At 38.9% G+C, this 72,089-nt stretch overlaps 3 protein-coding genes across 6 annotated transcripts; 1 reads left to right on the top strand and 2 right to left on the bottom strand.

Annotated features, from left to right (window-relative positions):
• Positions 1-28,524: 28,524 nt before the first annotated feature.
• Positions 28,525-31,429, bottom strand: LOC135465459 (phospholipid scramblase 2-like). The gene is made up of 5 exons (XM_064742699.1): positions 31,255-31,429; positions 30,843-30,920; positions 30,111-30,187; positions 29,465-29,595; positions 28,525-28,594 (listed from the first exon to the last, which is right to left on the bottom strand). Exons 1-5 carry the CDS (start codon positions 31,427-31,429, stop codon positions 28,525-28,527), a joined length of 531 nt encoding a protein of 176 aa, XP_064598769.1.
• Positions 31,430-37,353: 5,924 nt separating this feature from the next.
• Positions 37,354-46,867, top strand: LOC135465608 (COP9 signalosome complex subunit 7b-like). Of its 4 annotated transcripts, XM_064742882.1 has the most exons (10): positions 37,356-37,436; positions 38,809-38,852; positions 39,259-39,417; positions 39,937-40,012; positions 40,304-40,392; positions 41,075-41,134; positions 41,527-41,669; positions 42,805-42,910; positions 44,516-44,643; positions 45,283-46,867. In XM_064742882.1, the coding sequence occupies exons 3-10, from the start codon at positions 39,262-39,264 to the stop codon at positions 45,311-45,313; spliced, it is 789 nt and encodes a 262-aa protein (XP_064598952.1). In that variant the 5' UTR covers positions 37,356-37,436; positions 38,809-38,852; positions 39,259-39,261; the 3' UTR covers positions 45,314-46,867. The 4 variants fall into 4 exon arrangements, with proteins under 4 accessions (XP_064598951.1, XP_064598952.1, XP_064598955.1 ...); XM_064742881.1 differs by lacking the exon at positions 38,809-38,852 and having other exon boundaries at positions 37,354-37,436; XM_064742885.1 differs by lacking the exon at positions 38,809-38,852 and having other exon boundaries at positions 37,364-37,436; positions 39,262-39,417.
• Positions 46,868-49,669: 2,802 nt separating this feature from the next.
• Positions 49,670-71,703, bottom strand: LOC135465602 (protein RCC2-like). The gene is made up of 11 exons (XM_064742875.1): positions 71,465-71,703; positions 70,056-70,146; positions 68,706-68,846; positions 61,945-62,076; positions 61,291-61,379; positions 60,634-60,748; positions 58,123-58,289; positions 57,214-57,394; positions 56,401-56,506; positions 55,305-55,377; positions 49,670-54,317 (listed from the first exon to the last, which is right to left on the bottom strand). Exons 1-11 carry the CDS (start codon positions 71,621-71,623, stop codon positions 54,144-54,146), a joined length of 1,428 nt encoding a protein of 475 aa, XP_064598945.1. The 5' UTR covers positions 71,624-71,703; the 3' UTR covers positions 49,670-54,143.
• Between the last annotated feature and the right edge of the window lie 386 nt (positions 71,704-72,089).

Genomic DNA, 72,089 nt, shown 5'->3' with positions numbered 1-72,089 from the left:
TTTGCTTACGATGATATATCAGATTAAAGCCTGTGAACACCTATTGTTGTGTTTACGCGCTGTCTATATTTAGCCCTTTGAGTTATACTCAACCTTTGCGAAGTTTTAGCAATACAGCATATGCTTACTATGGTTGGAAATGTCGGAGCTACTGATACGACAGAAACAAATCTCGGCGGGCAGGATTGGAAAACATCACTTTGGCAGAAGTGGGCGCTCATTTGTCAGTTTACCAAGACAATGATCGGTGCTAAAATCAGAACTTAGCACAAAAACTAAGTTTTTCTAAAGGGATAAGCAGTTTAGCACCTGTCTCAGCGCATGGTACTACCGGCTAATTCCCACGCCTTGGGCTTTTTGTGCAAATCCGATTAAAACATTCCATTATAATCTAAACTAATGCTAATTAATAATGCAAGAGCTGAAAAAAACACTATGCTGAGATATTGTCACCATTATCTAGGTCTATCAGTTTCCGAACGAAATGAAAAAAAAAACTATTCCTGGAGGATTTTCATTATTTGGAGAAACATCAGTGCGTAATCTGATCAGAATCCTTTATAAGCTCTCAAAGCTAAACTACTTCGTGCCCTATAGGCTGTATATGTAGCTACGCGTTGAGAACCTTCTCTGTTCACCTTAAGAACATGGGCTTTCTTCTATATCACTTCTTGTATTTTGCACACCTATCTCCGTTATTTTGTTTTATCGCTATTATCACTTTTTATCCCTCTCATATCCTTTACGCCCTGATTGAGCTTTATCCCTTTTCCTCTGTCCCTTATCGCATTATATGCATTCACTCCTCTACTGGGGCCTCAGTGACTCAGTTGGTTAGCGCGCTAGCACAGGGTAATGACCCAGGAGCCTCTCACCAATGCGGCCGCTGTGAGTTCAAGTCCAGCTCATGCTGGGAAGGCCTGACAGCAACCTGCGGATGGTCGTGGCCTTCCCCCGGGCTCTCCCACCATAATGCTAATCGCCGTCTTTTAAGTGAAATATTCTTGAGTACGGCATAAAACACCAATCAAATAAATAAATAAATCATATCTCTACTGCAGTCTATTAAAGCATTTGCTACATTAATGCCTCTAACATTTTCATAAATGTTTGCATTATCTTCATTCCTTTACCTATCGCTGTCAATTCTCGCATTATCTGCATACCAATCCTACCATGGTCGTTTATTGCTTTATGTACATTCGTATCCCTATCTGCAATTCTCTTTGCAATATAGGCATTCCTATACCTTTCGTAATTATTTCTCCATTATGTGCATACTTATCCTCATGCTTGTCAATTATCGCATTTTATGCATTCCTATCATCTACGGAAATTTTTGCATTATATACATTCCTACCTTTATCCTTGTCAATTACTGCATTCTGTGCATTCCCATCCCTATCCCGTTACTCATTCCATCCTTATCCCGTTACTCATTCCCGTGGTTTTCATGGACTGTCTTTTCTAGAAAAACTCCACTGCTCTGTTCCAAAGTTATTAGAATGCGTTATTCACCTTACATGTTAAATTCAAGAACGAAGGATGTAATTTGGGGTCATTTAAATGTAAGAGTTCTTGGTCAGAAATAAAAATATATCGATTTCTTCATTCAGGACGACGACAGATCGAGATGTTGAAATAATGCTTGCATTTTTTATCCAAATCTTCTATTAGCTCTCAAAGGTGAATCAAACAGTGCATTGCGAGTACAGCTGACTTCTACCCCCCACTAGGATGTACAATCAATTGCTCATTGTGTACCCGTTTTATCCGGGTTAAACTCATTCGATTCCTTGGTAGTATATAATGAACACTACAAAAAATGCATCACAGCCTTCTTGACACAAGTAACTAACCTAGCGAACTATTTTTTAACGTTTAATAACTTTAAAAATACATCTTCCCTTGTTCAACTTATCACCCTATGCAAATAATTTCACTTTTAACAGTTTAAATAATTCAAGAAATGCAAGTAAAAGATAAACAATTGATTAAATACCTCAAAAAACTTATGGCGTATTTCCACCCCCATTTAGCTGCTATGCTGCCAAACTGTAGTTAATTTATAATCATTCAATCATTCATTGGTATATTTCAAGCATAATGTGTTCACCACTGTAGCAGTTTGGGTTTGAACCATATCTACATTTATCTATAAATCATGCTGTGTAAAAAAAAAAGCACTGTTGTTTGCTCTCATCCCGGGAATTCATTTGTATTACTCGCACGCATTTTCGCCAAAAAAGAAGGCGTGAGAAAAGAGTGGGCACAGCCTGGCACACTAAAGTCCTTTTTTTTTATTGAAAAAAGTTGGAAAGTTTGCATACTATGACCGTTCCTCACGTCATCAGCACTCGATAAAGTCTTCGTCTGATGTCCGTAATAGACAGAGCGTAAATAAAAAGAACGAACCCAACACTGCGCGTCCTTAAAAGTACAGACTCAAAACAGTACGTCGTCACAAGAACAGACCCAACACAGTATGTCCTCACACGAACAGACCAAACACAGTATGTGCCCACAAGAACGAACCCAACACAGTATGTGCCCACAAGAACGAACCCAACACAGCACGTTCTTACAGGAACAAACTCAAAACAGACGTCTCCACAAGGATGGACTCAACACCTTATGCCCCACAAGATCGAACCCAACACAGTATGTCCTCACAAGACCTAACCCAACACAGTATATCCCACAAGGACGAAACTAACATTGCATGCCCTGGCAAGAACGAAGCTAGCACAGTACATGCATGTGCCCACAAGAACGGAACCAACACAGTATGTCCCCACAAGAACGAACCCAACGCAGTATATCCTTACAACTCGAGCTTGGTTTTGGTTGTACATTACTGCCAACATGAACGAACCCAAGCAGTATGTCTCCACAAGAACGAACCCAACACAACATGTTGCAAAAGAACGAACACAACACAGTATGTCCTTATAAGATCTAAACCAACACAGTACAACCTTCCAAAAGCAAAATTTGAACTTGATTTTGCTACCGCATTACTACCAACGTCATTCAACTCACTGACGTAGACATTACTCATAAATTTGTGAATATAGTGTCTTGCTGACAAATCATGTTTGTTTCTTCAACAATCCAACTCGCCTCGTTTTAATGAACATCAGATTAAACATCAGAGAAGGTTATCTTAAATTTCAGTTAGTCCATATTCTTTAAAAATTTAAGGGTTCACTTACCCTTTTAATTTCGCTTCGACAGTTTCGCCAGTTAAGTAGGACATGGCGTAATAGATTTTCTAAAGCCTAATCAACTTCATGCTGAAAACCGGTGTTTTTTTTTCATACACGATCAAATTTCCCTTAACTAATACGACAAGAAAAAAATTCAGAGTGTATTTGCGTGTAATGTTTTAATTTTGCTTAATACGTTAAATTGGATGGTAATTTAATCACTATTACAGAACTGGTATGAAGAATTTGACTCCAGCTTGAGGCCAGACAAAAGTGAAGAATGGAGACTGATTCTATCTATGTTGTATTAAAATAGATATGTGTGCATATTCCCTGTGACTCAGCGACTATTTCCAGAATATTTACCTAATTGAAGGCCCATCTATCACGGCCAACCTACGTTACGTCTTGTGAGTTCACAAAATACGTCGTGAAGCATATAACGACGTAAAATAGAGCATGTGCATAAAATTAAGCCCTAAATGACATGAAAAATATCAATTTGACCACTCATCATGAAAAAACATGTTAGCTTTGAGTCACGTGAGAACTTTTAGCGCGTCTCTTGTGACTTCTTTTCATTATTTGTTGACAATTTGTCCGAGACGTGAACTGTTTTCTGATTTAAATTAGCATATCAAAAGAATTACGTTCTAAAAAAATTAATCATACTGGCATGGGATAAAAATGTTTGTCTCATCAAATGTATTTTAATATTTTTTTATTTTAACCTTGTCACTTGTGATGAATATTTGTCCATTGTGTGAATTTTAAACGCACTCATGAAAATGTGCCAAACATAAATATCTTAATCAGTGACAATTTACTTCTAATAATGCTAATTTACATGTTAGATTTTGAATGTTATAAACTTGATATGAGTTATAGTTGAAAGGGGTAATAATAGAGGATATTTGTACTTTTGGAATATCGGGAATGAGGTGTTCTGTCGTGCACCCGCCTGGCCAAATAATAACAGTTAAAACAAACGTTAAAACTTTCTATCAGTTTCTGTATGCATCCTGTTCGATGTCTACAGGCATATGTTGACATAGGCAGTTTACTTCAATATTTGTGTATTTGATTGGTGTTTTACGCCGAACTCGAAACTATTTCACTTATGCGACGGCAGCCAACATTATTGTGGAAGACAAACGGGCTCTCTGCCAGGGGAAAACCCACAACCATCCGCAGACAAGCTAACTTCCTCAGCCGCAGAAGCCACGTTATATTAAATGTGCTCTGGTAATCTGTCAGACCTGTGCCAGTTTGTCCTGTAGCTGGCTATCGAATTCTGATGATCGAGCAGACAGATTAAAAACTACGTATAAACAGAAACCCATTTAGTTATCATTATCCCGCTGAGTATCTAATTCAGAAGATCGATAGGAAGGTTTATAAAGGAGTGTGACCATGAATGACAGCCTTTTGTTAACAGAAATGAATTAGACGATCAGAAAATAATTTTCATTCTCTTGGGAAATATTGGTCTGGAGTAAATAACAATGGGACTTCAAACTTACAACACATACAGATGATCCGCTATAGTGTTATGTGATACATATGTGTGTAATAATGCAATTGATGTACTACACAACGTATTACATATTTATTTATTTATTTGATTAGTGTTTTACGTCGTATTCAAGAATATTTCATTTATACGACGGCAGCCAGCATTGTGGTCTGAGGAAACCGGAAACCCGAGTCCATGAATTGTCGATGAATTAGCCTTAATAAAATTCTTACTATGCATTGATAAACGCTGGAGTAAAGTAGCCATGTATTCCAAAGGCTTTGTCATTGGTGTAAATACTATTTGTGTATTTATTTGATTGGAATTTAAGGCCATACTCAAGAATATTTCACTAATACGACGGCGGCCAGCATTGTGGTCGGGGGAAACCGGGCAGAAAACCCACGACCATACGCTGGTTACTGGAAAGCCTTCCCACTTTGGACGGGAGAGTGAGTGAGTGAGTGCTTGTCGTGCTCAACAATTTTCAGTCATATGACGACGATTGGACGGGAGAGTCCAGATACTAAGATCACCCGAGTCCTATGTTTAATATAAATGTTTTTCGTTGTCAAGAAAATCTATTTCAGATTGATTGATTTTCTGGTCTGCTGTTTCAGCCAGTTAATGATATTTACTGTTATCAAACCTTTTCCTGATAAGGCGGATTTTGTGTGACACGCGTGAAATCATTATTGATAACATCAGGAAGCTCCCAGCGTATAAATAGCCCAAAAAGGCTACATGATCTATTGACAAATGAAATACTGCATGTTCTGAATAAACATGATGATGAAGATTTTAGATTTTCTCCCATGAGACATGAAATGAAGAACTTAACCCGAAAAAATGCAGTGTTGGGTTTTCGGCTATCTAAACGTTTTAAAAGGTAAAAACACAGCAATACGTTGAGAATGTTTTCTATTGTACAAGCCGTCATGGCGTGCGTGATGGCACTCTGTAGAAGTAGTCATTGTAACTAACAAGCTCTCTCATCCAAATTACAAACAAAACGGAAGTTGTTCCTCGTGCTGGAGATCAATCAAATCTTTGAACAAGGGTATTTGACAGCCAGCATAAAGGTTTTCGTCACATTGGTGTTTAACGTTTTCAAGCAATCTTGGACATTGTTTGAGTTTTGTGCGTCTTTTCACACTTTTGCCCATTTAAATGAGAAACAAGGAGCTTGCGCAAACTCTATTACATCCAATCAGATACTGAGAGAGTGATGTTTAAGGCATGGGCATGACGTCTCTGGGGATTTTTCGTTGAAATTTTGGGTTGAAGCAAATGAAAACCTTTTACGAAATTTTAAAATTTCGGCGCACTTAAAAATGTGCCCGTATAAATTAAAGTTATGTGGAAGATGAAGTTATTCATCTTCCAGGAGAATACAAAAACATTCTGAGCAATGATAATATATTGTCATTAAAACACCTTGTTAGTTTGTCAATAATTATAATTCATTATCCTTTGAGTTCGAGTTTTGATTTTCATTTGCCAGGATTGAACCTTTACTTAACTAATTCCAAACTAATGACATGACTTCTTTCTGATCTAATTCTTTGGAGTCATCGCTAAAACTCATATATCACACACAACTTATTACAATAAGAGATATAATCTTCCGTAGTTCCAATGTTTGTATTAGAAACACATTTGACGCAAAATCCGGAAGAAACAGTTCTTTGCAAAAAAAAGAAGCTTGGGAACTTTGCCTGCTGAGTAATTTTAACTCCCCACAATGCCTCTATAGTGATATAGTCAGCACTCACAAACATGGGAATTGTTCATGATATTCAGTTTTAATTTACTGTATCACGGCCATCTCATTCATGAGAAGAAATCGATAGGAAAACCACCGTCGGCCAAAGATAATGTGTTAAATACTGAACTAGCCACGGTATTCAGTGTGATAGGTCTATTGTTAAATACAATACAAAGATTAGTTGAGAATTTAGGAGTACAAGTTTGACAATTTGGCCCGCACAAAACATAATTATTTTGCGAATTAAAAGAAGACTTTGTCACACTTCATGATGTTTTGCGTTCCCAAATTCCCCATATCATACGTAATGCCACTCAGGATCAGCGCATTCAGTTGGGGATCGGACAAAAGCCCCGGCGGACTAAAAACCCGCGGACAAAAACCACTGTGATAGGGAACACATAAAATTGCAGCAGATGCATATAAATCGAGTCAAAATGCATATCTTACGGTAGCTGCTAGGTGATACTGTGAATTGTTGTAAGCTATAACCTATATGCCATGCTGAAATGTTTTAGCCAAACAAACTGAATACAGTGGTTGAATAAACTTATATTTGCCCATTTATTATTAAAGATGTTAAAGAGTGGGATACTCTTTGATGACAAACTTTCAGATGGAAAAAAAAAGTCACATTATACGAATTCCCGCCAACTAATATCTAACATATGAGTGAAGACAACGCGGACTTTTGCCCGCCTGTGTTTTTTTTTCCGTCGGGGATTTTGTTCGCGGGGCTTTGGTCCGCGGGTCTTTCGTCAACCGGAGGGTTTGTCCTGGATTCCATTCAATTTCAGGCAAGAAACTGAATCTTGTAAATCCAGGACAGCAATTTTCCATTAGAACAATAAAAAATAATGAAACAGAGCCACTTGATTTGAAATAAAGGGATGTCGTCATTTTTCCAGTAATCCAATACCCATTTGTACCCCTGCGCCAAGATCTTTGACTGCATGACAGGAATAAGCTTTCATTAAACCAATTCCAAAATGATGGCCTAGTCTTGAGGAGACTTTTTATATACAGTTTCATTTTTTGACCTTTGATTTTGAGACGATGAAAGCGATTTGACGTGATACTCAAGCTCGAAAGTTCATTTCAAACGCACGATGGCCTTGAGAGTTTTATTTCTTTGCAGAAATATAAACATTCATAAAGCCTTCATATTGATATTCTCTGCACACACAAACATGGTTATATTCTGAGGAAATATCGTGATATTAAGTTTAAACTGGCAGTAAGCGGCTGGTTTCGTAATGGACGAAAGTTTAGGAGGCTTTGCTCTAAGTGGGTGCGTTATGTCTGGTTACCGCATGCATCGTAACAAGTTCCCAGCCAAAAAACAAATTTACATGAAAATATTTGCAAATGAAAAAATATCTGAACATATTTTATTACAGATCAATATCCATTCGCCTCTCGCCAACCGAATTCATAAAAAAGCCAATATTATGCCGAGCCTCTGTAACCATCCTGCCTCCACCATTCACCAGATGTTATTAATCCTGCGACATTAGGGTTGTCCTGTAGCATAGCCTAAATCTGGGGCGGTTTGATTTTGCTCTCAGAGGAGAATCAGACAAGCACCATGAAGACGCCAGTGATCTTTCGCTCCGTTGGCACAATGAAGCTTGGCAAATATGTTGCTTTTGGTTCTGGTTTTGAAGAAATAGATGCACTGCAGGCAATCCAGACAACAGATCGATTTCTGCATTTCATTCCTGTTGAACAATAAAATGAACGTCTCCCAAAAGTGATATGTTAAATATGAGGATCTCCAACGGCGAGATATGTATTATTAGTTACCGGTATATGGTTACTTAGTGACAGGATACAGACATATATGGTGTCAGTAATCGTTATATTGGGTGAGGTGTCGTGTTTATATGCTCACTGAACAAATGTTTTTACACCGCATGGTTACATATTGATATGGTTACAAAAAATTATCTTTAAAATGAAAATTATCTTTATTTGTAATATTAAAAATCTCAGTTAGGCCACTTAATGCTGGTTAAGGTTGCAAAAGAGAGGAAAAACTGTATACAATTGAGAGGGTATATTTGACGGTCACCCCAAAACGGCTATTTCGCATCGACTGCACAGTCTATTGACTCACACGATGAAAGCGCCAAGTTTTGGTTTATTTTGAGTGGGTCTTTACACCTCACCGTGCATTTTCGCTGACACTTTCAGACTCCGACAGTATAAATAGATGGCCTCTCTCTTAAACTGATTAGCTGCATTCGTAGAATTTTAATTCTGGGCTTTCAAATCTCAGAACAATCCATATTGAATGATCTAGCCAATAAATGGCTTACGCTAGACGCATTTATCTCGGGCGAGGGGAAATCACATGAGAGATTCAATCGAGAAATCAGCGTCACCCAAAGATAGTATATCACGGGGTCCGCTGTGTTGTTGTTTTTTTTCTTTACTTTATTTCGTACCTGGACAAGACGGGATTGAATGCCCCACAGCAATTGCTACCGATTAGACCGATGCTCTCATGCAGGTAACGTTCAACAAACATTACCAATTAGATGGAGTCTTGTGTAGGGAATGCTAAATCTTGATCATTTTATGATTCTTTTAACACAGTATTATTTGTGATAGGAATTATCTCGAAGTGGGAATTAGCCTGTGTGTACGATTTGTTATCTGAACGCGAAACTAGGCGTGCGCGGCTCACAGCTGTTAGAAATCAACTGTGGCAAGAAGCTGAGGCAGTCCCTAGGAAATTCATACACTGTTCGCAGCTCTTCTATACGTATCTGAAGCTTGTCCTTTAAAGAAAGTGTAATGTTACAAAGTATCGGATTGGCTTGGTACAAAAAGTCTTCAATTCTCTAATCTTTTAACACTCGTCATATCAACGAACTGTGAATCTTCTGGTATCACTTAGCAGCTAGTCCGGGGTATGTTATCATCCAACGCTAAACGTATTAAGTTTTATGGCCATCGGGTAATTAGTTTCATAATTACCCAATTTTGTATTGCAGCTCTTTTTAAAGAAGTGAACATATTTCCACGAAACTTGGCATATATCTTTCATATCATCTAAACTTGTGCACACTTAAGTTTAATTGCAGTCGGGTAATTGTTTTCATAATTATTCCCGTTCAGGTAATTAGTGCAATAATGGAATTTCATATACACAGATTTTGTCCATGCAACTCCCGCTGAAGTATGGCACCAGTTTGTGCGACTCACACGTTATGCACGCCATATTGGTAAACGACATTATCGACAATGACTGATCTTCAACGAACCTCAGACACTGGCAACAAGCCATTTGCGGTCCGATGAACAGACAGTGAGATCCAACAAATTGCCCATCCAAGGCCAGGTTAGAACTCCTCTCTCCTTGTCTAGTTTACTTCAGTCATTTTAATTCAGCGCAGCGGCTGCAATATGTACAAAAAATATCCTTCCATCAACAAATCTAACTTGAAGATAGTCGAAAAAATCTGTATGTAAAGGTAGCCAGTCGGAAAAACATCGTGTATGATTCGTAAAATTAAATTTCAGATATATCATAGGGGAAGCTAGCTTGATTGAGCTTGTCTTGTGTTCCCCGACCCATAAAGATATCCCCGCATGGAGACATTGTTGAGACAAGGACCGGTGGGATCGTAGGTCAGAGATCAAACAGCAATTTTCCTAGACCCGTTCGTAGATGGCCAAAGCATTCTACTCCCATGATGTTACTTTATCAAACGTATTTTGCAAGTCATGGACAAACTTGTGACATTTATGCAGACTTGGGAGCTATGTTGATGGAAGACATGTATTCTTTAACAACTGTAAGTGTGACGATGATGTGAACACCAAACCACACCCCCTCTAAGGGGTTATAGATCATTTTACATAGCGTGACACAGTAAGCCCGTACCTTCAAATTGACCGTACGCGAGTGCCTGTAGATGGCACGGGAAGGTGGGGAATGGCCTCCTGTGCAGGATATGCACTAAACTGACGTACCGGTCATAAAATCAAAAAATGGTAGACTTCACTAGTCAGACTGAAATGTCCTTTTTTTAACATTAGAGACTGTAGACTGGGGAAAATCAGTACAACACAAATGTAACTTTATGAAAAATTCTTGAGAACGCAGTTATGCACCAATCAATTAAATAAATACAGCAAATGTATCTTTGAGCATTGTAATTCCAGTATACATAATATGTTAATTTTAATGATAGACGACTACATGTGCTCTCAATCAGGATTCACGTATGATGCCACATGTCCAGTTTACGTATACGCATTTTAATTCATGACAACAGTTATTTAATGGTTAGACGGTCTATATCTTGATTCACACAAAAATAAAGAACCATAAATATTCTAACTCTTCCTTAAGGTTCCATCTATTCTTGAGAGTGGCTTCGTTACTTCACTGTACTATGAAGGATGTGTGACAGACTACGGCAGAAATACGGATTTCAAACTTGCCAAACTCATCACATCATAAAGTTTATGTTTTAAATATGAAGACAAACGATCACCGAACCAAAACTCCGACAGCGTGTAAAAATACATAGTAGAAAGTTTCAATAAAAATATTTGTCTGGCTAACGTCCATCTTCATACTGTAAATTATATACACAATGCCTCATTTAAACGAAAAATTGGCGATTTGATCGAGAGTGAATATTTGGTAAGTTATTACCAAGCAACCATCTCTTTTATGGCCCTGTAACTTTTATGGGTACTTCGATCAACTTTTATACTGCTGATTTGGAAATTTACAGAACTGTGCTAAGATTTGGAAATTTGGGCTTTCTTATCGTACATCTACGGGGCCGATTCCCCGCCTTACTCCAGGTCCTATAAATGTTTAAATTTTTTTACTGGTTTCTTAAAGAAATTTGTGCTTCAAAAAGAGTAAGTGTAACAATCGTAGACGCACAAGGTGCAACATCGTAAAACTCCTTGTCGCCTGTATCAAGGCGGTTTAAAGATATGAACTCATTTGTTCTTTCCTTTATTATGTCACAATTATCGGAAAACGATGCTTTCTACTGTCATTTGGACCATGTGTGTAGCTTGTCCTCTTGTCTCCCATTCTTCAGCACAAAATACCACAAATATTTTTGAACTTACCCTTCCGAGGGTAGTTGACGGCCTATCGGAAAACCCCGAAGAGTTACGAAAGACGTTCACATGTGAACCTAGTGATGACGGAGCTTCCCGATTGTTGCCGACTTCTTCCGACCTCCGGTTGTTACGTTACGTAGCGACGTTACGCACGGGCAAATCACCGCCAACTGGAAGCCGCATTACGCGCACAATAATTTGCTAACGTTTACAAAATTTGACAATAATACTGCAATTATGTTTAATTACATTGATTCCAATCACTTTGTAAATATTTTATTTTTAAACAAACACATTTTAATAAGAAGAATCTGTGTATACTTAGAGAACTGTGTTCTGAGCGAGTGAATCAGTGACAGTGACTGTGATGTGTTTGTCGACGTCACAATGTGACGTCCTGCTTTTGACTTTCATCGAAGTTAAATGACATTGATGAAATAGCGTAACAGCCTATCATGGGCTGTCATTCTTCAAAAGTTTCCTCAACTGCGGAAGAAATTGTAGCAAAGAGGCGTGAGATAGAGTCTACCACAAGATGGTGGAAAAGGTTAAAAAGTATGAGGCACTGCAAAACGGCGCCCCTGCCTGGTACAGTGGAATGTTCGCCAAACAGCCAGACTGTGGACTCCGATATATTTTGCGTGTGCCGCATTGAATCCGTGGAATTGCAATTGCTGTCCTCCAGAGAATCCTCAGTGGAGGAAGTTACTGACCTCCTGTGTCCTCAGATTGTTGGCACACCAGAAGCACTCCCTTGTAAATCAGAAAAGCCAAACCCATCACAAATGAGCGATCAACCCGGAAGGTCCACAACCAAAGAGGACTTGATTTTAGAAGATATTGAAGATTTCAGTCGTGTACAGTTTTGGGCCTCACCTGCTGGGTCGGAGACGGATCTGATCCAGGTAAAAAACATCCCAGAAGTCAGTTCAGTCAAAGCTATTGTACCTAACCCAGTTCTGTCGGATATACCCCAAGTTATGTACCCAAGTACTCAGGGGAAGCATGAAGCTAATGGGCACAAAACTGAAGAAGATTTGCAACTGATGGATGTTGATGACAACTTGTCCAACCGTGCTCAACTGTGCACAGATACCTCACCGCCGAATATAAACAGGGAGCTAAGTGACTGCCCTTTTGCCCGTCTCCCTGATGTCAACAAGACCGCCTTAAGTGACCTGTCTGTCCCATCCGTGAAGGGATCCCTCCCAAACGTTTTCAAACTCCGCCGGAAAAAAGTTCGAAAAGCCTCAGAGTCATCCCGTGATTTTCGGCAAGAAAACAAGTCTACAAGCTTCTCTAGCAAACGGAGTGGAGCCATTGAAGGTCGAAGGGTTTGGCGGGCACCCAATCTCACAGAAGTCCATGATATGGAACTCCCTGGTGTTCCGCAGGGGAACACCAAAAGTGAGAAGAGCTGCTTAGAGACCTGGATGAAGAGACGGCTGGAGGAAGAGGAAGGGAAGAAATAAGGAATGAGTTCGACATGATAGTGTGGTGAAGATTGGTAGAGTATTTGTTGGATTTTGTAGTTGTTCGGCTCGAATTGGGGATATTTGTTTTCGTTTTTGTATGCATAAGGTAGACTGGGATTCTGCCAATCAAGTTAATCGAAACTTACTGGATAAGGAAGGGAGAAGAAACATCAAGAAAATAACATTTATATATATGTTTTACCGTCAAATTACACCGAGAACAATAGCTTAAACGCTGCCCATTGTATAAAGAAGGTAACGACAAATTACAAACCAACGGCAAGTTTTGGTCCACTGAATAATTCTATAACCATTCATTATATAAACAAGGACACCTTAGCGAGTTAAATATCCGCAAATGAGTGGGATGAAAGAACGCGCTGTACGTGTTGTACGCTGACATTAAACACATTCCAGTATATCTTTTCGTTATGTATGAATAATTACTACACTATCAGTTTACAACGATGTTTACATTTCGTAAATCACGTACATTTGTGTGGACATATTTAAATTTCTCCAAATTTAGAATTCTTCATTGAATTAAGATTTAGAAACAAGTACATTTCACTTCTTTATTAGGAAAATGAAAAACGATTTCAACGTTATTTTGATACTTTTTGTTAAGATAAAGGAAACTTCGTTTGCGGTAATGACAGGTTGTAACTTTGCAAAAAGGATTTGTGGAGGTGTTTTTCAAGGGAAAGTGGCTTGAAGATTATCGATTTTCATATGGAAATGTAAACCGTTTACCAGTCGGATACACATGCATTCTTCATCCACATCTGTAACATTTTCTGTAATAGTATCAATAATGGACAGAATACCTGTAGCTCCCTGAACATCGGCTTTAGTATTTCACATCAACCACCATTTTGTATCAGTTGCAGAATGATATATAATAAGTTATTATTCAGCCAAAGAGTCATGGAAAGTCTGGTTAAGATATACAACTACTTAATAGGGTTCTTTTTTGCACATGTTGCGTTAATGTGTTTGGTACGGTGTGGTACAATACAGCGATAGCGTGTCCTTAGTTATTTTCGCCATGTGGCATGGCAGAGTAATTGTAAACTACAGTCAAGGTGTTTTTTATGCTGGTTTATGTTACAGTACGTGTATAGCGTTATGATTTTTTCGTGGTGATGTTTTCTATGATTATTATGACATTATGGGCTGTAAGGATAATTACACAGCAGATGGAGATTTTCTAAAATGTGGTTCTGCCATTGATAGTGTGTAATACAGCCAGTGGTAAAGTGGCATGTTTAATAGTTCCGAGTGTGGTATAACGGTGTTGAGTGGAACATTGGGTTTGACATTGGGTGGTGGAGTGGAAGGTAGTGGTACAGCGAGTGTTTTAGAGAGTGGTATAGTAGGTAGTATATTGAGTGGTACAAAGCGTGGGAATGATACAGTGAGTGGTACAAAGAGTGGAACTGTGAAACACTGAGTGGTGTAGTCAGTTGTGCATCGAGTGAAAAGTGAGTGGTTCAGACAGTGATGGTCAGTGACATGGTAAGTGGTATAAAGAGTGGTTCTGTGTTTATCGTACAATGAGTTGTACAGTGATGTATAATGTATGGTATAGTCATTGATAAAGGGGGTGTGTTACAGTGCGTGGTTCCGAGAGTGACATGGTTAATGATACAGTTACATGAGCGGCTCTGTGTTGGTCATAAAGTGAGTGGTACAGTGATGTATAATGTGTGGTATAGTCATTGATAAAGGGGGGTGTTACAGCGCGTGGTTCCGAGAGTGACATGGTCAATGATACAGTTACATGAGCGGCTCTGTGTTGGTCATAAAGTGAGTGGTACAGTGATGTATAATGTATGGTATAGTCATTGATAAAGGGGGTGTGTTACAGCGCGTGGTTCCGAGAGTGACATGGTCAATGATACAGTTACATGAGCGGCTCTGTGTTGGTCATAAAGTGAGTGGTACAGTGATGTATAATGTGTGGTATAGTCATTGATAAAGGGGGTGTGTTACAGTGCGTGGTTCCGAGAGTGACATGGTCAATGGTACAGTTACATGAGCGGCTCTGTGTTGGTCATAAAGTGAGTGGTACCGTGATGTATAATGTATGGTATAGTCATTGATAAAGGGGGTGTGTTACAGCGCGTGGTTCCGAGAGTGACATGGTCAATGGTACAGTTACATGAGCGGCTCTGTGTTGGTCATAAAGTGAGTGGTACAGTGATGTATAATGGGCGGTATAGTCATTGATAAAGGGGGTGTGTTACAGCGCGTGGTTCCGAGAGTGACATGGTCAATGATACAGTTACATGAGCGGCTCTGTGTTGGTCATAAAGTGAGTGGTACCGTGATGTATAATGTATGGTATAGTCATTGATAAAGGGGGGTGTTACAGCGCGTGGTTCCGAGAGTGACATGGTTAATGATACAGTTACATGAGCGGCTCTGTGTTGGTCATAAAGTGAGTGGTACCGTGATGTATAATGTATGGTATAGTCATTGATAAAGGGGGTGTGTTACAGTGCGTGGTTCCGAGAGTGACATGGTCAATGATACAGTTACATGAGCGGCTCTGTGTTGGTCATAAAGTGAGTGGTACAGTGATGTATAATGTGTGGTATAGTCATTGATAAAGGGGGTGTGTTACAGCGCGTGGTTCCGAGAGTGACATGGTCAATGGTACAGTTACATGAGCGGCTCTGTGTTGGTCATAAAGTGAGTGGTACAGTGATGTATAATGTATGGTATAGTCATTGATAAAGGGGGTGTGTTACAGTGCGTGGTTCCGAGAGTGACATGGTCAATGGTACAGTTACATGAGCGGCTCTGTGCTTGTCATAAAGTGAGTGGTACAGTGATGTATAATGTGTGGTATAGTCATTGATAAAGGGGGTGTGTTACAGTGCGTGGTTCCGAGAGTGACATGGTCAATGATACAGTCACATGAGCGGCTCTGTGTTGGTCATAAAGTGAGTGGTACAGTGATGTATAATGTGTGGTATAGTCATTGATAAAGGGGGTGTGTTACAGTGCGTGGTTCCGAGAGTGACATGGTCAATGATACAGTTACATGAGCGGCTCTGTGTTGGTCATAAAGTGAGTGGTACCGTGATGTATAATGGGTGGTATAGTCATTGATAAAGGGGGTGTGTTACAGTGCGTGGTTCCGAAAGTGACATGGTCAATGATACAGTTACATGAGCGGCTCTGTGTTGGTCATAAAGTGAGTGGTACCGTGATGTATAATGTGTGGTATAGTCATTGATAAAGGGGGTGTGTTACAGCGCGTGGTTCCGAGAGTGACATGGTCAATGATACAGTTACATGAGCGGCTCTGTGCTTGTCATAAAGTGAGTGGTACAGTGATGTATAATGGGCGGTATAGTCATTGATAAAGGGGGTGTGTTACAGCGCGTGGTTCCGAGAGTGACATGGTCAATGATACAGTTACATGAGCGGCTCTGTGTTGGTCATAAAGTGAGTGGTACCGTGATGTATAATGTATGGTATAGTCATTGATAAAGGGGGTGTGTTACAGCGCGTGGTTCCGAGAGTGACATGGTCAATGATACAGTTACATGAGCGGCTCTGTGCTTGTCATAAAGTGAGTGGTACAGTGATGTATAATGTGTGGTATAGTCATTGATAAAGGGGGTGTGTTACAGCGCGTGGTTCCGAGAGTGACATGGTCAATGGTACAGTTACATGAGCGGCTCTGTGTTGGTCATAAAGTGAGTGGTACCTTGATGTATAATGTGTGGTATAGTCTGTAGTAAAGTGAGTGGTATAGTGGGTGGTTCTGGAGTAGTTCAATCAGTGGTTCCGAGGATGGTGTAGTCAGGGGTTCCGAGAATGGTAAAGTGATCAGTAGTGAGGGGATCTGAGAGTGGTACAGTCAGTGATTCAGGGAATGGACAAGAGATTGTTGCAGTCATAGGTACAGTGAGTGGTGAAGTATTTGATACCGTGAGAGATACAGTAGTAGTTCCGAGAGCGATGTTATGAATGGTACAGTGGGTGGTATGGAGATTCTTTACCGCACGTTATGTGTAGTTGTGGACCAAACAGTTATATGCAGCACGATGACTCTGTTGTCTTGAGGTTAAAAGTACATTAGATACAAATATTCAGTGGTGAAAAAGTCGATATTCGAGGAGACAAATTAATGATAACATAATTATGCCATAAAAAAACTCAGCTGTAATAGAAATAAACGATACATAGCTTCTGTTACATCACGACGAGTAATAGGCCTACTGTATCATTTTGTATTTTTGTTCTGTATACTATATTTCCATTTTGTTTTCCATTTGTTTATAGGCAATATATAATTTAAATCTGTAATATCTATATCATTCACATCAATAAATTGGTCAGCCGAGATTGTCTGCATGTGTAATAACTTGTATTTCAAATTAACATTTAAGCAAGAAGTTTTTTGCTTCCTGGTTTTGTATGCTGATGTATATACTGGAAAAATAAATAATAAATGGTTATAAAAAGAAGTCGATTTATTTCTATCCTTCTGTAAATATTTACATTGCTGGTGTACATAACCCTCATGCACATTTATACGTGATAGGCCATAGCTATTTGTTGATGATCCATTCCTTGAAACAACGTACACAGACTTAGTGAGTTAATTCTTGGCTACGTTCATAACTTTCTCAGGAAAAAATTCTTCAATCTGTAGATGTTCAGAGTAAAGGATAAATTTCTTACAAATGAATTATTATAATCGGAACATGCTGATTTGTTTGATAGGTGTTTAACGCGGTGCTCGAGATTTTCCACGTAATATATGACGGTGGTCAAGCTGATAGATGGAAGAAACCACAGTGACCTTGAGGAAACTTCTGCCCTTCGCCAGAAACCTTGCTAGTCTTGACTTAAAACCACAGAGTTAGACTGGAACTCGTGAGCTCATTTTACAAAGGCCTTAAGAATCGCAGCGAGGCATGGAAGGCCACTGGTACGCTCCACTCACAGCGGTTATTGCCGAAATATCGTGCATGAGTCTGGCAGAATAAGACCCCTAGCTAGTAATGCCCTTGTGGAGCACCGTGGAGGAATATGTTATTTAAGTATCTTTTACAGTGGCTGTATAGATTAATATTTATTTATTTGACCCGCACGTAGTATGGATGGAGGAAACCAGACTGCTCGAGGTAATCCATCGAACATTCAGAACTGATTTACCAGTTTTCAATATGTGGCGGACAGATATGAATGGTGGAAGACAAATGGCCTTGAATGGAGGTTAGATTCTCCAAACGGCCCCATCCGAGCATTGTCGAGCGCTGACTACCAAGATACCGAGAACACTACCGTCCTATCAGAATTTGGTCTGCTTTGGAAACAACTGAAAACTTCATTTCTAGGCCTACAACCCAACTTCCTGATGGTTACCATTGTGACACGATGCCATGACTTCACTTTCGAATGCACCAGTTCTCGAAAACTGGAGGTCGAATAATGTTGGACTTATTTTTTAGGCAAAAAGAGTCAGATGGTCGTGGTGGTATGGTATAGTACAACGTAAAAGCTGAATTTTTCACGTTGACGCTGACAAACTTTCTTCATAAAGAGAACAGAAAGCCAATGCCCTCCTGTAAACTTTATAGTATTTTGAAGGGAGACTTCCCTGGGCAAGTTGTCTAAAATGGTCCATTTCGCGTGTTCCAGTCTAGCTGACGGCGAGTCGGTTGTCAGAATTGGGGTTTCTCAGGTTCTTAGAATGTTGCGGGGGGTTCTGTCAGGTTTATCCCACATTCAAACTTGAGCGCCGTCATGCATCGGAATTTGTTCAGTGAAACGCGCGAATTACAAAATGAGTACATAAATACGTCATCAGTCGAGGAAACATGGTAGCACACGCTCTTAAGAGGAAGGTAATAAGCCTGGAATGTCGACTGATAAAAAGGACATTAGGCTATGACAGTATTCAAAAAGTTTCCTTAGAATTCACTTCTTTTCAAAAGATGAGAATGTTTCCACAGTTTAGACAAAATATTTTGCAGTAAATTTGAGAAATAGTTACTGCGCCTGGGTAGTATAAACTCCTTTAGATATTACGGAATGTCCTAACGTTATTTATAGCACAACTATATCCCGAAGGCTGAATGCAAAGATGAGACATATACGTCGAACATTTCTTTAATAAAACACCGATTGAATCAAGCAGGCCTGTGTAGATTCAGAAAGACATAGCATTTGGTTTACCATTCTCGTGAAAATTTAACATCTGTTAATAGTTCGAGTGAGAGAAATAAAGCTAAGATGTATTATTTGGGGTTCTTTTTTTTTTTTCGTCCACATCAACAGGACAACTTTGTATGTACATCTAGTGAGAGTTTATCATAGTCTGCGCATGTCCTGCCGTGTTCTATTAGAGCATTTGTTACGCTAAAACCTTTGATGTATTACACAAATTGTTATATCATTGCCTCTGCTGCATTAGAGCATTTGTAGTATTGGACTTTCATTCATACTGCTTCACTGGCAACCTTCACTGATGAAGGGTTTGTTAACTTCCAAGGCTTGAGCAGCGACAGTTCTCCTTGTTGATCTCAACAGCATTGCCGAACAGACTTCAAAACTAGAGGAAACACAGTCAGAAAAAAGCAGTTTTTTCGTAGCTGTATCGGATTTAGAACATAAAGAGTAATATCAGCAGGATGTTTGGGAAACCACCATAAAAAACACCAAATAAACTGGAGAAACAGCAAATTAATTGGATGAGGTTGATGGGGTTTTCTCTATAATGATTTCATGCACTCTAAAAACACGAATGGTGAAGAAGGGAATAGTATATCCGAGCAAGCACTAGGTAGGTGTGCTGATTGGTAGTTGCAAGCATTACTATATGGTTTACGGTCAAGGGGACATAACTATTGTGCTGATGAAGTATTTTGGCATGCCCTATATTGTACTGAAGTAGGTACAGTGTTTCCAAAAAGAAATCAAAGGAATCCCTCAGACTGACTGCTATTTGATTCTTTCATTGCAACTGTAATTTCACAATAAAATTAGGTGAAAATTTTGATAAAGAAGTTGTGGCCAAAAAAATCAAAATAGTTCAAAGTATTTAACGGCTTGCAATGCCTCACATTCACTACCACAAATCGAGCGTGTGGTAAGTCTCATCAAGTTGTCTAGCGAATCAGGCAACGGAAACTAGGCGCACGCAATGGTCACCATAAGGTATCATTTTACTACCAAATTACGGTCACTCATTTCGAAACCGGCGTCACCATTGTCCTCGTGTAATGCTCGAGTACTACGCCTACTAAACGTCATCGCAAAGCCTGGAGTGAACATCAGGCTACGAAGCTTTGGCCCGAATTGCCTAAAGGCGGTAAATATTCTGCCATCGAGCTGCAACATGACTAGCCTTACTCGTCATCTGCAACAGCCTCCATTCAATGATGCCTGAAGAAACTCAACAGCATGGATTTAAGAGATGCGATAAAGTCAATACTCTACTTAAGCTGCTAAATTATTCTTCTCCTAAAGGGCGTTCTATTCCCTAGGCGAACATATCTTGTAAAGGTTTTCATGAAAAGAACAGATTCCATTTCGTCGTGCAGATTGCTCTTCTCACCGAATTTGCCATCAATATTTTTCTTGTCATATTACTGCCGTCACATAACAGGAAATCGATGAGTTTCAAGAGATTATGATGTTTTTTTGCTTATCCACGAAGTTTCATAAGTTACACGGTTTATGATCCTGTATAAGTTGCCAAAAAGATATTAACCCCAGAGTGCGTATAAAAATGAAAAAAAATTACCCTTTTATGTATTCTAATTACATTAAAGCTTCCGTAGGAATGTTTATTCTCAGAGATTAAACCCGTCATTAATTTTTTTCGGTCTTTTGCATGCATTTATAAATTAGCTCAGCTATCTTTAACAATTACCCAAACGCTTATATTTTGGCTTTGATATAACAAACATGACATCCCATAAGCAATACGTATCATCTCTATTCATAGATGATTAGCCCTTCATTATCTCCGAAATATATATAACAGATCACTTTGTTGGTCGCTGTTACTCTCTGGCTTGCGACAAGAGCAAGTCGTCACGTGACGACTCTCCCCACCCCACTCCCACCATCACCCCCAACCCATTAAAAGCAAGACATCTGTACCACAAAAACTGCACTGTGGCCTCATAGGGTATCGATGATAAAAATTTAAGTCAGTATACAACTCTATTCCGAATATGAAACTGATTACTAAACCAAAAAATTTCATGAATTTTGAAGCTGTTAATATGTGAAGTCGGTGCCTTTGTCCTTTTTTTTCTCGAACGTCTTAATAAATAGCAGCTACTAACCCATAGGACTAAATGTTTCACAACTTGATAAGGAATTTTTAGGATGAGACAGCGGTTGTATAAGTAAAATATTTCTGAGCACGGCATTTAAACACTAATCAAACAGGGAAAAACATGAATCGACCAGTCTTGGAGTAAGACGTGTAAATGTGATAAAAGAAGCGATAAATCAAGGCAAATTTAATTAGATATTGATATATATATATATATTACAACTGGAGCAACAAGCAAAAGGCTTTGTACCTTTGAACGAGATTATGCATGGCGCTCAGCTTGAACTGTCTTGCATCTAGAAAGACAAAACATTGCACAATGTGCATGTTTTGTAAGTCTCTGAGACGACTGCGAACAGTTTTATTAGTACAGGAAGACGATGCCATAAGTACACCACTGACGCCTTTTTTCTGTAACGTATAGATGTGCACTTCATAAGGGCGGAAGACTGGTCGTCTTCAACAACACTGCGCAAACCATCACACAATGAATAGTCGCCGATCACTCATTATCACCAAGGCGATCACTACAAACGGTGAGAGCGAGGAAATCTGCAGATTCCCCTGCCCAAGAAGGGTTTTTGAAGCGTTTTCAACTCTTTCTGTGGATTTGTTTACTGCTCCGTGTATATCGAAATTGTTCACAGTTGCTTGGTGAAGCTTTTTTGCCATTGTTTGCACTCAGAGAGCCTAACAGCTGCAAGGATCCTTCAATAATCATCTGCTACACAGCTGGGCCCAGTTTCACAAATCGGGGTACGACTTAATGTTTTTTATCGTACATTTGTCGTACGATATGTTTTACGTCACTATTACGTATCCTCGTCTTATACATGCGATTGTCGTACATGTACTACATCTTTGTGAAACTTGGCCCATTTGTCTTCTGCTTCAGTACACATCCTTCCTAGGTATAAAACATACCTCGAAACCCTGTCGATATTGGCATTGTCCCTTACACAGATAAAAAAGAATCCTGTGGAAAAGTGTTTGACAACTGTATATTCACCTAAAATCTTCCGGATCCTGAATACGCACAAAACTCTTTTCGGTCAAACAATTCTTTCGGTCCGGCTATGGTCATGGCTTTCTTCGAAAAACATGAAGTCCTGTAATAAGGAAAGGGAATTCATGTATTAACTGAGGTCCTGTGACAAGGGAAGTAAATTAATGCATTCAATGAAGTCCTGTAATACGAAAAGGGAATTCCTGTATTTACTGAGGTCCTGTAATAAAGGAAGGCAATTAATGTATTCAATGAAGTCGTGTTCTAAGGAAGGGAATATATGTGTTCAATTAGGTCGTGTGATAAGGACTGAAATATATTTATTTACTGAGGTTCTGTGACAAAAAAATAGGAAATTGCTTTACTAGGTGAAGTGTTGTGATATGCAAATGGAAATTTTGTGCCGAGTGAATTTCAACACAGCCCTTCAACAGAATGGCTTCACATGGAATACTTGTTTGTACTAAATACGACCCTAACACTTAACGAAGGTCCTCCATAGTATGTACATATTATGAGGCTTGTATTTCTCGGGCCTGCAGAATCACATGAAATTGTGTCTTCTTTGCCATTAGGTTAGCATTCTGCGCAAACCTTTCTACAAAGTAGCAATGTTGTAAACCACCATATCTACGTAATATGAAACTTGTATCCAGCATCAGCCATTCCAGAATAGCCTCATGAGTGAAGTGTTGAGATATTCAAATAGAATTATTTTCCTATGTGAAATTCAATACCGGTCTTCAACAGAATGACCCTTCTTGGAATAATTGTTTGAACTTAACATTCAACATACCCTTCAAAGAACACTCATTTTGACAATCACTGTGTAAACCTACTAAAAATCTAGCATTACACCTAGCCCTTCATAGAGCATTCCGATTTGATAACCACCATAAGTACTATAGCCGTGTAGTTACCTACTTTAGTCCTCCACAGACCACCCACTTTGTCAATCACTGTAGGTATCTACTATAGCCATCCACAGAACACCCACTTTGTCAACCACTGTCGGTACCTACTATAGCCATCCACAGAACACCCACTTTGTCAACCACTGTAGGTACCTACTATAGCCATCCACAGAACACCCACTTTGGCAATCACTGTAGGTACCTACTATAACCCTCCACAGAACACCCACTTTGTCAATCACTGTAGGTACCTACTATAGCCATCCACAGACCACCCTCTTTGGCAACCACTGTAGTTACCTACTATAGCCATCCACAAAACACCCACTTTGGCAATCACTGTAGGTACCTACTATAGCCATCCACAGAACACCCACTTTGACAATCACTGTAGGTACCTTCTATAGCCATCCACAGAACACCCACTTTGGCAATCACTGTAGGTACCTTCTATAGCCATCCACAGAACACCCACTTTGGCAATCACTGTAGGTACCACTATAGCCATCCACAGAACACCCACTTTGTCAATCACTGTAGGTACCTACTTTAGTCCTCCACAAAACACCCACTTTGGCAACCACTGTAGGTACCTACTAAGGTCCTCCACAGAACACCCACTTTGGCAATCACTGTAGGTATCTACTATAGCCATCCACAGGACACCCACTTTGGCAATCACTGTAGGTACCTACTATAAACATACACAGACCACAAACTTTGACAATCACTGTAGGTACCTTCTTTAGTCCTCCACAAAACACCCACTTTGGCAATCACTGTAGGTACCTACTATAGCCATCCACAGAACACCCACTTTATCAATCACTGTAGGTACCTACTATAGCCATCCACAGAACACCCACTTTGGCAACCACTGTAGGTACCTACTATAGCCATCCACAGAACACCCACACTGTCAGTCACTGTAGGTACCTACTACAGCCATCCACAGAACACCCACTTTGGCAATCACTGTAGGTACCTACTATAGCCATCCACAAAACACCCACTTTGGCAATCACTGTAGGTACCTGCTATAGCCATCCACAGAACACCCACTTTGGTAATCACTGTAGGTACCTACTATAGGCATCCACAGGACACCCACTTTGGTAATCACTGTAGGTACCTTCTTTAGTCCTCCACAAAACACCCACTTTGGCAATCACTGTAGGTACCTACTATAGCCATCCACAGAACACCCACTTTGGCAATCACTGTAGGTACCTTCTTTAGTCCTCCACAAAACACCCACTTTGGCAATCACTGTAGGTACCTTCTTTAGTCCTCCACAGAACACCCACTTTGTCAATCACTGTAGGTACCTACTATAGCCCTCCACAGAACACCCACTTTGGCAATCACTGTAGGTACCTACTATAGCCATCCACAGAACATCCACTTTGTCAATCACTGTAGGTACCTACTATAGCCATCCACAAAACACCCACTTTGGCAATCATTGTAGGTACCTACTATAGCCATCCACAGACCACCCACTTTGGCAATGACTGTAGGTACCTACTATAGTCCTCCACAAAACACCCACTTTGGCAACCACTGTAGGTACCTACTATAGCCATCCACAGAACACCCACTTTGGCAATCACTGTAGGTACCTACCATAGCCATCCACAGAACACCCACTTTGGCAATCACTGTAGGTATCTACTATAGCCATCCACAGGACACCCACTTTGGCAATCACTGTAGGTACCTACTATAGCCATACACAGACCACAAACTTTGACAATCACTGTAGGTACCTTCTTTAGTCCTCCACAAAACACCCACTTTGGCAATCACTGTAGGTACCTACTATAGCCATCCACAGAACACCCACTTTGGCAATCACTGTAGGTACCTACTATAGCCATCCACAGAACACCCACACTGTCAGTCACTGTAGGTACCTACTATAGCCATCCACAGAACACCCACTTTGGCAATCACTGTAGGTACCTACTATAGGCATCCACAGGACACCCACTTTGGTAATCACTGTAGGTACCTACCATAGCCATCCTCAGAAAACCCACTTTATCAATCACTGTAGGTACCTACTATAGCCATCCACAGAACACCCACTTTGGCAACCACTGTAGGTATCTACTATAGCCATCCACAGAACACCCACACTGTCAGTCACTGTAGGTACCTACTATAGCCATCCACAGAACACCCACTTTGGCAATCACTGTAGGTACCTACTATAGCCATCCACAGAACACCCACACTGTCAGTCACTGTAGGTACCTACTATAGCCATCCACAGAACACCCACTTTGGCAATCACTGTAGGTACCTACTATAGGCATCCACAGGACACCCACTTTGGTAATCACTGTAGGTACCTACCATAGCCATCCTCAGAAAACCCACTTTATCAATCACTGTAGGTACCTACTATAGCCATCCACAGAACACCCACTTTGGCAACCACTGTAGGTACCTACTATAGCCATCCACAGAACACCCACACTGTCAGTCACTGTAGGTACCTACTACAGCCATCCACAGAACACCCACTTTGGCAATCACTGTAGGTACCTACTATAGCCATCCACAAAACACCCACTTTGGCAATCACTGTAGGTACCTGCTATAGCCATCCACAGAACACCCACTTTGGTAATCACTGTAGGTACCTACTATAGGCATCCACAGGACACCCACTTTGGTAATCACTGTAGGTACCTTCTTTAGTCCTCCACAAAACACCCACTTTGGCAATCACTGTAGGTACCTACTATAGCCATCCACAGAACACCCACTTTGGCAATCACTGTAGGTACCTTCTTTAGTCCTCCACAAAACACCCACTTTGGCAATCACTGTAGGTACCTTCTTTAGTCCTCCACAGAACACCCACTTTGTCAATCACTGTAGGTACCTACTATAGCCCTCCACAGAACACCCACTTTGGCAATCACTGTAGGTACCTACTATAGCCATCCACAGAACATCCACTTTGTCAATCACTGTAGGTACCTACTATAGCCATCCACAAAACACCCACTTTGGCAATCATTGTAGGTACCTACTATAGCCATCCACAGACCACCCACTTTGGCAATGACTGTAGGTACCTACTATAGTCCTCCACAAAACACCCACTTTGGCAACCACTGTAGGTACCTACTATAGCCATCCACAGAACACCCACTTTGTCAATCACTGTAGGTACCTACTAAGGTCCTCCACAGAACACCCACTTTGTCAATCACTGTAGGTACCTACTATAGCCATCCACAGAACACCCACTTTGTCAACCAATGTAGGTACCTACTATAGGCATCCACAGAACACCCACTTTGTCAATCACTGTAGGTACCTACTATAGCCATCCACAGAACACCCACTTTGTCAACCACTGTAGGTACCTACTGTAGCCCTCCACAGAACACCCACTTTGGCAATCACTGTAGGTACCTACTGTAGCCCTCCACAGAACACCCACTTTGGCAATCACTCTAGGTACCTACTATGAATATTATATTCAACGCAAACCTCCCCAGAAAAGTGTAGCAGGAAACAACCACTTACTATGAGAAAGACAACTCCTAATAGTATGGCTTTGGTTTTCACATCCATCGTTTGTGGAACTGAAAAACAAAATTATGCCTTCGTTAAAGTAATTTCTGAAATAATTTTATAAAACTCTATCGTCTACATCGGCTGTAACATGAGGGTTAATTTAACAAAAATTCACCCGAATTATATATGTACAAGCTCCTTCATTTGTACATACTTTTCTACTATTTCCAGTATATCCGTCGACATTTGATGGCGTATACCGCTTTCTTCAAAATATGTTTCACATAAATCGATATGCATACATGTAACATTAAATCCGGCACATTTATTAAGCTTGATTCTTGTTTCAGTATCCAAAAAGATGCAACTTAGTACGTATTTTTATCGATGTCTTGTGTATTGTTTGCATGTGTTGCGCACATTTTGCTGCCAAGAGAATTCTAAAGACAAAGGTGAAAATTCATTTTATAGCAAAATACGACGATGACTTTATTCTGGAAGAGGGATGGGGTGTCTGTATTCAGTTATACTTACATGTGACTTTAAAATTATCAGCATTGGAAAACAGTTCTTGATCCAGTCCGCTCCATACCTTAGATATCTTCCCGAGAGTGGACGATTTTTCTGCATCTAGAACCTGGGCAGCGAAATAAGTTAGCAAAACTAAGTACCGTGATCAATTTATCCTCCTAAGACACAAAGAGTGGTAATCCGATAAATGAGGCGATTTACAGCTTCAGACGAAAAAGTTATGCAATAACACATGTATATGCTCTGTATGATATCTGAGTCTGTGAAGTAGATAAAAATGTTCATGCATGTATTATTGCCGTACTCATTTCACTTGTACGACTGCGGCCAGCATTATGGGGGGAGAAAACTGGTCAGAACCCCGGGGGACACCCACGACCATCCGCAGACTGCTGGTTGGCCTACCCACCTATGACGGGAGAGGAAGCCAGCATGAGCTGCACTTGAACTCACAGCGATCGCATTGGTGATACGCTCCTGGTCCATTGTGTTGTTCTAGCATGCTAACCACTAGGCCACGGAAGCCCGATAAACTTGTCTGTGATATTGGCATTGAATATTTTTCCACCCGTTAACATGATTGCTGTATTAAGGTACATATATTTTAAAAACATAACCTCAACTTGCCTGGAAGTCTATGTCTCTAGGGCAACATAAACATTGGCACGTGCAGCATGGTCCCTGGACGTACAGCAAGGTACGATCTCTAACGTCACAAACTCGAAAACGAGGCCCACATAGACTGTACCTGCAAAGATGGACTGAATGCATCATTGCCACCACTGGCAAAGTTTGAAAAGAAGTCTTTAACAACGCCGAGGTCACTGGGGTCACGATCATGAGGCAGGATGTGAAAAAATATCTTCGTTTTTAACAACACTTTATACAATAGCATTCTCTTTATCAAAAGTATACAAAACATGTCTCTAACTATCATCTGAAACAACTTCATATAAGAATTCAGATTAAATACCAGTGATGACGCTCAACCTGTACAAGCCTACATGCGAGGCAAGGCTGGAAAGGTCAAGTCTGTCTAGTGGTGGCAGTGACGAAAAGTGAGCGTACAGAGCGGCAGAAAGCAACGTAAGGATTATGGGACTACATGTGGTAGGGGTAATGATATAGGCTCAGTATCGTCTAGTTCAAGCACTCCGACTGTGCGTGGAGGAATATTTGGATGTGTCGTATATGACGTATTGTGGATTGGTCCGTCTGATAAAGAAGGAATATAGTCATTAAACTAAAAACAGAAAAAACGGGAGTATCCACATACTAAGCTATATTATCTTCCCTAATATTTGAACATTTATCAGTGTCTGTGTATATGTATGCAGATGTGCTTTTCTACCTCTCTGTGGATTGGTCGGGCTGTCTGCTTCATTAATTCCTTCTCTGCATATGATGTCCTGCCTGAATGATTCATTGTCTGTGTGGTATTTTGTGGAACTGACTGTGTGTCAAAACAGTACTTTCTCTGTGTGATGTTCTGTCTGACTGACTGTCTGTCTGATTCATTGTCTGTGTGGTATTTTGTGAAACTGACTGTTTGTCAAAACAGTACTTTCTCTGTGTGATGTTCTGTCTGACTGACTGTTTGTCTGTCTGATTTATTGTCTGTGTGCTATTTTGTGAAACTGACTGTTTGTCAAAACAATACTTTCTCTGTGTTATGTCCTTTCTGACTGACTGTCTGTCAGTCTGATTCATTGTCTGTGTGGTTTTTGTAAAACTGACTGTTTGTCAAAACAGTACTTTGTGTTATGCTCTGTCTGACTGAATGACTGTCTGTCTGTCTGATTCATTGTCTGTGTGGTATTTTGTGAAACTGACTGTTTGTCAAAACAGTACCTTCTCTGTACGATGTTTTGATCTTCTGACAGTCTTTTCTTTCTCATACTCTCTCTGACACCGAGTTTCTGATGTTCTATTGGACACCGTACCTTTACTTCTAAATGACTCCTTGGCCGGGTCAAGCTCTTACAGAATGTCTGTGTGTCTATTTGTGTGTCGGTTTGGGTAATCACATACCTAACTAAATATCTGCCTGTATGCGTGTCTGCTTGGTTTACCAAATGCACTTACTCTTGTCTCATATAACCAATCTGTATCGCCACAGGAGCCTCTATCTCGATGTAATTGGAGCAACCTTTGCAGCAAGCAAAGCAACTACTCCCTCCACAACACACAAACTTCTTCTTCAGTCGTATAATTTCCTACAAAGGTAGATAACCACGTTATGACACTGTATGTATGATGTGTACATGTTACGTGCGAAGAGTTGAGGAGAGATGTCTATTTCTTCCAGGCAAATGACAAGCCCTATAATGATTTAAAGGTATAACTAGTTTTTATTTTCGTACTTAAGTAATAGAGTATAAACCTATTTATTGTGAAAAGCCGAAAACAAATTGAGATCATACTTGTGTGTATATTTATATAACGTGTTTACACACACTGCTTGTAACGAGTGGACATGCATCATAGGATTAAACTGGTCCAGACGTTTTGTGTCAGTTGCCAATATTTAATATCCTATTAGGTCATACAGGCAAAGATTTTGCATCATTAATACGTGAGATTATTTTATTGGAACTACACCTGGTAAACTTGTGTGTTGTGCATTTTGTTTGTTTTATAACATGGTATCTGTCATACCCTAGCGATAGAAGGAAATCGCACCAGGTCTTCTTCACTTTCCAGATAATTCTCTCTATACATAGAAACTTACCATTCCGAGTTTATCTCGAATGTGCATAGTAAACTGCCTGTACGATCCACAGCATTGCCTCTGTGTGGCTTTTGATTCTGTCCCAAACACAAAACAAATGCGATATCATTTAATATATGAACGAATTATTTGTAGTATATACATGTGTGAATTAAACCATCTTCTTTCGTAATTTTGGAATCAATGACTTGGGTGTATAATGACCTTTTGAATGGTCTACATGCACCTATAAAATAAATTGTTTAATCTTTATTAATGATTTTACTTGTTTGAGGCTCAAGGTTCATTTGTAAGACACACGAATATCATAGCTGCTTTTCTTTTACATGCTCATATTCATGAAGCAGGCGGACAATTTGTTTACATTTGACTAGTGGCCTTTTTAAGCAGTCTGCAGCTAAAATAGGTTTTGCCTGGCTATATACCGAAGACACAATTCAAGGGAAACCATAGGTTTCATATGCAAATCACAACAACCTGTTGCTTCATTGTTTGGCGGAATATGTATTAGGCCTATGAAATCGTTCCTGTGCTATGTTCCCATATGCATATATGTACACATTGCATATCCATCGCTGTTTTTGGGCGACATTTCCAAACACCTGTTATTTTTTTGAACCAAACTAAAGATGTATGAAAAAAAAATTCCACATACATCATATTACGTGCGTTATGTTATTCCTGTGAGACACAGGATCTGTGTTAAGTGCCCCTGTACTTGTAGATGGTTACCTTCTTGGGCATAGTAGACCTGTTCCCCCGCAGAATTGCAGATCCGGTAGGTATTCTCTATCTCCTGTGAGCTCAAACCTGCAGACATAGTGTTTAACGCCATACACAAGACGTTTCTACTTATATACTTATATATGCTTCCTTATGTTTACATTCTGTCCATTAATGTCTATGAAACAGGACATGAATTTAGTCAGCTTTAGTTATTTTACAAAATATTTTAATATGATTTTTGAGTAGCCTTCATATTCTAGTTGTATACCTTAAAAAAAAAAAACACATCACATCTCAACACGCGTGTAATATGTAAAAAAAATTTGTAAATAAAACCATGCCCAAGTTCAAACTTAATATGATTTTCTAACAACAGACGACAAAATTAATCCGTCACGTGATCTGTTTAGAGCCTCACTTTCAATCAGTTTGACCTCTTGGCGAATGATAAGCTCGGAGAGGTCAGTCAGGTACTCGAGTCCCAGTGAATCCTCCAAACTGTCCGGCTTGGTCATCCAGCCAATCTGGGGTTCTACAACTCCTGTTCGTTTTGAGAGAAAAACAAAACCCCCAGCAAAATGAGTTTGCGCCATGAGATCTCCAAACCAGTTGGTGTTTGTGCTGAAACTTGTTCTTAATTTATGTATTTGCCTAGTGTTTTAAAAAAACCATGCGCACATTCAAACTTACATGATTTTTTTACAACAGACGATCTGGGGATTCTACATCAGCAGCCCCCCCCCCCCCCCCCAAAAAAAAAGCAAAACAAAAAAAAAAAAACAAATAAGAACAAACTTGAGTTTGCGCCAAAGCAGATAATGTTTGTGTGAAATTATTGTCCGTGTCAAAATGAAACTCAAAATGGAAACGGTACAGAGTTTGGGAAAATGACAAGAAATTTCAGTAAAGTTAGCATAGCTACTATCACTGCTACTATACTATGCCGACAGTCCACACTCTTGTCATAATAAAATATGTGATTTTTAATAAAACGTCCTAAACCTCTAGTTAATATGGCCATGAAATGATTACCCATATTCCATGAAATGATTACCCATATTCCATGAAATGATTACCCCTACTCCATGAAACTCTCCCAATGGCTCTTAAAGAATTCTCAGGAAAAAGCCAAAAATCTACTTTAATAACTGTGCACAGTTCCATGTGGAATTTATTACTGTTAGATACATGTATAGATTGGTTTTATTTCTTTAAGTTATGTTTATAACAACGTGCTCAAGAACTTTTTTAATAACATAACTACAGTTATGATTGTGGGAGGAGAAAACAAGCCCTTGGCAAAACTGACAAACCCCCTGACTTAAACCCACAGTCGAAACAGCGAACGTTGATTCAAGCATTCAACGTCATTGGTCAATTAAGGACCTGAGGGTAGCTAGCTCTTTACCAACCCGAGATAGCGAGGACGCGATATTTACCCACCCGACATAGCGAGGACGCGATATTTACCCACCCGAGATAGCGAGGACATGATATTTACCCACACAAGACAGCGAGGACGCGATATTCTAACACACCCATGTATCTTTTAACACGGTTATAGACAGTACAATGTTGCGAAATCTGCAATTGGGGCAATTTGCGCCAGTACCGGAAATCTCCATTAATTAGTTCTTCTGGCAATAGCAAACTGACAAATGACACATATTTACTGACACCTAGATATATGCCTTAGTCGACAAAAACGTAGTAACTGGGGCTTCAAAAATACCATAGGCCCCTATTTCTATAACCAGATTGAAATGTATTGTAACTGAGGTCTTAGAGAGGTCATAAGTCTGTAGCCAAGTTGAACTTTTTCCACCATTTTCTTATTTTTGGTTTCGTCGGAGAGCTTTACATAAGTGAAAAGGTGAATAGTTGTTGACTCGTATAATTTAAGTGGAGACACTTAATGAGAGTGTGTATATATATATATATATATATATATATATATATATATATATATATATATATATATATATATATATATATATATATTCTAAAAGAAATTGTTTGGCTAATTGGTTCTAGCCTCGTATATAGTGAGCGTGTTGTCATGCATAACGCTTGACAATGCATGCTTATAGGGCGCCCATACTCATAACATATACACATGCCAACAGTTATATCGTTAGGGCTGTCCATGACTTTGTGCCACTTAATGCTGTCCTTTATAACTTTCCATACTTTTCACAACATGCGGCGCCATTGTTGTGGTACTTTCAGCTGAATCACAAGGGTTCGGTCAGCGCACCGTAAAGCGTTGTTGGGACACACATAATATATAAGTGTACTCTTGTGGACATCTGGGCACTTACCCTTGGGCTGCTCTATCACTGGGCTCACGGACATCACTATATCTTCTCCCCTGTCACAGGTAAAATTCGCCCTCTTACAACACCTGTACTAAAACAACCAGGGCACACACACTGTTTATTTCACGAAGGCCTATGCGTATAGTTGCCATTCCCAACGACATTTATACACTTAGTACCTCATATATTTCGTATTTTGCAATGGCTGTTAGAGGACAAAAATGAAAAGCACACAAAGCTTTATTAAATACGCCTGTACATGCATTTAAAAATCATGGTATATATTAAAATATCAAGTATACATTCCCAGTTTTAAGATGAGTGCCGGCCGTAAGTGGTCGTAAATGTCTGTCAGCATCCTGCGGATGGTCGTGGGTTTCCCCCGGGCTCTGCCCGGCTTCCTCCTGCCATAATACTGGCCGCCGTTGTATAAGTGAAATATTCTTGAGTACGGCGTACAGCCATCAAGTAAATAAATAAATTAACGAAAGTGTTATCGCATTGTTCAGTCATTAAACGTGTGAAACAGCGCTGTGTAAAGCGGTGCATATACTTGCATGTAAACTATTGGTTGTTTTGAAGGTTTTAGACGTGTTTATTTGTTTACTTGTGGAATATCTGCCAAACTGACGGCAATATTTTTGTTGCTTAAGCTGATTTGCGCTATAAACCTTGAACTGATACCATTTTCATATTTTAACTAGCACAGCGTCATGCGTGTTACATATGTGTGTACAACGCTCATCAAATAAGATAAGAAATCGTCTCTTTGGTATGCAGTGAATACAAAGTTCCATATGCCTTGCAAATTGATGGAAAGAAACTGATAATTTCTTTCCCACATTCTGTAGGACTGTATCTACATGTATAAATTATATATCCATGCAAAATATGTCCCCTGTGTGCTAAACATACGGACATTTATATATATATATATATATATATATATATATATATATATATATATATATATATATATATATATATATATATATATATATATATTTATAATATAAATATATATATTAATAAACGATGCAAAGCATTAGGACAGACATTCAAGTCTAGCGTCGTTATACAGGGTGGTATCAACAGGGATAAGTCTGGTTTGTGCCACAGAACTTTTAACATGAATATATCTTCATATACATCAGATTCCGGGGTATTCCCAGAATTTTTTGGTTGTTAACATGTGAAGTGTCACAATTTGTGATTTAGATGTGTATATGTGTACATGTATATAACTGTAACATACCAGATGTGAAGAACTTGCCACAGGTCTTCTCCTGGAGTGGTAGATTGCGAACCGTACTACATCATCCCCGCAAGTCCCGCTTTCAAACTCTGGTAAAACAATAGCATGTCTTCCAAAGTGTAACTATCACACAGTCCTAGCTAGAACTGGCGTTCACACCCACCGTATGTAAGTTCATAAAGTACATGGACCAAGTTTCTGTGAACATACACTGAATGTTGACTTGGGAACTACAGGTTTGCAGAATTGTATTCACCTAAGCTATAAATAATGCAGGGATTTACATGTAGGTCTGTCCTTCACACCGTGAAATACTTAAAGGTTTAACACACGTGTGAATAACAATAGCTTTAATACCTGCACAGGGAGGTCAACCAAAGAAAGGTGAAGGATCTGTGTTAACACGTTCAGACACCTCAAGGCTGTAACGGTTAAATCGCATAGTTGCATTCTGACAAAGTACTTGTGAAAGTTTTTGTACTAAATGTCAAGAGGTTAATTGTCCAGCTATTATATCGCAATCCTTTAACCTTCAAAGGGTGTTAGCTTTCTTGGCGTCTTAGAAATCATTATTATTAACGCAAGCAATAGTCAAACACTGTATATCGGAGCTATAGCCATAGCGTTTTGGAGAAGTGCGCGAAACTTGGTATAGGCCTATTTAAAAAGCTTATTCAGTAGTTGGATATGAGTTTTTGATACTATTAAAGGTAATGAAACATTCTGAACATCAAAGTCGACAACATACTGATACACTTATGAATTTAATATAGGTCTATTTATCTACCCTGCAATTGTATGAGCACGATATTTAATTAAATGCCTACTGCTGAATCAAGTTTAGAGGATATTTAGGCATGTAGCAAGAGCCATGCTGGTTTCTATATGGTGACGTACTTCACATGTGTGTCGTCACTACATGTATACCTGTTGCCATGGGTACTACCTCAGGAACGTTACAACTGGCCTACGTAAATTCAGTAATTTATGAACCTTTAACAAAACTGATATGTATAAAATTAAAGAACTAGGCTAAACATAACGACGAAAATAGTGTCCATGAATCTTAAATTACTCTAGCATATGTTTATAAGCCTCACGATGAGCGGCGTATACACCTACATGTAGGATAGGACTGGCCGCCTACACTTAATGCTTCATATGACATAACTAAATTGCTTAAACCACTTTAAAAGTTGGGAAACCGGAGGAAAGAATATAAAACTGTCATTGTTGCCTTTTCCCGGAAAGGTCTCCTAAATAGGTGTCTGTGAAGACAGTTTCTAAGTGGTTTATGGTTTATGGTTTATTAATATTCAGAGCAAACAGGCCAGGAGCCCACTTACAGGTCTCATAACAGGGATACATACAGAGTAACAGAAGCCTATAATACACATATGTAAAGCTAGGTAAATATAAAATACAATTTTTGTACAAAGATAGTGTAAACACAGGTAAACATATGATATAACTCTTGATACAGAAAGGTTATAAGCCTACTTGTAAACACAGGTGAATATATAAAAACTATTCTTGTTGAAATTTCATAAAAACTAAGAATTGTAAGCCGTTATAATCAGAAGTTAAGATCATGAAATTTGTTAATCACAGAAAACCGATAAAAAAGAATCGAGTGAACTGACTTTCTAAAAGATTGCTGTGAAGAAAAAATTTCTGTGGAATGATTAGAACCCAGGTCATTATAGGAATTCATGGCTCGAGGGAAAAAAGAATGTTTTCGAGCGTTAATTCTAGTTGACGCACGCAGGAAAGTTACCGTTTGTTGTAAGGCCCGAGCAGGAATATCGAAGTTGACCTGGTGTGCTAGGTAAGGCGAGTCAACGATAGAGTGAACACATTTGTGTAAGAACTTTAAATCTGCAGCTCTGCGGCGATCAGATAGTGGCAGCTGAAATTGTTTACACATACCACTGTATTTTTCAAAGGAATAAGTGTCATTAGTTTTAAAACATAAATATTTGATGAACGTTCTTTGAACGGACCCTAACTTGTCTGAGAGATATTTTTGGGTGGGGGACCATATAATTGACCCATACTCCAAGTTAGAGCAAAATAAAGATCTGTACAGAGATATAAGTGACTGAACACCAGGTTGTTAAACGTGCAAGGTCATCCTGTAATAGCTCACATTCTTGCGCGGAACGCACTTGTCTGTAAAGTTTACTGTCATCTGCATACAGTGACAATTTAGAGTGCCGTACACAAGAAGACATGTCGTTTACATATAAAATAAGCAGTAGCGGACCAATCAAAGACCCTTGCGTTATCCCGGATAATACCGGCTTCCGTGAAGATTCTGCGCTCTGTAGGACAACTCGTTGCGAACGGCCTTCGAGATAGGAGCAAAGCCATTTGAGCAGTGGGCGTTGGAAGCCATAATGCTTCAGTTTATGTATCAGCATATCATGAGAGACGCTGTCGAAAGCTTTACAGAGGCCTAGGTACACAGCATCGGTCTACAGTTTTGCGTCAAAAGCTTTAGTGATACCATCAGCATAACAGGCTAGGTTGGTAACTGTGTCACGGTTACGAAAAAATCCATGTAGATTTAAGGCTATTTTTTTTTTCGAACATGTTGAACAGAGTTTCATGTACAGCCTTTTCTAAAATTTTACTGAAGAGTGGTAGCAAAGATATAGGGCGGTAATTAGTAACGTCAGCCTTTATTGAAAATTGGAATCACGTTAGCTCTCTTAAAATCTGTTGAGAAGCACCCATTTTGAAGAGATGCACTGAAAATTAAGCTTAGGGGAACGGCCAGTTCCTCTGCACATTCTTTCAAAAGTAGACCTGAAATATTGTCGTATCCACAGGACTTGTGGACCTAGTAGGCCTACTCTATAGGCCTGCTCATCCATGCGGAGAACAAATTTGGTTAGAAAGGGGGAGGTAACTCTAGAAACCACTGGAGGCGCTGTCAGATGCTGAAAGTAAAACAACTTCAACCAGTATTGCGACGATTCGGTGACGTTTTCTGGGATATTTCACAAGTTCTGGTAATTACAGGTACATATAGTTTTCTATGTCACGCATGTGTGAACGAGAATGTGTGAAAAGAATCGACGTTTTGTGCTGAACTCCTGTCTTTATCAGACCTGTCGTTGTTGTTGTTTCGCATTTTACATTCATTAGCATCGCAGGTATTAACTAAGTGGATCGCCATTGATTATGCCTTGCAATACCCTATGCCTTGACCTTACAGAAAGTGAATATTGGAAACACTGGACCGTTTGATACGAGAAGAATGTGTTGGGTTCATCATTGTCAAAATTAGTCCGTCCAAACGTGCTATTTTAAAATTCTGACATTCACCGTAACGCTGAAACTGTCGGAATTTTAAAATAGCACATTAAGTCTAAACACTGACCTGAATGGACTATGTCAAAATGTATATGTCAAAATTGGCGCTGTGTGCTTTATTTCGAATCCAGCTCAGACGGGTTTCCTCTTTGGTCCTATGTGGGAAGGTATGTTCCTGCAGATGGTCGTGAGTCTCCTCTGCGCTCTGCCCTGTTTCCTACAATCATAGTGTTGGCCACTGTTGTATAAGTGTAATATTCTTGAGTAACAAATGCTTGAGAAGCAATGTTTTGAGTGCCATAGCAGTATGCTAGTAGTGCAACAGTGAACTCAATACCGGTACTTGAAGAGGTCTAAGCTATGTGTACTTGATGAAGTGTCCAGTATGTTTGCTTGGTGTCCGAGATGAGTACCGGTACTTGATGAGGTGTCAGGTATGATTACTTAATGAGGTGTCAAGCATGTGTACTTGGTTAGGCTTCAGGTATGCGTACTTATGAGGCTTCAGGTTTGTGGACTTCATGAGGCATCAGGTATGGGCTCTTGCTTAGGTTCTGGTATTCGTACTTAATAAATTGTAACTGTATTTAACATGGTGAATCTTTCCTGGGCTGTTCTCAATCATGAGTGACAACCCAGACAGAGAAATGGTAGAGGTATGCTCAAAGTCATTGATATGACCCAGTTCTTATCTTACCCTGGACCTTTTGAAACTGCTTGATAAATGGCAGACAGTCTTTACCACCGATCAGTCCATTGCCACCATTCTGTGGTGAATCTGTAACATGTTACTATTTTGTTCTCCAGAGTGTGATGTTGGAAACAAAATGTGATTAAAATGGGAACAGACTTGTACATGTACATGTACTGTAAATCTTCAGCCTTTACAACTTCTAATCCAGTGTTTTTCACTGCAATTATGTCTATAAAGTTTTCATGAAAATAATTGTAAATTGATTTGTCTGCTAAAAATGATTTCTTTGTTATTGTTTCATGAAAAAATTCAAGATTTTAAAACTGCAGATTATTTCTCTACACCCCGTAATTCTCTCAGAATGTTGCATGACATTGGTTTCAGAGGCAGTTGAAAAGATTAGAGTACATCTGGTACTTGTCAAGAAGGTATGTTTGCACTATCAACAGAGATGGACAACTGCAGTATAGTGATTTATTTATTTATTTATTTATTTATTTGATTGGTGTTTTACGCCATACTCAAGAATATTTCATATATAAAACGGCGACCAGCATTATGGTGGGAGGAAACCGGGCAGAGCCCAGAGGAACGTATGACCATCCACAGGTTGCTGACAGACCTTCCCACGTACGGTCAGAGAGGAAGCCAGCCAGGAAGCGACTGCATTGGTGAAAGGCTCCTGGGTCACTACGCTGCGCAATCGCGCTAACCAAGTGAGCCTTGGAGGCCCTCTGCAGTATAGTGATACACTATCAGTCATTCCATGAGTATGTTATGCAAATTATCTAAACAAATTTTTGCCCTATTTAAGTGGGGTTTTTTTCCCTGCAGAAGATGACAGAGAAAACAACTTGTAACCCCTTGGAGCAGTTTGTGCTGCTAGCCAAATCAGCTAAAGGTGCTGCTGCTTCCACCTTAATATCCCAGGCCCTGGATGCCCCTGGGGTATACGTGTTTGGAGAGTTGCTTGACATGCCTAATATACAAGAGGTATGTTCAGCAATTATAAACTCATTAACTGTCACTAATTAAGAGTAAATTATATTAGGATTTCCTCAAGATTTTACTGCTATACTGGATGTATAACGTTACATTACTTTTCAAATCTCACTGACACATTTATCATTCAATTCAACTCATTAATTTTACCTGATATTCAGTGAGTGTTAATACCTAAAATGGGCATTTTTCACCCACATAAAACAGGCATGTACTTAGATATTTGATTATTGTACCATATAAACTCCACGTTCAATATTTTTCATTGAACTTTCAATTTATGATAAATTCTTTAGCACATGTTGATAATCGCATTATGATAAGTAACTTGAGTCAAGTCATCAGACGTACATTAAATTGTGGAAAAGCTTCAGGTATATTAATGAAATCTTGTGGTGAAGTGTTTTGGAAAAGTCTGTTCAAGGTTTTACAGACAGTTTGGAATCTACTGAACATTTTGATAAAGGTTAAGATTTGGGAAATGTCCATGAAGTATTTCTTTCCTTTCAGCTGGAATCAGGGCCTCATGCCTCCTACTTCAAGCTGTTGAATATCTTTGCTTATGGAACTTACCATGACTACAAAGGTAAGTGAGGTGTATATCTGTATGGGACTGGCCGTGACTACAATGATAAGTCTGTAGCATTTCTCTGCTTATGGGTCTTTCTGTATTTCACATCTGTTAGAGGTGATAGTTTCTGTTTATGGAGCTACAAAATTGTCATAAAAAGTATCAATGTCAGTCATATTACTAACTTTCTTAACTAAATGTGTACACGTTATTACAAGTATCCAGTTTATAGTATTATGGTTCAGGTGTTTTGATTAATGTACAGATTTGCTAGAAGTTGTTCGTTAATATATTTTCAATTTGCAGAAAATAAAGCCAACCTTCCCGAGTTGACTCCTGCACAAGTAACAAAATTGCGACACCTCACCATTGTCACGTTGGCTACGAAAACAAAAGTAAGGCAGGAAGAAGACAGTTTTCTTCCCCATATTTTTTTTACAATATCTTATTTGACTGCCATAGTGATAGTACATGTGGCACATGATAAACATGCAGTGATGCTAAATTGTTCATTACAAGGGGAGACTACTGATGCAGAATGATAAACGTGTCACTTGGTATTTGCTTTGCAGCTATCTCCCCATGGTTGCCGCTCCAGATTGAAAATACCACCACAACATTTTGGTAATTCTGTGATTGTTGTGAAATGGCACATTTTAGAACTCTACCCTCTTTACAGGTCACAATTTAAAGAATATTGCTGTGTGGATCTACTTCCATTATTGAGTTAAAGTGATAATTTTTGAAACTGTCAGGGCAGTGTGTTACTTCAGGCAGTCTTGTATCATTCACCCATAAACCTGGCCACTGTTGTATAAGTGAAATACTTTTGAGCAGGCTATAAGTTCAAGTCCAGCTCATCCTCTCTGGCGGTAAGTGGGAAGGTCAGCAACCTGCGGATGGTTGTGGGTTTCCCCCGGGCTCTGCCCATTTTCCACCCACCATAATGCTGGCCGCCGTCGTATAAGTGAAATATTGTTGAGTACGGCATAAAACACCAATCAAATAAATAAATTAATTTGAGCAGGCTGTTAAACATAAATTAGGTCAGTAGGTGTTGTTGATTTCTCATCACAGCGCATTCCATACTCTGTGTTACTGAAAGATTTGGAAGTAGAGAACCTACGAAAACTAGAGGTAAGAAGCAAATTTATTCATTTTGTCATAATTCGTGGGGTATACGTATTCTTTTTTTCTTTCTGAAATAGTTCATTTATTATTCATTCATATGACTAGATGTTTTAAAATAAGCAAATTTTGTGGAGGGCATTAAGCTAAGGATGAAGTTAACTGGAGATCAGTTGTCTACCACTAACAACACTAACATGTCAAATATGTGAAAACACTGGAAAGTTCAGTGTTTTCACTCCACACATGAATCTGACAGCTATAATATATGCGAGAAATTATGCGACTAACCCTAAAACAAGCAAATGAGTAAGGAAAAATAGCTATTAATGTATATTAACATGTCATATATTGCTGTTACTGTGTCTTGCAAATTAATTATGTGTGTTCCTGAATTGCAGGACCTCATCATTGAATCCATCTATGCTGATGTTATTCTGGGAAAATTAGATCAGAAAAATCAGTTGTTAGAGATCGATTACGCTATAGGTCGAGACATTCGACCTGAGCAGGTGTCTGAAATCATCAACGTCCTTCAGGATTGGTGAGATACATGTCTCCTACATGTATACTCAATGAAAATATAAACGCACAAGCAATTTTATATTGTTTTCTCTCAGAATTAAAAAAAAATTAGTGTAAGTATTCATTATCAATTATTGCTTCAATTTCCCACCAGATTTTTCACATTTGAGGGCAGATAATCCAGGACCTATGGCAATGTGAAAACAGAGTGGTCGGTGATCACAGTTCACGATTTTCGTGATGCTAACAGTGGATGTACTTGGTCCTGAGTGCTGTGAAATGTGATTACTGACCACGCTGTGTTTGTGTTCACGCTGGTGGAAATTGAAGCCGCAATTGTACCGTACATGTTGAGTTAACATGTTATTTAATATTGAGAGAAAACAGTAAAAAATTGCTTCATGCATTTATTTTTTTGTTGAGTATACTTGTTAGTTATAAATGAATAGTTTTTATTTGTATTTTTATTTCTTTGATCCATCATGGCTCCAATTTGTTGCTCACTCTTCGTTATCATCTCAGCTAATGGACCTTTTCAGCATTTAAGGGCTTGTTAAGTGAAATAAATTTACCCTTTATCAGAAACGGTTGTCAGCTTTGAAACTGAAATTATTATGGTGTGCTTCCATGGACATGTGATAATATTTACTGTTAATTCTTCCAAGGATATACATTAATAATCCTTTTTCTCCTAGTTTTAACGCATTGGACGAGGATTTATTGTTAGGTGGATTGACTGGTGACTCGAATCACGTGTCATCACATCAGTCATGGGAACACTAATGATTCCATCAAGTAATCGCAAGAAGCAACGTAAATGCAATCGCATGTCTGTGTAAATGTACCCTTAGACAAACAGTTACCATTGTAACATTTCACATCTGCTAGTGTTCCTGTCCTGGCATCATGAAGCTATCTTAGACTTAAGCGAAAATTTTAACCCTTCATTTTGGTATGTTCTTTTCCAGTGTTTTTGATAAGAATTGTTGTTCAGTAACTTACCCAGAATTTACCTTGTCAGGAAACATTTTGATCTAAGTCTAAGATCACTTTGTGATCCTGGGGCCTGGTCTATACAGTAATTACAGTTAATTTAGAGATGTAATATTATCTGCCCAATTTCCAATTGTAACTATGGATATGTTGGATTGTAGGTGTGCAGGCTGTGAGGGTGTACTGAAGGGTGTAGAGAACCAGATACAGAAAGCTAACCAGTGTAAGGAGAATAACAATAAAATCAAGGCTCAGACAGAACAGGAGGTAAGCATAACAATCATTGACATCATACTGTGTGAGTCTGAGAAAAAGAATCCACCGTCCAATGTGTCCAGAGAGATGCTTCTTGCTTTTCAACCAGATCTCTGATAGTCAGTGTAGCATGGCTTTCAAACTTACAGTGTCCTTTGATTGAAGTAGGCGTGGCAGATGTCGCGGTTCACCAGCCTACCACCAATCACCTGAAAGTCTTCCCATTTCCATTTCCAAGTTCAAACAGTCATAACAGGTCTCAAATATAGTTTCATCGAGGGTCCAGTTTCCAACGTGAACATGTATCAATGATTTCTGAACTGCAGTTGTTGTAACAAATAAATGTAGGCCTATGAGGGTCATTGCGATTCATTCCTCATGAGGAAGAGCTGAAATAATTGATTCTAGAATGTTATGACAAGTCGTAATTCTGGACAGTCGACATGTACAGACATATACTTGTACAGACATATACTTGTACAGACATATACTTGTACAGACATATACTTGTACTGTTATATGTAACTACAACAGTGTCTCTACCTGTAGGTCGTTTTAGGCCTATACATGTATGCACCAATTTTCTCAATCTCCTTCACTTAATCCAGGTGTGTTGCTGTGGACCCAAAATAGTAAAGTGTTGAGTATTTTTCAGAAAATGTGTACTGCGGTAGGCTTACCCAATACTCCCTCTCTTGGAAAAGTAGGGAGTACCAAACTGCCTCAGAAAACTATCTCTGTCAATGGTTGGCCCCTTGTGTTACTGCTCAATAGTTGATCTTCCTAATTGCGTGAACACCAACAAACTTATTACACAAAGTTTTTCTTGGTCTGTTGGTCAGAATTTATCTGTTAGATTGTGGAATGAGCTGTTAATTGAGTTTGCTATATGTGATGAATCCTGAAAAGATGGGAAAGATGGGGAAAAGAGATTGACAGATTGTACATTTATTTTATGTGTCCTTGCCATATTTGTACTTTTGAGATACAACCAGACAGTGTAATGACCAAAACATGTATTGTATTACGATATGTTGCCTAGATCTGTTGCCACATACGGCGGTGGTGCAAATAATGAAGATTTTCATACTCAGACTAACGGAACAAATAGAAATGGTCACGACTTAGTTGCAAAAAAAATTTTGGCAAAATGTCTTAAATCTTACAGTATATCATACTATGACGTTGTGATGTAATGCATTCTCTTTAAGGCCATGTCATAATAAGGTGGGGTCAGGTTCTCCATTACAGACAGAGTCACTAATAGGCTCTTTGTGGGTGGAGAAGACCAGTGAGTTGTACTAGACAACAATTTGTCGTTAGTTACGAGAAAAATAAGAATTGAATAGCAATAGACCCATTTCACAGCCCTTGGGCTCTAGTTGGTTCATCAACTTCAACTCCAGCTCCAGCAGAATACCTTCCCATGTTCCAAGCAAACCTCAAAGCATCTTTCTAAAATCAAAAGAAAAGGAAAAATGGACCAGGTAGTCACGGACGAAATTTATGGTCATGTAGGGTAATTACACCTTGAATACTTGATCTACAGCATGATGTATCAGTATTGGGTTATTTGAACCATCTGTAATTTTCTTTGTTTGTGTTGTTGTTACACAGGTATCAAATATTAAAAAGACCCTGAAGAGCACTCAGCAACAGGACATTGATGAACACATGGCTGTAGACAGTAGAGAGATGCCATCACAGCCAGAGAAAGCTACAAAGAAAACCTCCAAAACAAAAGGGTAGGGATACCATCATATCTGTATTATATGTCTCTTATTTCACTGTGACATACAATAGGGGACTTGCTGGTGCTATCATATCTCACTGTTACAGTAGATATATTCTATCTGCCATATTTAGAAGATCTTCATTTTGCATACCTAACAGCTTGATTTTTGTGACCTTTGTGAACTGTACTGTTACCGGCTGTTGTAATAAAGCAAGTAGAGAAATGCTCCAAGTTCTTTCCAGTGTCCATTGGAGGTTGAAATTCACATATTTACTTACATTTACGCTATACATTCCTCAACCTTTTGGCATATGAAAGAAAAACTTTCCTTCCAATTTGTACACATTTTAAATATGATTTTGGAGACAAAATGACATGAGTTGGATTGTCCAATTTCACGGCTTTGCAAAAAGTGTAATTTTATCAATCTACACAACATAATACCTTCAGAATATGCTTGAAAACACACACTGGAAAGATGTGAATAGGTTGAAGAATTAAAGTATATAAGATTAAAAGATTTCCCATGAAAATTTTGTTTGGTAAGAACGATGCTAAAATGTATACTGGCTGGTAAACAAATTTGATAACTTAAGTGTTGGGGTTAAAATCTGTTGACTAACAGTTCACTGCGCTCTCTTTTTTTCAGTCTGCGTGGAAGCGCAAAGCCGTGGAAATGATTTTTTAGCGTGAATATAAAGTGAAAACTGGAGACATGGACATACTGATGATTCAGAACTTTTGTACTACTGCTTTTTCTCAGTAAACAAGGATTAAGATCAACACAGAGCAGTAATAATTACACTGATCTGCTTTGTCAAGCTGTCAACTAAGAAGTGTTTGTTTTCCAAATGACTGTGCACCAAGTGGCGCAGTTAGCCAAAGTGGTGCGGTTAGCCAAAATGGTACGGTTAAGATGGGCTATGTGCTACACCACACATTTAGAAATTTGATAACCCCCCCCTAACCATTACCACCACCACCCTTGGACTGATGGCGTGGTGTGCTTTACTTCTTTATACAGTATATATGCGCATGTTAACGCTATCGTTGAACATTTTTTTGTTGGGCTTAATCCGACCTCATCAGACGTTAGGGTTGGCGGTATGGCGGTAATTTATTTTTTTTCTTTATTCTGGCTGATGTATAAAACAAGGATTTTAAAGAAATTAACATGGAGAGAAAATTAAAATAAAAAAGAAATCTCATTAATAGTCCAAGAAAAACTTTGGAATAAAACCTTTCCTTTTTTGTTTTTGTGTCAGGTTATGTGTATCAGGTTTGAATGCCCTATAAACATACTGGTGGCATCCTACTATTTTCGGTGCTGAAACCTACAAATTCCTAGTAGAATATTATCCCATGATATAAGACAAAGCTCAAACCACCTTTCTAAAATAAATAGCATTTTAAGAATCAGGAAAAATGGGCAAGTTGGTCATGCGTGAAATTTATGGTCCTATAGGGCACATATACATGTAGTTACATTGAGTGAAGGAAAATAGAGAATTGAAGGTTTTCCTCTGAAACTATGCAGAGATGCATGAACGCGGCATGGTTGGTGAAAAATTTGGAGGACACATTTGTGACCGAGTTAATATTGAAGCCCGATTTGTAATGAAGCATTTTGTTTTGAAGGAGGTTTGTACGTGTAAATGTACGTGTGAATGTAGATGTCAATGGAAGCACACATCTACCGATACATATCTGTAATGTTGATATGTTAATTGAAGATTGCGAATCAAGTGTAAGGTTGTCACCTGGTCACTCATCTACTCCAAAAATTTGGCACGAAAATCATGAAAAATAAAGCAAATATGTTTTGTATAAAGCAAAATTACCCTTTATAGGGATATTAATATGTTACGAGATAGACTTACAAGTCTGTTCTCGTTCCAGTACGAGAATTCACAGAGAAAAAAGCAGGATTTTGCAGAAGAGGAACAGTGTCCCAGAAATTTTGTTTTTATTTTGGAATTGATAAAAAGACCTGCATTTTTTTTTCAAGTACACGGATCTGAAGATAGCCGAAGTAGAAGGAGTATTTATGGAGGAGATTCCAGACAAATGTCCAGTCTTGTGTACATCTTGTATTTGTTATGTCTTGTTACCGTGATTATTAGAAAGCTTTCTCTTGTTCATTTAAAAGCTGGAATGCATTCCTTTCTTGAGTGTATTTTGTATTTGTATATTAACTTGTATATACTTGAATAACCAGACAAACCTGATCAAAAAAAAAGAAAAAAAAATTTTTTTTGTTGAATATTTATTTGATTGGGGTTTGCATTCAACATTATTTTGGTCGTATCATGACAGTGTCTAGCGGGGTATTGTATAGGTAGCATGGTCAGATTCAGTGCCGACGGATTTACTTAGTGCTACTTCACTGGATGGCCATGCCAGAGCCACCAGACATGATGCAGCACCCAGTCACATCATATGGACACCTCGTCAACCAGGGGCCTGTTTCACAATGCACACGTACGCACGCTGTGGGCACGTAGGTACATATACCATGGTGACTTTATACCTACAGTACTAGTTCTCATGGAAGTTGCGTGCTCACTGCACTGGGAATGCCTTTTGAGTGAAATGGGCCCCTGGACTTGGTCCACTCTTCTTATGCTGAATGCCAAGTAAAGTGTTAGCAAGACTTGATTTGGAATATAACTCAGGATCTTCCACATGTACGAACCTGGACAGTCAACCCACTAAATATAGCTGATATTAAGTTAAATATCACGTGAGGTATTACTACTAAATTTATTTATTTATTTGATTGGTGTTTTACGCCGTACTCAAGAATATTTCACTTATACGACGGCGGCCAGCATTATGGTGGGTGAAAACTGGGCAGAGCCCGGGGGAAACCCATGACCATCCGCAGGTTGCTGCTAGACCTTCCCACTTACGAGAGGAAGCCAGCAAGAGCTGGACTTGAACTCACAGCGACCGCATTGGTGAGAGACTTCTAGGTCATCACGCTGCGCTGGCGCGCTAACCGACTGAGCTACTACTAAATCAAGAAGTGTCCAGTTTATTAGCTAGAAATTTCTACGAGAGATTTATAGTTGGAGGAAGAGGCGCAGTCTGTCAGATACAAGTACCTGACAGACCGGAGGAGAAAGTTACTTTTGTCTGTATTATATATATATATATATATATATATATATATATATATATATATATCGGGTGTGCATAAAAATGGGCCATCTTGGGACCAAAATCAAAATAGAGCCCAAAAAGCATGTTCTGGACATTTCAAAATGAAGTTCTACCTTGTTTTACTTGAAAAGGTGATCAATTGGTCCTCCATCTTCTCGGTGGACAGCGCGCAAACGTTTCTTCCATGAACTGATTGAGTCCCGAATCTCCTTAAGAGTAATTTTTTCCAGCAGTCCTTGATGCGTGCTTTTAGTTCATCCTCTGAATTTTTCCGTGCAACCCTCATGACACCTGACAGGTGATGCAATGCGGGTTACCGGAACGTGCTTTATATATATATATATATATTGCAGGCAAACTTACTCATACATGTACTGCTCAGTCGGTTAGTGCGCTAGCGCAGCGTAATGACCCAGAAGCCTCTCACCAATGCGGTCGCTGTGAGTTCAAGACCAGCTCATGCTGCCTTCCTCTCCGGCCGTACGTGGGAAGGTCTGTCAGCAACCTGCGGATGGTTGTGGGTTTCCCCCGGGCTCTGCCCGGTTTCCACCCACCATAATGCTGGCCGCCGTCGTATAAGTGAAATATTCTTGAGTACAGCGTAAAACACCAATCAAAAAAAAAAAAAAAAAAAAATCATACATGTACTTTGGCATTATACAAGATGAAAACATACAACATCATGAAAACATTTGATTTAATACATGGAGTGCCAGAGCATGATTTTTAATTAAGAAAGGCAAGACGCATCAAAAACTCGGGAGTTGAAAGGTGCGTCCATTATGTGAGTGAGTGCTTGGAGTTTAACGCTGTACTTAACGCTGTGTTGGCTTCACTGAGACGCCCTACCGAAGGCAAGTAAGTCGCCCCGCCCGAGCCAGTATACTGATTACTGGTCAGTCAGTCGTTACACCATCCATTCACGCTGAACGCCAAGAGAGGAAGCTACAACTTCCTCTCTTAAGGTCTTAGGTGTGATCCTACCAGGATTGACAGAAAAAAGGGACGCCTCTACGAAGTCATCGGGCCGTTGGCCATTATGTTAACCTTTACATTGGTGACCACACATCCAACAACGTGGAGATATCTTTTAACATTACAATTTATTCGATCTTTGCCTTTATGTCTTCACTTATCTCTTGTTCAGTTTGAAGTCAGTGGACTTTCTTTGAGTGAAATAACCTTTTGTGTAAAACCAAACGTCTGGAATCTTAAGATCAGATGTAGTCAACAGCACATGGTCATGAAGTATGTAGACTTCCCTTTATCATTATGACCTGCACATTATTAAAGCCTTGTCGTAAGTGAAAAGTGTTAGCAGTCATATAAGTGAAATATTTTTCAGTAAGGCATAAAACACCAATCAAATAAATAAATCTGTTGCAACCCTGTACATATAGCTTTCTAGTCAATTACCAAATGCAGATAGTTTTCTCTGGCTTCCTTCATTCCTTAAACAGAAATTTTTCTGAAATATTCATGTACAACAGAGATAAAATAGAAGTTATTCTTTTTAACCACTACGTCTTGCAGAAGACAAGGACCCACATTCACGACCCTTCGTAAATCATTCTTTGTAACTTTTATGGCTCTATGACCAGAGCAACGTCTCTTACGAAAAAAAAGTTACGAGAAATATAACCCACAAAGTTCTGTGAAAGGGGCCCAGGATCACAAAGCAATCTTTACACTAAAGACAAAATTATAATCATTGATTCTTCGTTATTTTAGCTGAACTTTGTCATAGAATAATTTACTTTAACTTTTGTCTGTGATTGCTTCTTGGTTATTGGGGCCAGAAGTCATTACACACACCAGAAATTATCCCAAGAGCATTACAATAAACAATTTACAAACACCGAAGTGTCTTCGAGTTCTTTTATTGAGAGACATGATTACATGAACATGTTAATTTTATTTAAACATTTTGGATGGAAGAGTTGAAGAAGATGTGGCCAAGGGACAGTGGATACAGCACACTATACTGTACATAAAAACGGCTGACCAGGAACAAGTGCACTGAAACAATTCCGACTTGTTTATATATCCAGGTTGGATCCCTCCACATAGGTGAGGGCTGCAAGCAGGTTTTACTTACACTGTGTATTTAAGTTACTCGGTCACCAGTAACGGGTAATAGCATAGCTTTTTTAGTGAGATTGAGGTCTTTGTGTCATATAAGACCATTTTCTAAAACCAAACGCATCAAATCTGTTGCATGTATGACTAGCGTTTCACATATATCCTTAAACATTACGTGTCTGATAAAGACTTGGGGGTGGGGGGGAGGGGGGAGGGAATGGAGGACTAACTTTCTCACAGTCTCAAAACACCATGAACATAGAATGAATTGTGCCATTGCACAGGAAGGACAAACTTCTAAGTATACCGGTACACCGCCATCTTTATTAGTAAGTACAATTAATACCCTGTTTTCTTGCAATGAGCAAACTTGATGGGAGAAAGAAAAAAAAAAAAAAGAAAAAGGGGGTGACCATTAGCCTTAATTATTAAGTTGACTGTTCACAAGGTACTGGTCACCTGTGTGTCTATCCATGATGACCGAACGTTTAATACCACGTGAATAAAACATTTCACATGCACGGTCCAGTTTTTCAACTGGTAATAGTAGGGACAGCTTGATGTTCAGTTTAGTCCACAATGAAATGTCGTTTACTTCGGTTTTTGACACAAAACACAGCTGCAAGTCTTCATGTTAAGTCGCGATTTAACTATATTAACGGGAGAGAAATAAGGGAAGTTTTCATTATATTATATTCCTTTGTGTAATGTGAGTTGCAATTACATTTATATTAACAGGCCTTCAAAAACTGAACTGTGGCCTGTAATGTATGAAGGAAATGACCCTGAAAAATTGAAAAACTGCCAATGATTTCTCTTTGCGTCTAATTTCAAAGTCCTTATACCATTTTGATTCAAGGTGCCTGCAGTCAAATTATAACTGGAACCGCAACATGATTGATTGTTTATGCTCTTATTGTATTTAACTTCCTCACAGTCTGTACAGAAAACACATTTCAAAAACAATTCATCCAATAATACCTGTATAAGTTCTTACAAAAAAGTTGCATGAATATTACAAATTACACATGTATAGTGCGCCAGTGGCAAAATATCAATACTACAGCGAACAGAAACATTTCCATAGTGACAGAAGTAAACCTGACAATCACCTAAGTATGGCATGGTCTAAGGGAGATAACTCTATAGTAGAGCGCTTCCATATCAGAATTCGATGCAAACCATAGGCATGTACACACTAAACAATCACACCTCGTATTGCAATATCTACTTTAGCTCATAACATTGCTCACTGTCATGTCTACAAAATGAAATGTACCTTTACCTTGCGGTATGCAAATGAGTTAGAAATGCTGGCACCCGATTGGCTGCAGCATTGATACAAAGCTTTATAATCCATCTGACAAATTCTACCTACTTATACAATAGTGGTCAATAAGCCACAAATAAAGACAACTTTAACTCCATATAAGTAAGACAAAAAATATAAAAACTATATGTACATATGGGGCAATGTTCTTTACGAACAAACATGACCTTTCAATGTCTGAGAAACATCCATTATGCTATCATATCACACTGACATATTATGGCTCAATACTGGTGTCCAACGATATAACCCTCTATTAGGAGTCATTCCTGCTTTCAATTTTGACTTCGAAATACATGTGTATGTACAAATGCTAGTTCTCTTATGGAAATGCTGGGTATGGAGCCCAAATGAGCATTAGTTGTGTATTAAGTGCAAGTATGGCAGTCACCAGTATACCACTGAATGTTGCACTACGATACTCTTCTAGTGAGGAAGGGCGAGATGATATGCACACTGCCAGCTGCACTATTGAATCCACACATCTTGGTTATTTTATAAGGAACCAAAAATCGGTCTGGAGTAACACGTTCAAAATGGCCAATTAGTAAGTGATCTCACTGGGTAGCACTGTGAGAGAGTCAGATCAGCACAACTGCAGCATTATGTCTACAGTTACACTCTTCTTTCATACCTCTTTTTTTTTTTTTAAATTATTACTATTCCCTGCATTAAATCCAAATTGCATGCACATAGCTACACATGTACTGTAACAACAGAACTATCAGATGACCAACCACATCTGTGTTGTCCATTAACATTTTTAAAAAAGGGGAAATCGTAAGTACATATACTTACAGTATGAACATGTACTGTGAGAGCACAACTATCAGTTGATCAATCAGATTTGTATCTCACAGGAAAATACTGGCCCAAACAACCATGACAAATGCAAAGTATACCATTACCCGATGAGTCAGCACCAAATAGGGTACTTGTAAAATGTGTGCACAGGTTTCTTCCAAATTAATGACGTGTTTAGTTTCCGTTTGTATTGTTTTTTTTGTTTGTTTTTTTTTTTCTGACTCTTTGGCAGAATTTGGTGTGGTGAAGACAGAAGACAGAAGTTTGGTAATACAAATGTTTGCACTTTCTGGGTACGGTAAATAAACCTGCGCTAAAACTAAATGTGGTACACATCCGAAAGGTTTTGAAATGTTGAAGATCAGGGTGTGACGTTCACGTAAAGGCAAAATCATGTTTTAGAGAGATTTGCATGTTATTAGAGAGACTTTTGTTTATATGTCAATCCTAACATTTGGTAGAAAACTTCGAGAGATTATCGAAAACTGGAAAACTTTATCCAAGTTCAGGATAAAGCTTCTATGAACTCCTGAAAACACAGGAGAAACCATTATTTACAGGTGACTCGACTACATGCATACACTCCATTTCTCAACCTTTTCACATATCAAAGAGCAACTTTCAGTATGATTTATGCATTTTTAAAATTTGATTTGGCGATAAAACTATACTGGTAGGATGGACAAATTCCAGGGCTTCACACTTATAACACAAGTATAAATTATCAGTCTACACAAAATTATTCCCTCACAATATACTGGAATAACCCCTTGGCAAATATGCAAAAAGGACAAAGAATTACAGTATATGGTTGTTACTTGCACTGCATCAGCCTGTACTCAGCAACGGTACATTGTACCTCTAACACTGAAAGCGAAACCACAAGATGTGACAACACTTGGTAAACAGGTATTAATTTGATCTGTTCATAATTTACGTTTATATCTAGCAAAATAAATTAAAGCAATGTTTAAAAACAATAACTTTTATTGCACTCTCTATAAGATTGGAAACAGTAAACAGATCGTAACTTGTTCTTGGGCTGTCTACTCCTGCAAATGTCAAGACACGAAATGCGACGGCAGCTTCAAAACACAACTTGACAGATCATTGGCTGCAGCCTCAAATACATATCATTAATTTTCAATTCTGATTATATATGTTGCCCTACCAGAAAATAACCCTACATGAAAATAGATGCACACACAAAAAAAAAAAAATAATCTTAATACATATAGAAGTTAAAGCTGAAATGTATACATGTAATTAAATACAGATGATAATGCTAAGTTTTACTTGAAGAATGGTACGACTGACTGGACAAGAGCATCACGACAAGACCTATACACAGCTTGATCCATCTGGTTCACCATACATGTGTATCAACAAAACACAGCTTTCCCACATACACGGTTTGCTAGCTTTTCAAAGAAGCTCAGACAACATCAACAATTTACCTTAAACTCTTAAACTCACATGACCGGCGAAAACTAATTTCAACCAACAGATGTACTTGGAGATTTAGTACAAATATGTGAAGATATTTTACAGATCTACATTATATTTGCACATGTACATGCCCCATTTCGATGTACCGTTCAAATACAGAGATTTGGTGTATTAGGAATTGTGTACAAAAGTCACATGGCCACCATCCGTCCACAGTTACCAGCACATTCACTTGTGTTGTTGTCAAGAAATTGGACAAGGCAATGAACATAAATAAAGCGGTGGCAATGTGATGATTCTATCTGGTTATTATGTTTATTTACATACATGTATAGTTCTTTATCTAAAAGCTACCCACAGCTGTACATTTTTTGTGCCCTACCAGATCCATGCTCCACATGTGAACTATGTCACATCTCTAGTCAGTTGATACGCCTTCAGAAGGCTGAGGTAACCATTTGTGGACTGGCATTCTAGATTCACCACCTGGTGAAGTTTGGCTGCCTTGATGTTCTGTGTGGCAGCCTCTGCAGGGCTGATTGCCACAGCAGCGTCTCCCCGGTCCAACATTTTAGGACATGTGTCCCCTCATAACTGGCCTTGTATTGAAAATGCTATTGCCACTAAAAAAAATGGCTCACACCCTGCCCAGTAAAGCATAGGGTAAGTGGTTAGTTTGTTTAGGGAGAGTAGACTGGTAGCTTGTCTAGCTTCTGTTGGTCCGCCTCAGTGTCAGCTCGCACTATCAGTAGGGTGTGACCAAACCCACAACCCACACTGTGGACGTAGAGTCCGTCTAGAATCTTCACCTCCTGAGGGGTAGTGGATGACCGTGCCTTGCTGTCCCCATAACCCTACCAACACAACATGCATATGTAAGAGCAGGTTCACATTCCATCTGTCATAAAACTGGTATGTACAATGTAGGACTGATTAACTGATTGAGGTCAAATGCCGTGCACAAGAAATTTTCATTTATGGTCATATTTTCAGCTGGAAGAAAGCATAGTGGTCAGTGTAAATCCCCATCTTTTGCCTGACTTAAAACTGTGGCCAAAATAGCAGAAGCGCAGTTCGAACACACAACCTCATTGGTCAAGCGCCTGACAGTCAAAGCGAGACAGAGCCTTAACCTTGCGCCCAAGATTTAACTTCTACCATTTGATTTAACATTCAGCCACTGCCCCTTTGTACACTGTAGGTGGCAGGTACATATAAGTCACAAAAATCTGACAGTAAAGAAGAACAAATACATCTACACCGATTCACATTTAAAATTTCAATCCTGACAATACTATTATATTTGCAACGGGAATTTTAAGTACAAAATGTCACTGTAAAATAGGACCTTTGAGACGGACTGATCCGTCAAGCACTTGTCACCAGGGCCCAATGACCAGCAAGTAAAGGAATATACTAATTCCCTCTCCTAGGCTGTGTTGAAACCTGCACCTCACATGTCCATGAGGCTTAAGTCAAGCACCTCCAACTACTGTTACTTACATTTATTTATTTATTTGATTGGTGTTTTACGCCGTACTCAACAATATTTCACTTGTCGACAGCAACCAGCATTATGGTGGGAGGAAACCGGGTTTAAGGGAAACTCACGACCATCTGCAGGTCGCTGTACTGCTGGGGAGAAGAAACCAGCATGAGCTGGACTTGAACTCAGTGTCTGCACTCGTGAAAGGCTCCTGGGTCATTATGCTGCGTATTTACAATTAAAGTTTTGAAATTTTTACTGTACTGTGAAAGTTAGAAGACAATCAATCACCCTCTTGATACAAGATATTGCACCAAAACGCACTGCCTTTGTACCATACACTACATGTACCTACCAATTCTCCATAGGTAGGACTTGGGCCCCAGCTGATAAGGCTCTCATCTGCTGCCACAACGATGCTCTTGTTGCTGACATAAACAGAACGAGAAGAGCTTTAACCATGCAACTCGTTTGATACAGATGTACATGTAGGTAAAGTGGGCAGTTGTCACTTCACCTGATGATGGGGAAAGTACTCTTCGAAAGGTTCTAATATAGAATAATGCTGTACAAAGTGTTATCTGTTACATTATTTCTCACAAATTCCAATCTTCATATCATTATTTATTTGATCCTGGTACTCAGGGATAAATCTGAATTGTCGGCCGCCAGGCTTAAGGCATGTCAGGGTGGAAATAACACAGCATAATGCAGGTGTAAAACACTGCATCTTGTCAGGTAAAAAGTTGTCGCTCAAGAACATGCAAGAGGATTTATATCTGCATTGACACCGGTTAAACTTCCAGGAAAAGACATTACTCCTTTTGGAAACAGCCCTCACAAGTTGAACGTATTATTTATTTATTTATTTGATTGGAATTTCATCACATAAAAACTGGGCCAAGCCCTGGGAAACCCACAACAATTCACAGATTGCTGACAGACCTTCCCATGTAAGGCTGGTGAGGATGCCAGCTTAAGCTGGACTTTAACTCATACCAACCGCTTTAGTGAGAGGCTCCTGGATCAGTGTGCCCATTAAACGCAGCACCCATTAAATTTATCAAAATTGGCCCAATCGATTCTTGGATAGCCCCAAGTCTCTTGCATCAAAGCCTGAGATACTACGCTTCAATCATAACATTGCAGGGTATTTGGTGTAAAGCTAATTATCTGCGTCTTTGTCTTGAATGTTCAGTACCCGTACTTGTCAGATTTTATTTGAAATTTTATCAGCTCAAAGATGATCCCCAATGCTACTGGATGTGGTAATATACTACTCTACAAACACACAGCTACATGTACTCCAACTCGTTACCAGGCCCCATTGCAGATTCTCCAGCCACTTGGGTCCTGCCCCAGTCTAGGGCATATTACTGCTATGACCCTCCCCACCTTTCTACACCTGCAGTACCCAGAAGTTGTGACTGTGCATACTCCTGTTAACTCACCAGCAAGCCACGCTGCGAATTCTCCAGCCACTCAGATCCTGTACCAGCTTCGGGTACATGGCTGCCTCCCCACTGGACTTGGTCTGTCCCCACAAGAATAAGGCACCTGAACACAAGCACAAGTCAGCCAGTTACATGGATGACACAAACTCTCATAAACAATATCTGTTTTTTCGATTGCTGCATGAACTTGAACTTACAGCATCTATAATTTTTCATTTATTCATCCATTTCATTGGTGTGAAAAGCTATCTCATGAGATTTTCACTTAAACAATGGCAGGTTTTGGAATGACTGACTGAATGCTTTGGATTTTGCATGTACGTCGCACTTAACAATTTTTCAGTCATATGATGACAAAGAGTCATTAGGTGCGTGTACATACATTTACAATGCGTCTCTTTGTGGCAGGGCGAGTCCATGTCGCCAAAATGCTGCCAAAAAAAGTATCGACATCTAGACAGACACTCTAACCATTTGGCCACCGAAGGCTCAAGCAGTTTTGTGATTTGGATAATGAGTTGCCTGGAGTAAGCCAATACCCTAAACCTACAGTCAAACACTTGGGAAATAACCATGGGAAAATTACAATTGAAGAAAATTATTGCTGTGCAATAAGAAAACAGTTTGGGACCCCAAATGACAAAAATTTTCCTATTTTAGTAGTATTTGCATGTAAAACGGTGAAACCGACAAGCATTAAGATCAAAACAGTTCCCACACTATCAGCTTAGATCCTTGCCCTGTTGCTTACTTTCATGTTTGCACAATGTGAATTTAAAATGCAAGTTTCCAAATGGAAAGAAGACTGACCTAGTTCACTGATGGCCATAGAAAAGGTGCTGCCTGCAAAGACCTGTGTAGCACCTCTGGACGGTCCATCAAAATATTTGAGGTGCCTAGGGACCATCTCATCCTTCTGTTCAGAATGACCCAATCTGCCATAGCCTCCAAATCCCCAGGTGAACACTCGCTTATTGGCATCAACAATGATCTGCACCAAAAAAAAAACATACCCAAAAGAATTTCTTTATTTAATTGGTGTTTTCTGTCATGCTCAAGAACACTGACCCAAAAGAAAGTGATCAAATAAGACGCTTTTGTGTTAACAAAAAGCACTTACTGTTTCTTTTTGCACAGAAAAAAAATTACAATAAACATTAACTGGAACATTTCTGCTCTAGTTTTGATTTATTTATTATTTCACTATTTTTTTTTTAAGCTGCACTGTAGAATTTTTCACTTAAGTGACAGCGGCCAGCATTACAGTGGGAGGGTACTGAGCAAAGAAAAGGCAAAACTCAAGATCATCCACATCATCCACAGGTTGCTGGCAGACCTTCCCACGTACAAATGGAGAGGAAAACCAGCATGAGCTGGACTTGAACTCCCAGCAACTCCATTTGTCAGAGGCTCCCGATCATACTAACCAGTCCCGCTTTAATTTGGACAACTTTTAGTTATTTTTATTGGCTATAACCAATAACCCCCTAGTTTGAATATTAAAATCGAAGACCTTTATAGTTTAATTACCAGAATTTCGTACCTTCACTCACTACGTCTGATCAAATAACAACATCTGAAAACGACAAAAAGCCTAAATACTGAACCATCAACTATAGGACATTTCAGATTGTTTGGAATGTCTATGCTTTACCTTTATGACAGGCTTACTGGTGGATCTACACAACATATACAGCAGTCTATAGCTGAGTAACTTACAGTATGGTTAACTCCACAAGCCACGTCTCGGACTTCCACATCTGGTATTGGAACCACATAGCCTTCCTTGGCCTTCTCTATGAATACATTCACTTTTCTGGGGGAGGTCTCACACTTGAAAGACATTTTGTTGCTGGTGACGAAAAATTTTCCATCTGTGTTGTGACCTATACATAAAGTAAGAATTTACTGTACTGCACAAATAATAAATGTTTTTTGTACATTTCACCAGCGTATTAGAATTGTTTGAATATACACCATCAACTAAATGTAATATCATTAACCATGTTGGCTGGTTTTTGAAAGGCAACGAAAACTCTGACGTGGAGCGAGCGTCGAATGAAAGCCCATTAAAGACTGTCCACAAAAATAGTTACCTTTAAGGATTATATAGAAAATAAATTATATTATAAAATACAGAATTTTTTCAACCCAGGGAAATGCATTTGGAATTTTGGACTCAACGGTGACTTTTCTGACCATATTGGGACCAGCGAGGTCATGATTTTGCCACTTCACACCTACAGACTGCTCTATTTTATCGTTCTTGATGAATATACAGGGTTCTTACAGGTGTAAGAAAATGAAATTCAAGGAGTTTTTTGTCATTCTCAAGGCTAGTTTAAAAATACCATGATGCAAATTATAGACTATATTTTAAGTCTGAATTATAGATGCTTTAATTTGCATGTATGTATATTGAATGGTACACTTGATTTTGCAAGAAATTTCTGCCCTTCACCTCTGTAATGCGACACATTCTTTGACCTGGCCTTGACTCAGTAAAAAAAAAATGAATGCCATATATCATTATGCAGGGCTTCCTCTGGGTCAGTATGTTTTTAGCCATTCATCAGATTTCGTAGTAAATACTATTTTTCTTTAGCCATACTTCCTTAGTGGCCATGACTCTTGTAGGTCTCCTTCTGTAATTCGTTTTTATCTGCCTTGTTGTAGCTATTACAATCAGTTTGATCTCTTTCAGCTATATCTGGAGTTTATCAAATGTTACATTTAGAACAACTGCCCTCAAAATAATGGACCAATGCTTGGCAGCATGATTTTTCTTTTTTTTTTTTAAAAATCAATCCTTTTTTCAACCTATCTGTAGGATCCTTATAAAATGTAATTTCATCTATCAGAAAAATTTGTTACGAAAATAATTTGTAAATTCATTTTATTTAAATGCAACATTATGATCAGTCCATTGGAGTTACAAAGTCTGACAGGAGAAAACCAGTGGGCGTACACATTTATGAAACAGCACACATTCTGAAACATTTACTTCGGATCCAAAAAAAAATAGTTTATTAAATGGAAAAGTTCAAATTTTTCATGGAAAGTAACTTCATTTACAGGTGTAACTCTGCCTTGATTTATTTGCCTTTGTACCGGTAATTTTGTTTTTTTTTTCTACAATTGGCAATGAAAGGCTGACTGCTGAACCCCCTTTGTAGAGTTTCTTTCAAGTCAAGTAATTGCTGTCAAGTAATCACCATACAACTGTGTTGTTGTTATTATGCTGATATGAGGCCGTTTGAAATGAAAGTAAGAGGATTATTTTCATAAGAAAAATCTGCTAAACCCCCAGAAAACCCTCATGATAGATTTTGTATAACCTTTGTATTTTTTCTTCAGTAAATAAATTTGTCGCCAAAAACATTCACATTTTTTCAAATTTTATCGCCATTTCAAAAAATTGTTCTAAATTTGAGACAATGGCGAGTGCCAGCAGAAGCCCCGATTGCGGGAGAATTATCAGCAAGCTCCTGGTATACAGACTCAGCAATCAGCAGACAATATTTAAGTTCGGGACAAACAGATTTTCTAGTTTCCAGGGGTATTTGTCTTTTTTAAGGACTTTCAAGTACTTGAAAATTAAATTGTATTTTTCAAGCACTTTCAAGGTGTTTCAAGGACTGTGCGCACCCTGATATATATGCAGATCTCCGATTGCATTCGAGGAATCAACCTGGAAATGATCTATTTCAAGAGAAAAAAAACATAGGTCACGGTGTGACATCACTGATACCCTCTGGGTCACAACAGACCACCGTAAAATATGTTCTAAAACCATTTGACGCCTTGAAAAAAACAAAAGGGACTATTTTCACTGTTTAATGATCTTTCAGTTGATATATACTTCATTTAGCATCTTCCTTCCATTTAACTTTGTTTCACAGTTTTATGTTAATACTTGTGGGTTCAAGAAAAAAAATATTTAATCTGATATTAGTTTGCAGTTTTAAATCCTACTCAAGAATGTTTCATTTAACTGACCCCTAGAAAACCAGGCTCATGGAACCCACGACCATCAGCAGACAGACCTTCCCAACTTCGACTGAAAAGGAAGACAGCCCCAGCCGTGCTTGATCTCACAAGGATGAGAGGGCACAAAAAAAAACCCAAAACGAAATTGTCCACTTGAACTTAACAGGGCGTGAAAGTTACATGTATGAATTGAAAATTTTTTTCCATGTAATGATTCTATAAAGTTTTTCACAAACTCACCAAGCTGTCCGTATTCTGGACACCCAAATGAGTAGAGGTTTCCTCGAATGTCAGCCACCATACAGAACTCCCCTCCACAGGCCACCTTGCGAATGGGAGGACCCTTGTAATGGATCTAAATATACACAGGTTAACAAAATGAGGGAGGCTACTGAACACCTTTTGTTTGTTTATTTATGAACAGTTTCTTGCTACACTAAAGTATGGTACAACAAGCCTTTCTTTGCGAGCAGGTGTGTTATCATCACACCCATTGCAAAAGATTAGGGAGTCTGATTTGCACACATATATTCATTCTCCTCACTTTTGATTTTATCAGTTGAGTAACTAAACTTAAAATCTATCCAGGGGAGTGCATTAAGTGTGGGGGTCTGATAGCTCGCCTCAAATTCGAAGGCCTGATGCTCACATGTAGCTGTCTGTGCACTAAACAGGGTATAGCCACCTGATATCACAGATTAATAACAAGAGTAACACCTTTTATGACTTTGCCAGTGCAAGCCCAAACCAATAATACATGTACATTTGTACGTAGACATTAATGGATTAACTATCATTGCATATTGCCCTCCTTTAAAGCTAACTGCAAGTTTGTTGGGGTTTTTATTATTAATTGAAATTCTTGCATTTCAGGACTATGACACCCTGTCGACTTACTCTGGTTGGACTAGGTACAAACGGACTCTGTAAGCCTAAGCCCAACTGACCCATCTTGTTGTCTCCACATGCTAACACTCGACCCTTGTCTGGAAGACAAAAACAGTGGGAAAATTTGTAAATGTACTACACACAGGCTTGTTGGCTTTTTTTGAATACATATATGTATAAAGAAACATTGCCTTCTGTCTCTAAGTCATGCTGAACTCACAACACCTTCAAATGTTTGGTTTATAATCGTAATGAAATTTCTGGTCAGTTGTACATACACTATAATCCGAAAAACATGGCAATCACAGGGGGTTTATTAGAAGGGAATTATGAGCCAAATGATACAAGTATTAAAAGTGAAATTTTGAGCAGGTATAAGTTTACATGTACTCTGACCATTCCTCCTATTTTACTTCTTTTAATTTACTCCCAGGCAGTAGTAGCCTTTTACTGAAAACATAATGAAAGATGTCGTGATGTATAAACTGAAGTCAGCTAGAAAAGCTGAATTGATTATCAACATTCTTGCAAAAAATCTTACTGAAAAATATGTGTGTTTTAACATGGGGCAATAACTTGAAATTCATTTCAAATTCTGGGCAAAATCCAGACAAGTTATATTATAAGCTTTATAGTGAAAAAAACACACCCCACCAATCCTACCTGTTAGGAAGAGAGTATGGTTTTTGCCACAAGCCACATCTATTATGTTATAGTCCTGCAAACACTCTACCAGGGTGGGGACGTCCCGGCGTAGTGTATCGCCATGACCCAGCTGACCCTTCTCATTACGACCTGAAATCAACAACACACCACATCTATTAAGATATAGTCCTGAAGACACTAAAGTATCAAGGTAGGGTTGTTGCAACGTAGTGTATCACTGTGACCCAGTTGATCCGTCTCATTTATATGGCCTGAAAGAGATTCACGTTCCCAAAGCTCAAACGCGTTCATATCTCTCCTAATAGCTACATGTAGTAGTCATCTTTCAAAATGTTGTCAAGACATTTCTTGGAACACATTCTCAATTTAAAGTGAAAGACAGCACCTGACTAATGTTTATGTCCACTGAAAGACTACCATTCAAAGTATCTTAAACTGGCATTAAAATTTTTTTTTTTTTTTAATATTTTTTTCAACCCAGTAAAAGTTTAGTGAAACTTCGTCTTGACGCAGCTTCAACGCGTCTCCATTATCAAGAGCAAGGTGACGTCACGTTTACTTTTGCTCTTTAACGTCAAAAGTATTTTCTGTATCATAGTATAACTAAATCTAAGCCCATTGAGGCTGAGCTAGGCAGTTAATTGTCCCTGAATTTTATGTTTCAATATTGTAGAGGTAGCTTCTGAGATGAAAGCAGTGCTGACCTGGTTATCACTGAAATCAGTAATTTTACGGTATCTTGAAAAAGATAAGACACAAAAGAAACATCCCCTGTATGCAAGAAAGACTAAGAAGCATTCTTCACTTGTAATAATTCAGAGAAAGAAATAGGCTTATTAATTTTAAGCCTTGTCGGGTGAGATGAGGTCTTCTCATTCCCATAAACCGTCAGCATCCCTAGTGAATTTTGTACTCACTGATATTTGTTACTTACAAACTGCTGACTTAATGCCAAAGTGAATGACAAAAAAGGTATTTAAAGGGATGAAAGATGTATTTGGGGAAATCTCAGGTTGGGCCAAGACGGTATGCTACTGCCTGACACAAAATTCGTGATACCATTGTTGAATATTACACGGCCTGTAAATTAACTGATTTTACGTTTGCCGTCTTCCGTAAATGATACAGACCTGCCCCATAACATTTTGTGAAATGGCTCTTCGGCTACACATAACTACATCGTTGTAGGCCTTAATGATCTCAAAATGATGTCTTATACAGCTGTTCTATGGTATGATATGCCACTTCATCTAGCGCTGAACGGGCAAAGGCTATGCTACAGCTTAGGGAGCGCAACGTGTTTGATTGGATAAAATTCTCCAGATGGCTGCCTCGACTCACACCAGCCATTTGTGCAGTACTGTCATTTTGTTACTCGGTGAATCATTTAAATAATAAGATATGTTACTTTTTAGAAAGCTTGAGTATCCTGCTTTCAACTGAAATATGTTTTAACCAGGTGCTGTCTTTCACTTTAACATCAAAATACATGTATTTGAATTTATCACCATAAACCCATGTAAGATAAACTGTGAGGGCCCTAAGTGAGTAAAAATTATTAAGAACATGTTTTAATAATATCTATGCTATTGGTTATGCTCAAATTAATCATCTAAAATCATCAGCTAATTTCTCTAAATTTTTGAAAAACTTACAAAACCACCATCGAATTTTTTAAAAAATATTATCATGTGTATTCTGTACTTTTGATCATGTATGCATAATAAAACAGCTGGTTAGGCATGTTGAATATGCCCATATTATAAACCAGAAATATACATGGACAGTGTGCTTACATTACCATTCCCTGAAACCCTCCCTCCAATATCTGCATATGCCCTGTCCAAAGTGTCAAAATGTAAAACTGGATACTGGGCATAGAATAATGTAAATTTTAAAGATGGTTTGTGCCCCCACAGTTCTGGAGGTGAACTGTACATTGTCAATATTGAATTTGTATATATATATATATATGTATATACATATATTTATATATATATAGGTAATAAGTTTTACATGAATTTACTTTTTTTTTTTTATTTTGTTTACTTTTATGTTGAAAATGAGTGATTTAATACAGCCTATTTGTCAATTAATACTCTTTTTACTAAGTCTGATATTTAGCATAATATTCAATATATTGCACCACTTTCTTGACTTTAGATCAAATTATAGATTCTCAAAAGGAAACCCAAAATAAGAGCTGCATTCAACCCTGTACATGTACATCATAGTTCAGGACAGTCACAAATTATTTGTACATGCGTAAATTACCCAATCATAACATCTGATGATCTGGTCTCCTATAAGTATAAATCCCATGTAACCATGCTCATCTTCACACATCAATATTTATAATCAGCCAGGGCTAAAGTAAAAACAGTTTGCCCTCCTCTATCTCAGCTACAATGACAATACCAGGCCTGTCATGCGCAGAGCTTGAACACCACGCCATATCCAGTGATAATATGCAGGCCACATCAAAGGCGATTTCAGCCGTCACTAGGGATTGGTGTGCACAGTCACTGGGGCATGGGCTGTACTCCATCACCCTGATCGCTCTTTTATTCCTTGCACACGTCACTGATCAATGTCTCTCCCTGAATACAAATTGTGTTTTTGTTTTTTTTCTTTCTCTCATCTCATTCTCAAAAGAATTCTCGGGGTATCCTGTAGCTGGTAATTCACAGCCAGTCTGAGGCCTTCCCTTTTTTCATCAGCCAGTACAGCCAGCTGGGGTGCATACAAGTGCAGAGTCTTCTGGACACCTAGTCAGTGCACAAGCTGGTCCATCTCTTTATCCATTCGTCATGTTGTCTGTACATTAATATTCCATGGCAACTGTTTTTACAGGTTACTGTCTACTGCCTTTCAGCCTCAAGGCATGAACTGTGTATAGTGTTGACAACCATTCAAACCTTACATCTTTACAACCTCTATGTACAATGTGTGTGCCATATCTAATGATAGCACACAGACCACATCTAACTTGACGGTGGGGATTTAAATTCAGTCTAGGTCGTAAAAGTAATTTTTGTTTTACAGGCATTGTGAACCTCATGTAATTCGTGAGAAATGTGGAATGTGGAAACTGTTTATTTTAAAGACGAATCTATCATATGGTTTGAAAGCCTTGATAAATAGAAAAATCATAAAAATATTTTAAAAAGTCAGACAAAATAAAAAAGTGAATTTCGACTTCCAACTTTGACTTTTTTACTTTTAACGCGCAAATAAAACTACTGTCACCTTATATCGATTATATTTCAATTTTTATTTCTCAATCATTGCAAAGGTTCAGAATAATCTATGTATGTTTTGTGGAATGGCGACTCCATGCCGCACAAGTGCTGTCACCACTGAATTATCATGACGAAGACACCAGGCATGACATCCTGGCAATGGGTCAGTTCTGTTTCCTTGTTCTAACCTTTCGGTGCTGAACGTTAAACAAGGAATCAGCCTTTTAGGTGCCTTGCAAGTTCATATTCTCTGTAGCTTTAGCCAAAACTAGGTTATTACAGGGTTCGTACAGGTGTATGAAAATGAAATTCAAGGAGTTTTCCAGGAGTTTTCAGTGTAAACATACCATGGTGCAAATTATAGACTATGTTTTAAGTCTGAATTATAGATGCTTTCATGACCATGCATGTGTATTGAATAGCACGCTTGCCTTTGCAAGAAATATCTGCCCTTCACCTCTTTAATGCGACACATTCTTTGACCTGGCCTTGACTCAGAAAAAAAAAATGAATGCTATATATCATTATGCAGGGCTTCCTCTGGGTAAGTATGTTTTTAGCCAGTAACTTTAGCCACTCATCAGATTCTGAAATAAATACTATTTTTCTTCAGCCATACTTCCTTAGTGGCCATGACTCTTGTAGGTCTCCTTCTGTAATTCGTTTTTCATCTGCCTTGGTCTAGCTGCTAGAATCAGTCTCTTCCAGCTATATCTGGAGTTTATCAAACATTACATTTAGAACAATTGCCCTCAAAATAATGGGTCAATGCTTGGCAGCATGTTTTTCTTTCTTGAAAAAAAAAATCAATCCTTTTTTCAACCTACCTGTAGGATCCTAGTAAAATGTAATTTCCTCTATCAGAAAAATTTGTTACGAAATTAATTTGTAAATTCAGTTTATTTAAATGCAACATTATGATCAGTACATTGGAGTAACAGTCTGACAGGAGAAAACCAGAGGGCATACACATTTATGTAACGGCACATATTCGGAAACATTTAATTTATTTGGGATCCAAAAAAATAGTTTATTAAGTGGAAAAGTTTAAATTTTTCATGGGCGGTAACTTCATTTAGAGGTGTAACTCTACCTTCTACTATTTCCCTTGATAATTGTTTTTTTTTTCTATAATTGGTGATGAAAGGCATCCCCCAAAATGCCATGATTCTCATTCGTTATTTAACAAAAATGATTTCAAGCATTATTTAATGTAAGTCAACTTGCAACAATGCTGAATCCCCTGTTAAGTAATCGCCATACAACTGTGTTGTTGTTGTTTTGTTTGAAATGAAAGTAAGTGAATTATTTTCATAATAAAAGTTGCGAAAATCTGCTAAAATCCCCAGAAAACTCTCATGGTAGATTTTGTATGTGTATGTTTTCTTAAGTAAATAAATCTGTCGCCAAAACATTTGCATTTTTTCAATTTTAATCGCCATTCAAAAAATTGTTCTAAATTTGCCACAGTGATGAGTGCCATTGGAAGCCCTGATTATGGGGGAATTATCAGCGAGCTCCCGATATACAGACTCGGCGGTCAGCAGGCAATATTTAAGTTCAGGACAAACACCGATTTTCAAGGAGTTTCCAGAAGCATTTTTCCTTTTTTAAGGACTTTCAAGTACTTTAAAATGAAATTGTATTTTCCAAGCACTTTCACAGAGTTTCAAGGACTGTGTGTACCCTGTTTTAGGCGTGGGGTATACTGGTTACAATGCCTAAAAAGAAATCGTTATTTCACTGTAGTTGCTAATGCAAGATTATACAAGATACATAAATCTAACTACTACAGTAAAATTTTTTTAGACACCTTTGTCGTGATAGTTTACAAAAGCCTCTCTTTATTCTCTGTATATTGTGGATACTTTGCAAGGCACATTTTTTTCTCAGTATTTCAACTTCAAGTTTTTCTTGAGCTGAGAGTACTTGAAAAGGTTACAGAAATAAAATGCACCCTACTCTTTATAGAGCGAAGTTGTCTGTTTATACTGGTAATCTTCATGCACATGCAGGTGATACAAGACAAAAATTAGAACCCTGGTAAAAATTTCAGGCAGGTAACCAATACACATCTTCCTTTGCAAATATTTATGTTTTAATTTTGATTGATGTTTACGCTGAACTCAAGAATATATGTATTTCACTTATACGATGGCATTATGGTAACTGCACAGAGCCCATGGGAAACCAATAAAAACATTCCCATGTTTCTTTGCTAGGAGTAGAAGTATATCATCACATAACATGACCAGGAAGCGCTCCTGTGTAAGCTCTAATCTGACTCACCCCAAGGGTATTTATTTATTTATTTGACTGGTGTTTTACGCCGAACTCAAGAATATTTCAATTATATGACAGCGGCCAGCATTATGGTGGGAGGAGACCGGGCAGGGCCCTGGGGAAACCCACGACCATCCATAGGTTGCTGGCAGACCTTCCCACGTACGGCACCCCAAGTGCAGGCTTTGGCCTCTTTGTTGTTAAGTGCACTGTGACACTGCGTACAGCCAGACACCACTCTTCTAACCTTTACACCCTTCATCTCTAATCTGACTCACCCCAAGTGTAGGCCTTTACCTCGGTGGTGATAAGTACACTGTGACACTGCACAGCCAGACACCACTCTTCTAACCTTTACACCCTTCAGCTCTAATCTGACTCACCCCAAGGGTAGGTCTTTCCCTCTGTGGTGATAAGTACACTGTGACACACTGCACAGCCAGACACCACTCTTCTAACCTTTACACCCTTCAGCTCTAATCTGACTCACCCCAAAGGTAGGTCTTTCCCTCGGTGGTGATAAGTACACTGTGACACTGCACAGCCAGACACCACTCTTCTAACCTTTACACCCTTCATCTCTAATCTGACTCACCCCAAGTGTAGGCCTTTCCCTCTGTGGTGATAAGTACACTTTGACACTGCACAGCCAGACACCACTCTTCTAACCTTTACACCCTTCATCTCTAATCTGACTCACCCCAAGTGTAGGCCTTTCCCTCTGTGGTGATAAGTACACTGTGACACTGCACAGCCAGACACCACTCTTCTAACCTTTACACCCTTCATCTCTAATCTGACTCACCCCAAGTGTAGGCCTTTCCCTCGGTGGTGATAAGTACACTGTGACACACTGCACAGCCAGACACCACTCTTCTAACCTTTACACCCTTCAGCTCTAATCTGACTCACCCCAAGTGTAGGCCTTTCCCTCTGTGGTGATAAGTACACTGTGGCACACTGTACAGCCAGACACCACTGTTGTAACCTTTACACCCTTCATCTCTAATCTGACTCACCCCAAGTGTAGGCCTTTCCCTCGGTGGTGATAAGTACACTGTGACACACTGCACAGCCAGACACCACTCTTCTAACCTTTACACCCTTCATCTCTAATCTGACTCACCCCAAGTGTAGGCCTTTCCCTCTGTGGTGATAAGTACACTGTGGCACACTGTACAGCCAGACACCACTGTTGTAACCTTTACACCCTTCATCTCTAATCTGACTCACCCCAAGTGTAGGCCTTTCCCTCTGTGGTGATAAGTGCACTGTGACACGCTGTACAGCCAGAGGCCACTGTCCTGACCTTCACACCCTTCATACTGGCCACACGGTTTGGTCCCCAAAGGTTTGGACCCCCAGCATTTTTTGCTGAAACCAGAAAAACACATGCTCATGTTATATACAATGTATTTTGATTTTTATTCGATTGGTGCTTACATACTCAAAAATATTTTGCTTATACGACTGCAGCCAGCATTGTGGTGGGAGGAAAGCTCTGCCCAAAGGAAAACCAATGTAGGCTGCTGGCAGACTATCCCACGTACGACTGAAGAGGAAGCCAGTCTGATCTGTGCTTGAACTCACAGCACGAGCATTGGTGAGAGGTTCCTGGGTCATTGTGCCATGTTAGCTCGCTAACCACCACGTCACAGAGGCCCATGTTACATTCAAAGTAACAGAGTAAAACATTTAAAGGAATGAGCTAATGTCTTAAACAAAACATAGAAACTAATATCTTTACTAGCGTAAAGAGCTGGCCACTGTGAAAAGTTTCATTATACATGTAGGTCTGAGATGTGTTGGTCATTTTCCGGTCTTCGTTGCCACATTATCCACTTTGAAACGTTACTTTCACTAACTTGAAACTTAACAATTGAAGGAAGTCATTCTGACTTCGTACCACAGTAAATAATGAAAAGCATGGGGCAACAATTAGCAGGTGCATCACAATGAACACCAAGGTAACTTCTTCAACTGCCATTTCCAACAATATAACTTGGTTGCTACATGTGGTCTGAACTCTTCTGCTCTTACCAAAAGTAAAGAAATTTTTTTCTTCCATAATTATAGTTGTTAATGTTTACTATGTGTTCATTACTATATTATTAATTAATAGCCTTTTTTTGTGACATACAGTACTGGCATGTTGAGGACAGACAAGTCTGGAGTACTTTCACAAAACTTCATTAGTCAAATTCTTCGTAATCATGAAAGACAATGTCCAGGTTATTGTGCTGTAAAGCCACTTCACTTACCAGAAAAGTTACGAAAAACTGATTCACGAAAGTGATGCCAGAGCTTTTTGAATTTTTCACTTATACAATGACAGTCAGTTTTAATGGGCAGAGCATATGTAACTGTACTGCTACATGTAGCCCTCCAACCAGAAAGTTACAGGTGAACTTTAGTACGTGTAACACACAGACTAGACTGTCATACTGGGGGAAGACCACCTGTCATTAACAACCGCGAGACCGTACAATTGTGAGATCAAATGACCCCACTAGATCTGCCAATCGCTTTTGTCACCAAGGCCCGATGCCATAAAAAACGAGACTAATGTATTCATATACTTACTTCCTTTGGGGACTTGACTTCTTCCAATTAAATCCCAGTTTGTTCCTCCACAAATCAACAATTCACCATAGGAGAGTGGGCCTTCCAAAGTCTGTAGAATGGAATTAGAAATGCTATTTGAAACAAAGTATCAGTAACACATTTATGAATTATTACACAATATTAGTAGTTCAACTGTTTGAAAAAAAGAAACCATCATCAATGAACTTTAATGTATGCAGTGTATTTAAAATGTGAAATCTTGCATTTCCCGGTAGTTACGAAGACTAAAGAAATTTGAAAACTCATCGTTTATTCATTCTTACAGTCAGTAATACCAAGATCAAGTGCACACTTTTTTCTTTGTATTTATAAATTGAACATAACAATGTTTCTGGCCAATTTATTTTAAAAAGGTTACTTGTATAAAATGAAACTGGAGAAAAAAAGTCTTCAGTTGATAAAATGTAAAACCTCTGTAAACCCGTAATGTTCAGAACTGAGCAAAAATGTACATACAATGTAATTCTTCAACCTTTTCAAATGTTTGCAGGATGTTTTTTCAAGCATATTGTGAGTATCATTCTTTGTGGACTGATAAAATTATACTTCTTGTGAATCGGTGAATTGACCCAGCCAATGATGCTTTGTCTTCAAAATCAGATTTAGAAAAAAAAGCTAAAACTGCACTGAAAACTGCTCTTTCACAGGTGAAGAAGTTGAGGAATTACTATATGTGGGCTTGGAAAAGATACCTATAGATGTACATAAAGCAGTTTTTAACAAAGTGAATTTGTTTGAATGATACGTGTTTCAGCATGAGGCCAATGAGAATTCCTTATTTCATCACAATAATTTGGAAAATTGGTGCACGAGGTATGACAATTACTTATTTTCATTATGATTATTTTAGATAGATTTTATCATTTGTCTTGTGAGAATTTCTGAGACAAAGTGAAATAATGGTTAAGTCTGATGGTTGGGGATGTGGGTATACACTAATAGCATTAGTCAACAGTTATGAACAATTCTAGGTTTTGACATGAGAAATAAAAACGTTGCATCATGTATCGTAAACGTATGTTTTCATGTCTCTGTAAGAAACAACTGAACAGCGATGAAAGGTCTCCTTTATTACACTGACCACTTTCACCCCTTCCCTCCTTTTTTTCACAGACTACTTGAAGTACATCATTCATCCCCAGGTGTTACGTTCCCGTTGTCGTTGTACACGTGAGCTATAAATAGCCTGACAATCCGAACATGCCGTGTAGGTGAGAAAAAAAAAGGGTGCGAAGTGACAACATTCCAAGCCATGGTATTACCTAACTGCTTCTTGCACAACAAATCTGACATATTCTTAACAAAATAATCTGAAATATTATGCGAATTAACATCAGCCTGCAGTTTGTTGTGTGCAAAAAACTCACAATATCAACTGAATGATCGTCATCTTCATTGTCCGCTTGCAAAAAGCCGGGGATTTTCGACGAGTCTTCAAAGCCGTCGTCTCCACCGTTCTTTCTCTTTCGTCTTTTCTTTTTCTGTGCATCATTATCACTGTCAGGGTTTCTCTTTTTCGGAGGCATGGTTGAATTTTACTTTTCCCGGTCAAATTGCTTTCTCTTCCACTAAATTAACAGACGATTTTCTGTCTTCTCTCGCCTCAAATTTATTTTCGATAGCAGCTCCGCAGCAATTACACACTGTTGTAACAAGCACGCTGATTGGTCAAGGCCAACATGTCTAAAATTGATATGAATAAGTTTATCGATTAGATTTGCCCTCAACACTGAGAAGAAAGATGTGAACTAGCACGCTGTGTACGACAAGTGTCACTGTGTTTAAACAGCGAGTCCGGTAGAAACCGCTTGTATAAGGCAACGCGTGGCAAATGCTCGACCTAAACCACACAACATTTGACCAATGAAGTGCAAACTTACAAACTCAATAACGTAAACAATGCCCTGTTGGCGCGAAAAAGCACGTGGGATATCAAAGCGCCATTGAAATGAGCGTGTTTTGTATTCATGCCGAGTCGTGTCTTTGTCATAG

Source organism: Liolophura sinensis, chromosome 5 (assembly GCF_032854445.1).
Source record: "Liolophura sinensis isolate JHLJ2023 chromosome 5, CUHK_Ljap_v2, whole genome shotgun sequence".
Lineage (NCBI taxonomy): Eukaryota > Metazoa > Mollusca > Polyplacophora > Chitonida > Chitonidae > Liolophura > Liolophura sinensis.
The sequence above is the reverse complement of the archived record's forward strand: the minus strand, read 5'-3'. Positions and strand labels throughout refer to the sequence as shown.

Coding starts and splice junctions, on each gene's coding strand:
- LOC135465459 (XM_064742699.1), bottom strand. CDS start 31,429: ATGGCGCAAACTCATTTTGCTGGGGGTTTTGTTTTTCTCTCAAAACGA. Junction 30,188..30,842: donor GGTCTACTATGCCCAAGAAG/GTAACCATCTAC, acceptor TGTTTGGGACAG/AATCAAAAGCCACACAGAGG. Junction 29,596..30,110: donor TTCGAGATAAACTCGGAATG/GTAAGTTTCTAT, acceptor CTACCTTTGTAG/GAAATTATACGACTGAAGAA.
- LOC135465602 (XM_064742875.1), bottom strand. CDS start 71,623: ATGCCTCCGAAAAAGAGAAACCCTGACAGTGATAATGATGCACAGAAA. Junction 68,847..70,055: donor AAGTCAAGTCCCCAAAGGAA/GTAAGTATATGA, acceptor TTCTGGTTTCAG/CAAAAAATGCTGGGGGTCCA. Junction 57,395..58,122: donor CTTGTGGAGTTAACCATACT/GTAAGTTACTCA, acceptor TTTTTGGTGCAG/ATCATTGTTGATGCCAATAA.
- LOC135465608 (XM_064742881.1), top strand. CDS start 39,262: ATGACAGAGAAAACAACTTGTAACCCCTTGGAGCAGTTTGTGCTGCTA. Junction 39,418..39,936: donor ACATGCCTAATATACAAGAG/GTATGTTCAGCA, acceptor CTTTCCTTTCAG/CTGGAATCAGGGCCTCATGC. Junction 44,644..45,282: donor AAAACCTCCAAAACAAAAGG/GTAGGGATACCA, acceptor TCTTTTTTTCAG/TCTGCGTGGAAGCGCAAAGC.